Here is a 69,947-nt window from a genome sequence, read left to right as displayed (position 1 = left end):
GATCAGTCTGTATGTGACCAACGTGGAGGCAGACCACCAATTCACAGAGTTTGTAGGGGCCACCATGTTTGGAACCTATAATGTCATCTCTCTGGTGGTTCTACTCAACATGCTGATCGCCATGATGAACAACTCATACCAACACATCGCTGTGAGTGAAACCCTAACCTTAACCCTAACACCACCCCCAGCCATGATGAACAATTTGTAACACATCGCTGTGAGTGTAACCTTAACCCTAACACCACCCCCAGCCATGATGAACAACTTAACACATCGCTGTGAGTGAAACCCTAACCTTAACCCTAACACCACCCCCAGCCATGATGAACAACTCCTACCAACACATCGCTGTGAGTGAAACCCTAACCTTAACCCTAACACCACCCCCAGCCATGATGAACAACTTAACACATCGCTGTGAGTGTAACCTTAACCTTAACCCTAACACCACCCCCAGCCATGATGAACAACTCCTACCAACACATCGCTGTGAGTGAAACCCTAACCTTAACCCTAACACCACCCCCAGCCATGATGAACAACTTAACACATCGCTGTGAGTGAAACCCTAACCTTAACCCTAACACCACCCCCAGCCATGATGAACAACTTAACACATCGCTGTGAGTGAAACCCTAACCTTAACCCTAACACCACCCCCAGCCATGATGAACAACTTAACACATCGCTGTGAGTGTAACCTTAACCCTAACACCATCCCCAGCCATGATGAACAACTCCTACCAACACATCGCTGTGAGTGTAACCTTAACCTTAACCCTAACACCACCCCCAGCCATGATGAACAACTTAACACATCACTGTGAGTGTAACCTTAACCTTAACCCTAACACCACCCCCAGCCATGATGAACAACTCCTACCAACACATCGTTGTGAGTGTAACCTTAACCTTAACCCTAACACCACCCCCAGCCATGATGAACAACTTAACACATCGCTGTGAGTGTAACCTTAACCTTAACACCACCCCCAGCCATGATGAACAACTTAACACATCGCTGTGAGTGAAACCCTAACCTTAACCTTAACACAACCCCCAGCCATGATGAACAACTTAACACATCGCTGTGAGTGTAACCTTAACCCTAACACCACCCCCAGCCATGATGAACAACTTAACACATCGCTGTGAGTGAAACCCTAACCTTAACCCTAACACCACCCCCAGCCATGATGAACAACTCATACCAACACATCGCTGTGAGTGAAACCCTAACCTTAACCCTAACACCACCCCCAGCCATGATGAACAACTTAACACATCGCTTTGAGTGTAACCTTAACCTTAACCCTAACACCACCCCCAGCCATGATGAACAACTTAACACATCGCTTTGAGTGTAACCTTAACCCTAACACCACCCCCAGCCATGATGAACAACTTAACACATCGCTTTGAGTGTAACCTTAACCTTAACCCTAACACCACCCCCAGCCATGATGAACAACTTAAAACATCGCTGTGAGTGAAACCCTAACCTTAACCCTAACACCACCCCCAGCCATGATGAACAACTTAACACATCGCTGTGAGTGAAACCTTAACCTTAACCCTAACACCACCCTCAGCCATGATGAACAACTCCTACCAACACATCGCTGTGAGTGTATCCCTAACCTTAACCCTAACACCACCCCCAGCCATGATGAACAACTTAACACATCGCTGTGAGTGTAACCTTAACCCTAACACCACCCCCAGCCATGATGAACAACTTAACACATCGCTGTGAGTGAAACCCTAACCTTAACCCTAACACCACCCCCAGCCATGATGAACAACTTAACACATCGCTGTGAGTGAAACCCTAACCTTAACCCTAACACCACCCCCAGCCATGATGAACAACTTAACACATCGCTGTGAGTGAAACCCTAACCTTAACCCTAACACCACCCCCAGCCATGATGAACAACTTAACACATCGCTGTGAGTGTAACCTTAACCTTAACCCTAACACCACCCCCAGCCATGATGAACAACTTAACACATCGCTGTGAGTGAAACCCTAACCTTAACCCTAACACCACCCCCAGCCATGATGAACAACTCCTACCAACACATCGCTGTGAGTGAAACCCTAACCTTAACCTTAACACAACCCCCAGCCATGATGAACAACTTAACACATCGCTGTGAGTGTAACCTTAACCCTAACACCACCCCCAGCCATGATGAACAACTTAACACATCGCTGTGAGTGAAACCCTAACCTTAACCCTAACACCACCCCCAGCCATGATGAACAACTCCTACCAACACATCGCTGTGAGTGAAACCCTAACCTTAACCCTAACACCACCCCCAGCCATGATGAACAACTTAACACATCGCTGTGAGTGTAACCTTAACCTTAACCCTAACACCACCCCCAGCCATGATGAACAACTCCTACCAACACATCGCTGTGAGTGAAACCCTAACCTTAACCCTAACACCACCCCCAGCCATGATGAACAACTTAACACATCGCTGTGAGTGAAACCCTAACCTTAACCCTAACACCACCCCCAGCCATGATGAACAACTTAACACATCGCTGTGAGTGTAACCTTAACCCTAACACCACCCCCAGCCATGATGAACAACTCCTACCAACACATCGCTGTGAGTGTAACCTTAACCTTAACCCTAACACCCCCCCCCAGCCATGATGAACAACTTAACACATCGCTGTGAGTGTAACCTTAACCCTAACACCACCCCCAGCCATGATGAACAACTCCTACCAACACATCGTTGTGAGTGTAACCTTAACCTTAACCCTAACACCACCCCCAGCCATGATGAACAACTTAACACATCGCTGTGAGTGTAACCTTAACCTTAACACCACCCCCAGCCATGATGAACAACTTAACACATCGCTGTGAGTGAAACCCTAACCTTAACCCTAACACCACCCCCAGCCATGATGAACAACTCATACCAACACATCGCTGTGAGTGAAACCCTAACCTTAACCCTAACACCACCCCCAGCCATGATGAACAACTTAACACATCGCTGTGATTGTAACCTTAACCTTAATCCTAACCCCAGCCATGATGAACAATTTAACACTTTGCTGTGAGTGTAACATTAATCCTAATCCTAACCCTAGCCATGATGAACAACTTAACACATCGCTGTGATTGTAACCCTAACCTTAATCCTAACCCCAGCCATGATGAACAACTTAACACTTTGCTGTGAGTGTAACATTAATCCTAATCCTAACCCCAGCCATGATGAACAATTTAACACATCGCTGTGAGTGTAACATTAATCCTAATCCTAACCCTAGCCATGATGAACAATTTAACACATTGCTGTGAGTGTAACCCTGACCTTAATCCTAACACTAACCCCAGCCATGATGGACAACTGTTACCAACACATCGCTGTGAGTCTTACTCTATCACTGGAATGCAAAATCATTCATTCATTCACTTGTTTGTTTATGAGTCCAACCTGTCTGCTGTCATTTAATATCACACTGTTTTGTTCAGATGCTTAGCATGTGTTGTTTCTGTTCAGGATCATGCAGACATTGAGTGGAAGTTTGCAAGAACCAAGTTGTGGATGAGTTACTTTGAAGAGGGGGGGACTCTGCCTTCTCCATTCAACATCATCCCTAGCCCCAAGTCAATCTGGTACTTCATCTGCTGGATCAGGAAACACATCTTCAAGATCACCAGGGCCAAGAAAACAGAAACATTTGGAACCATAGGGGTGAGGATGAAGTCTCTAGTCTACATCAACAATCATTTTACTGAACAGTAGGGTTGCAAAATTCCAGTCATTTCCCCAAATTCCCAGGTTTTCCAGAAATCCTGGTTGGATGATTCCCGTATTTCTTGTTTATTCCCCTCTGATTCTGGGAATCTTCCAACTAGGATTTCTGGAAGACCTGGGAATTTGGGAAAGTTACTGGAATTCTGCAACTCTACTGAACAGCTTACAGTTGAAACGTCTACTCCTTCTCTTCTCTAGTCTCAGTGGGTTGTTCACAACGAATTATCATGAATGAAATGACCTGTTCTTCCCAGAATGGTTAGACGTGCATCATGAGACTTAACTGTTCTGATAGCATCAGCAGTTAGAAGTTAAAGGGATAGTTTGGGATTTTGGCAATAAACCATTTTTATGTCTCTGCGTTCAGTATGAAGGAAGTTAGAGATAGTTTCACAAGCCAATACTAACTAGCATACGCGCTAGCTTAGCGAAAAAGTCGTAGCCCAAAGACGGGAAGTCTTTTCATACAGCTAGTTAGCATTGGCTCACAAAACCACCTCTACCTTCCTTCATACTGGATTAAAATTGTATCCACGAGTTAATCTGACTCTGGAGAAGAAGATAAAGGGCTTCATTGCCAAAATCCCAAACTATCATTTTAACAGAGAATGAATGGGCAGGTGATGACAGAGCTAGCTGGCCAACTCTCTACAAAGCAGGAAATCACATTAACTGATTAGTCATGCTACCTGGTGTGCTCTTGGAGTAAATTAATGTTCCTCTTTTGTAGAGACGGGCTGCTATAAACGTCAGAATAAACCACCAGTATCAGGTATTTATGCATTTCTTTTTTCAATATAAAATTCATTATGTTTCAGTTTTCAATGTGTTTCATTCTGTAGATGCACATATTTTGAACGTGATTTTTCTGAAATGGCACCCTATTCTCAATATAATGCACTACTTTTGACCAGAGCTCAATGGCCCTGGTCAAAAGTAGTGCACTATAGTATATAGGGAATAGGATGCCATTTGGAACAAATCCCTGTACCTGTCCACTCTCAGGATGATGCTTTCCATATTATCTCCAGAAGTTGTTAGTAACCCAGGAGTGGGTGTATTTGATAGGATTTTATCAACCTGTGGACTGTGTTGTTTTCAGGAGGTTTTGAGGAACCTGGTGAAGAGATATGTAGCAGCCATGATCAGAGATGCCAAGACAGAGGAAGGACTGACTGAGGAGAACTTTAAGGTAAGGTTTGGTTTCCTCTGACATTACACATTTATTTACATTTGTTTCTCTATCCAGCACCAGACAGGGACTACAGAAGAACAATAAGCATTGTTTCTAACTCCAGCAATGAATGTTGATTAACGTGCACTGTCCACTGTAAATGTCATAAATAGATAAACAAGTTGTATGTGTGTATGTTTCTTTCCCCAGGAGCTGAAGCAGGACATCTCCAGCTTTAGGTATGAGGTCCTGGGGATGATGAAGGGGAAGGTGGGGCCTGGGGGTGGGGGCGTGGCTCTAGCAGGAAGTAAACCCAGTGAAGAGGCAGGGGCCTCCATTCTGGTCTACCCTGACCACTCCTTCAAGTACTCCCCAGAGTTCTCAACAGCCGCGCCTAAGACCAACATGTTTCCCGACACCACGTCCATACTCCAGCAGAGGGTAGCCCCCTCCTCCACCTCCTCCTCCACATCCCCTTCCACCTCTCAGGGCTTGAACCGACTGGTCAACGGCTCTGTGGTACCCTCTTGGGCCTCCATTGACACCTCCTCCACTCCCATCTCCTCTTCCTCCTCCACTCCCATCCATGCCTCCACCAAAGACAAGCTGGCCAGGAAAGACTTTCCAAAAGACATCTGTGACTTTGGGCTCTACTCTGTGTCTGAGGAGATGGGGGAGGCTGACCTGGAGGTGCTGGACTGTGATGGAGAGAAGGAGGAGCAGGGTGGAGCGAGGGAGAGGATGTGTACAGAGAAGGAAGAGAACGAAGGGAGGGGAGAGTGAAGAGAGAGAGTCCATAGTAAAAAAGACTGTTGAGGATGAGACTGATACGTAGAAGGACTTACAGTATCTCACATAAGTGAGTACACCCCTCACATTTTTGTAAATATTTGAGTATATCTTTTCATGTGACAACACTGAAGAAATGACACTTTGCTACAATGTAAAGTAGTGAGTGTACAGCTTGTATAACAGTGTAAATTTGCTGTCCCCTCAAAATAACACAACACACAGCCATTAATGTCTAAACCGCTGTCAACAAAAGTGAGTACACACCTAAGTGAAAATGTCCAAATTGGGCCCAATTAGCCATTTTCCCTCCCGGTGTCATGTGACTTGTTAGTGTTACAAGCTCTCAGGTGTGAATGGGGAGCAGGTGTGTTAAATTTGGTGTTATCGCTGTCACACTCCCTCACACTGACTGGTCACTGGAAGTTCAACATGGCACCTCATGGCAAAGAACTCTCTGAGGATCTGAAAAAGAGAATTGTAGCTCTACATAAAGATGGCCTGGGCTATAAGAAGATTGCCAAGCCCTGAAACTGAGCTGCAGCACAGTGGCCAAGACCATACAGTGGTTTAACAGGACAGGTTTCACTCAGAACAGGCTTGTATCAGAACAGGTCGACCAAAGAAGTTGAGTGCACGTGCTCAGCGTCATATCCAGAGGTTGTCTTTGGGAAATAGACATATGAGTGCTGCCAGCATTGCTGCAGAGGTTGAAGGGGTGGGGGGTCAGCCTGTCAGTGCTCAGACCATACGTCGCACACTGTATCAAATTGGTCTGCATGGCTGTCGTCCCAGAAGGAAGCCTCTTCTAAAGATGATGCACAAGAAAGCCCGCAAACAGTTTGCTGAAGACAAGCAGACTAAGGACATGGATTACTGGAACCATGTCCTGTGGTTTGATGAGACCAAGAAACTTATTTGGTTCAGATGGTGTCAAGCATGTGTGGCGGCAACCAGGTGAGGAGTACAAAGACAAGTGTGTCTTGCCTACAGTCAAGCATGGTGGTGGGAGTGTCATGGTCTGGGGCTGCATGAGTATTGCCGGCACTGGGGAGCTACAGTTCATTGAGGGAACCATGAATGCCAACATATACTGTGACATACTGAAGCAGAGCATGATCCCCTCTCTTCGGAGATGCTCTCCTGATGCTCGCAGGGCTACTCCTGCCCCCCTCCAACCAAGCCTCCACATGCCCTGTCTGCCACTGCAGCTGGAAATCCAGGATTGGGCTCCACTACCACCAAAAGACCAGAAGTAGGGCCTAAAGAAGATTGTTTTTCTATGCAAGCGAGTAAGACCTTTAGAAGCAACATGTTCTTGCAAGTGAAATCCCACAAGAGATGCTATACTGTACATGTAGGGGAGAGTGGTGTTAAAAGATGCTTAAACTTATTTAAAGACAAAAAAGTGATTGTAATTGTGTTAAAATTAGACATGGTTTTAAAAAGTTAGTGTTAATATTTCATTCAGTACAGAAATTTGAAGGTGGCTTAACTTACCCTGTCCCATGGTTCAACTTACCCCATACTCTGGGTAAGTTGTGCAAAGAGACAACTTTTTTGGTACAAGCTATGTTTTTAAAACTACTGTTTACTGGAATTCTGATTTATTTCCAGGGATACACAACATCCTGAAATATATGTAGATATCTTTGTTAGAAATAATATTATATTTCCCTTGACGGAGTGATACTGAATGTAAAAAAAAATGGCTCAACTTACCCCACTCTCCCCTACAACTGAATGTTGACATGGCTTAGCTTGTGAAATCCAGTTCCTTAGCGCTTAGCTTTTGTGAGGAATTCCCCATGTTCTTACCATATGATGCTATACTCAGTACTGACAGTAACACTGTGCACTAACTCAGCTCCCAGCATGCCATTGTTAACCTTAAAGGGGACATCTGAGATTGGTATGTGCATGTTTTGGGTGGCTTTTTATAGATCTGTTTGAGGTTTTTTTTTTTCTTTAGGCCTATCCCTCAGCTTTTTATTAAAACAAGCTGAGGGATGGCGGGGTTACCACTTTGTTGTTTTTAGAATCCCAGATTTGCCCTTTAAGTTAATATACTGAGACTCTCAGCATCCATTCACATATGAAATATTGAATTATATTCTGATTATGTAAATTGGTTAGATATGTATAATTTCTGAGGGAGTGCTAATGTTGCCAGTATTTTTATTGGATATTATTTTTGGCATTCATTCAAGCTCCAGAGGGCTATACAACATGAATCAATAAACATAATATGTTTTTAACATAAATGATTTGAAGTCAGTATCACCATCCTTTCAATAGACAGTGAGGGTTTCTCACATACATATCACTGTTCCTCATTCAGCTTTTTGCACTTCCATGGATATTCTCAGCTTCACACCTACAGATCTGCTGGAGTGTCCCATCTACTCATTAGAGCTCTGTCTCCATGGTAACATGAATTGGAAGAATCTTTTTCTTTTTTTCTTTAACCTTTATTTAACCTTTATTTAACTAGGCAAGTCTATAATGAAGGTACTTCACTGCTACTTCTGACTAGTTAAGGTCACACGGAGGAACACTCTCTTGGCTGAGATACCTTTTTCTTCTTCTTTTTTTTACTATTTGTCCCCCGATCCTCTGACATATTTAAAACATATTTTTTATGATAGGATAGATGGGTACAGTTGGGGAGATAGACATAAAGGATGTAAAGGCACAGACAGACGGCTGAGCCGGGACTCAAACCCCCGTTGCCCCGTTGCACTATGGGCTGTGGTCAAAATTAGTGCACTTTATAGGGAATAGATTACCATTTCAGAGTCAGACACAGCCCATCTTTCCTGCTGCTCTTCTCCCCAGTCACTCAGTGTTCCATCAGTCTGCTGGCCTTTACAGGGAAAAGTCACACTGCATGTGTTAAATGTGTTGACCGTCTGGGTGTAAAAACACTGTCATTACTCTCTCATCTAACAGGGACATGCTGCTCCGGGAGATTGCCTGGTAACTCTGGCCAATGGAAATAATAATGATGGATTGTAGAGTGAATTGATTGTAGATTGTTTAATAGGATTATAAACTGTATCAAATCACCATGGATGTGGTGGGATGTTTGGCTTGACAATGACAGCGACTGGAGTTGGGAAACCCTGGCTGTGGACTATGGGCTGTAAAGAACTGCCTGCATTCTCCACCGTATGCGTCATAAACTGTGAGTGTTAGGGTTCAGGGGACGTGCACTGTGTAGTGTCTGGTGTGTGTACTGTGTAGTTTCTGGTGTGTATACTGTGTACTGTGTAGTTTCTGGTGTGTATACTGTGTACTGTGTGGTTTCTGGTGTGTATACTGTGTACTGTGTAGTTTCTGGTGTGTATACTGTGTACTGTGTAGTTTCTGGTGTGTATACTGTGTAGTTTCTGGTGTGTATACTGTGTACTGTGTAGTTTCTGCTGTTTGTGCAGAATCTAGTGAACAGTAGGCGTGTTCTGTTCATCTAACCAGAGAGAGAGAGAGAGAGACACTGCCCTCCCTGACGGTAGGGTTATCTCTATGGTCCTGCCAAACTCACATATCTCTGTCTCTCATAGCGCATGTGGAGCAACTCAAAACAATGATTGACTTGTTAGTTGGTTTTGTTTGGTGCAGACTCAACTCTTCAAATAGCTCTGTGAAAGAATTTGATTCGATTGCCCCATTTCCAAAGGTACAGTAAGGTTGCACAGCTCACACATTTTTAAAATGATATTTCAAACACATGCGAACAATCAACAGATCATAGAAATAAATGATCTTATTCCTTTCTGTTAGAAGTTAAGTGATAACTGACCCATATCACCTACAAACACTGGTATGAGGGCTCTCTTACACAAAAACGTTTTTAGAAGGGTGTTGTGTTTTCTGGATGTTTTATGCCCATAATGCATCACTGGGAATTTCTCAAATTTCCTCCCACAACAATTGAGTTTGTTAAATTCTGAATTCAATTTTTGAAAGGCTCTTTGGATGTGTGAGACTGGCTTGTGTTAGTGGCATTGTTTGTTCCTCTGACGTGTAGACAGACAGGCTGAGTGAGGCCTCCCTCCCTAACATCTTTAGTGTATTAAAGAGTTCATATTGCTCTGGTATTTACAGCCATACTCTGAACTCTCTCCTCTCCTCTCCTCAACACGCTCTTATCCTCTCCAATAGTCATAGGCTCCTCTATGTCACACTCCCCTCAGTCCCCTAGGTGGGGCTAAACACAAACTTCTGACAGAATCCATTTCTCACTCCTACCTCTGAGTGTGAGTTTTGTTTGTGTGGTTTAATAACTGGGCATTGATATACAGATCAGTGACTAGCACTGGAGGACATAGCTCCTTTAAGTCCATCTGGAGTGTGTTTGTGGCTTTCTAAATCTGGAGGCCAGCTTTGTTCTGAATAAAAATGACTTACAGCCTCCAGTGGTGCCTGCCTGTTCACAGAGGTGGCTAATGCTGCAGTATGGTACCATGTCTGTCTGGACTTTGTCTGACTAGAACAGGATACCTCTCTGTCTAGCTACTTGTTTTCAGATAGGAATGGTGGATCTATGTTCTGGCTTCTACATGCCAGTGTGGTTTCCACAGGCATGTGTTTTCCATAGCATAAGTGAATATACCATATGTATGATCTTGTCTTGATTTTTCCTTTAACTTAAACGTAATCTCAACAGAGTCTGAAGTACAAAATCTGAAGTGAGAGCAAATTATCAGTATGAAAATTGTTACCAAATAACAATCTCAATGATGACAATACCTTCCATTCATCCTACAACTATTTCCCTGTACAGTAGCATGTCCACCACACAATATTAGTGTAGAGTGCGTAACATGGTCTTGGAGGGGTGCTGGGTGGTCCAGGCGTGGCTCTGACTTTGATGTGTTGCATTCCTCCCTCTTAGTTCCTCAACCAGCCAGCCTAGTGAGTCTCTCCTACTATATAAGTTCCCTCTCCCCAGCCAGATCCCAGTTCTCAGTGTTTCTGTGTACCTGGAGGAGCCTCCTGGGATATCATCATGAAGATCCTGTTTGCAGCTCTCCTTGCTGTGTTTGTCCTGTCTAACTTTGACATGGTGGACTCTTCTTATGATAAGATAGTCTACCACAGTAAAGTCAGGGCAAGAAAAGAGGGGTAAGTTTATTATTTTGGTTATTATTGTTGTTAATAGTTGTAGTAGCAGTATTGTTATTATTATTAGTATTATTATTATTGTTGTTATTATTATCTGAAGGGCTTGCTCTGCATTCACAGATTTATGCTGATCCACACACAGTCTACAAATGTGTCATGCAAAAGTCGTTTTTAATGCAAACTTTTGTTTTTATAATAATTTACGGCGACTTTAGTTCTGAATATGATTATTTCATAAATGATAAATTGATCTTTTGCAAACTTTTGTTTTTATAATAATTTACGGCGACTTTAGATCTGAATATGATTATTTCATAAATGATAAATTGATCATGCTTTAAAGTTCACTAAACTACATTTAAGAGCGAATGTCAAATCAAATCAAATGTTATTGGTCACATACACACGATTAGCAGATGTTAATGCGAGTGTAGCGAAGTTATTGTGCTTCTAGTTCCGACAGTGCAGTAATATCTAACAGGTAATCTAACAAATTCACAACAGCTACCTTATACACACAAATGTAAAGGGATGAATAAGAATATATACATAACAATATATTGATGAGTGATGGCCGTGCGGCATAAGTAAGATGCAGTAGATGGTATAGAGTACAGTATATACATATGAGATGAGTAATGTAGGATATGTAGACATTATTGAAGTTGCAAAATTTAAAGTGACTAGTGATACATTTATTACATCCATTTATTACATTTTTTAAAGTGGCTGGAGATTTGAGTCAGTATGTTGGCAGCAGCCACTCTATGTTAATGATGGCTGTTTAACAGTCTGATGGCCTTGAGATAGATGCTGTTTTTCAGTCTCTCGGTCCCAGCTTTGATGCACCTGTACTGACCTCGCCTTCTGGATGGTACAGATTAATGTAAAGAACTTGCTATGTCAGATACATTTTTATGAAAGCAAATATTACCAAATTGACAAAAGTGAAATAACAAAAGTGAAATATACTGTGAAAGTGAAATAAGGATAAGAAATCAAACAGACATACAGTATTTAATACATGGTATGCTGCATGCAGAACACTTTAGCTATTCCAACTGTGTTCATTTAACCATGTCTCCTCTGTTTCCCTGGCGACCGTTAGACCCAACGTGTGCGCTCTGCAGCAGGTCATGGGGACCAAGAAGAAGTACTTCAGCACGTGTCGTAACTGGTATCAAGGGGCCATCTGTGGAAAGAAAGCGTAAGTGACTTTTAGTTATTTTTTAGGCTCCTCCTGGACACATTCTTTCCTCTGGGTTGAAAGATGAATAATATGACACTGCTAGGTTAGGGTCAGAGCTTTGATAGGGACCTCTGTGTGGACCACAGAGGATATGTCCCAAATGGCACCGTGTCCAGAGTCCATAGGGGGTCATAGGCTTCTGGTCAAAAGTAGTGCACTATACAAAGAATAGGGTGCCATTAGGGACAGACATGAACCCAGGAATGATGTAGTCTCATGTACCACACAGAAATGTCCAAATGGACACTGAATGCTCCCTAGTGCCATGGAAACCATATAACCTCAGAGCAGAGCTTAATAATAGCAATAATAATAATAATAACAATAATTATTAAGTGGGTGCTTATATTTGTCTTTTTTCACACATGTACAAGTAAGTGTGTATTAATACACGTGTGAATTGGAAATGTGTTATTTTGCATATCCCAACTCCCCCGTGAGAACCCCTCAGAGTGGGGTCACAGCCAGGGGTCACATTCCCTCACTTGGAAGTCAATGTAACAGATTTATGTGCCTTTCGTGAGGCTTTGAATCAGTTCCAGAGTCAAATATGGTACGGATTATACGGGTTATGTGTTATGGTACAGATTATACGTGGTATGTGTTATGGTACAGATTAAATGGGTTATGTGTTATGGTACGGGCTATACGGGTTATGTGTTATGGTACGGGCTATACGGGGTATGTGTTATGGTACGGGGTTATGTGTAACGGGCTTCGTCGGAAAGAATGGACCAAAGCGCAGCGTGGTACGTGTTCATGATTATTTATTAAACAATGAAACACTAGAACAAAGAAACAAAAATGAAAAGCCAAACAGTTCCATTTTTTTTTGCATTTTTAGTCATTTAGCAGACGCTCTTATCCAGAGCGACTTACAGTAGTGAATGCATACATTTCATACAGTTCCGTCAGGTAACGAATACAAAACAGAAAACAACTACCCACAAACACAGGTGGGAAAAAGGCTGCCTAAGTATGATTCCCAATCAGAGACAACGATAGACAGCTGCCTCTGATTGGAAACCATACTCAGCCAAAACAAAGAAATAGAATGCATAGAATGCCCACCCCACATCACACTCTGACCTAACCAAAAAGAGAAATAAAACGGCTCTCTCAGGTCAGGGCATGACAGTATGTATTATGGTACGGGTTAAACGGGTTATGTGTTATGGTACGGTTATACGGGGTATGTGTTATGGTACGGGTTATACGGGGTATGTGTTATGGTACGGATTATGTGTTATGGTACGGACTATATGTTATGGTACGAGTTATACGGTGTATGTGTTATGGTACGGGCTATACGGGGTATGTGTTATGGTACGGGTGTATGTGTTATGGTACGGACTATATGTTATGGTACGGGTTATACGGGGTATGTGTTATGGTACGGGTTATACGGGGTATGTGTAATGGTACGGACTATACGGGGTATGTGTTATGGTACGGGTTATACGGGGTATGTGTTATGGTACGGGTTATACGGGTTATGTGTTATGGTACGGACCATATGTTATGGTACGGGTTATACGGTGTATGTGTTATGGTACGGGCTATACGGGGTATGTTTAATGGGACGGGTTATACGGGGTATGTGTTATGGTACAGGGTTATATAGGGTATGTGTTATGGTACGGATTATACGAGGTATGTGTTATGGTACGGGTTATGTGTTATGGTACGGACTATATGTTATGGTACGGGCTAAACGGGGTATGTTTAATGGGAAGGGTTATACGGGGTATGTGTTATGGTACGGGTTATACGGGGTATATGTTATGGTATGGGTTATACGGGGTATGTATTATGGTACGGATATACGGGGGTATATGTTATGGTACGGATATACGGGGGTATATGTTATGGTACGGATTATACGGGATATGTGTTATGGTACAGGTTATACGGGGTATGTGTTATGGTACGGATATACGAGGTATGTGTTATGGTACGGATATACGGGGTATATGTTATGGTACGGATTATACGGGATATGTGTTATGGTACAGGTTATACGGGGTATGTGTTATGGTACGGATATACGGGGTATGTGTTATGGTACGGATATACGGGGTATGTGTTATGGTACGGCTATACGGGATATGTGTTATGGTACGGGTTATACGGGATATGTGTTATGGTACAGGTATACGGGGTATGTGTTATGGTACAGGTTATACGGGATATGTGTTATGGTACAGGTTATACGAGGTATATGTTATGGTACGGGTAATACGGGGTATGTGTTATGGTGCGGGTAATACGGGGTATGTGTTATGGTGCGGGTAATACGGGGTATGTGTTATGGTATGGGTTAAACGTGGCGCAGTGGTCTAAGGCACTGCATCTCAGCGCAAGAGGCGTCACTATAGTCCCTGGTTTGAATCCAGGCTGTCTCACATTCGGCCGTGATTGGGAGTCCCATACGCCAGCGCACAATTGGCCCAGCGATGTCCGGGTTTGGCCGGGGTAGGCCGTCATTGTAAATAAGATTTGACTTGCATAGTTAAAAAAATAGTAAAAAAAAAATAACAGGGTATGTGTTATGGTACGGGTTATACGGGGTATGTGTTATGTCACGGGTTATACGGGGTATGTGTTATGGTACAGGGTTATATAGGGTATGTGTTATGGTACGGATTATACGGGGTATATGTTATGGTACGGGGTATGTGTTATGGTACGGGATATATACGGGGTATGTGTTATGGTACAGGTTAAAACGGGTATGTGTGTAGATTTACGATCACCCTTTAAAACCAGTCAGGAATTTCGAGGATATGTTCCAAATGGCACCCTATTCCCTATATAGTGCACTACATTTGACCAGAACCAAAAGTAGTACACAATATAGGAAATAGGGTGCCATTTGGGACAAAGCAGGGAGTTTTAGGGAAGATAACAAAGGCCTGTGTTATCTTTGACTTATTTTGTCACCAACATCAGAGGAATGTTTAATGTAGGAGGATGTTGAGAAACAAAGAGACCTTTAAAGGAACTATGCCTGAATTTGAACTTGAGAGGGAGAGCAGTTAAGAAGGATAGGTTTAATTAACAGCACTCAAGATTAATCTAGGAGGATGACGGACCATCAAACACCCTCTCTTCATCCAGTGTATGTTGGGAAACAAAGACTACTCTGATGCAGAGGAGTTCAGAGGGTTTAGTAATGAACGTCAAAGGAACAAGATTTAAGATTATACCCAAGCAAGCCTTCAACTCTTGCATGAAACATCAATGCACAATCACATGCATTATAAAGGTCCTGGTTACTATGGTTATGATGGTTATTATGGTATGGTGAGCGTGGACGCCGTAGGGACGCCACTGTGGTGCACTGCTGGATCCTGGCTCTGATAGGGCAGGAATGTGTCATCCATATTTCCTGGTTGGAGGTTGATACATTGGAAACTCTCTGAGTACAGACAGAGAGGACAGAGCCCACATAGTACAGAGAGGTTTCTCACATAGTGCTGCTGCTCACATAGTGCTGCTGCTCACAGGAAACAGACACTCAGCACAGCCACATAGTATTTTGAGGACCACACTGGAAAAAAGTGTATTTCCAATGTACTTTCATGTGTACTCTAGGATTTCTTTCTACTTTTCAATTGTTTAAACTGTATGGATTGTTGTACCAAAAAAATACATAAAATCAAATAACAGTATGGTTCCCTTGGTTCCAGCTCTCTTATTGACTTTCTGATCCATGCTGGACTCGGGTCACGTCCTAGTTCCCTACCATCAATTTGACAGCCTGGACACTGCAGCTAGGTTGTGTTGCATGTTGATGCACTTACACTCTTAGATGCTGAATCGTAATAGTGTTCTATGCTAGCTATGCCCTTGGATCCTGAGTAGTGTTCAATGCTCCTGGATCCTGAGTAGTGTTCAATGCTCCTGGATCCTGAGTAGTGTTCTATGCTCCTGGATCCTGAGTAGTGTTCTATGCTCCTGGATCCTGAGTAGTGTTCTATGCTCCTGGATCCTGAGTAGTGTTCTATGCTCCTGGATCCTGAGTAGTGTTCTATGCTCCTGGATCCTGAGTAGTGTTCTATGCTCCTGGATCCTGAGTAGTGTTCTATGCTCCTGGATCCTGAGTAGTGTTCTATGCTCCTGGATCCTGAGTTGTGTTCTATGGTCCTGGATCCTGAGTAGTGTTCTATGCTCCTGGATCCTGAGTAGTGTTCTATGCTCCTGGATCCTGAGTAGTGTTCTATGCTCCTGGATCCTGAGCAGTGTTCTATGCTCCTGGATGCTGAGCAGTGTTCTATGCTCCTGGATCCTGAGCAGTGTTCTATGCTCCTGGATCCTGAGTAGTGCTCTATGCTCCTGGATCCTGAGTAGTGCTCTATGCTCCTGGATCCTGAGTAGTGTTCTATGTTCTTGGACACTAAATAGTGTTCTATGTTTGTGTATGCTGAATAGTGTTCTATGTTCTTGGATGCTGAAAAGTGCTCTATGTAACTATGTTCTTGGATGCTGAGTATAGCCAAAGAATGTGATCTATGTTGATGAGGAATGATTGGATTGTTTGTCTATTCTTTCTATGGAATCAATCAAACCACAGTATCCACCACCAGGGGGCACAGAACATTGTAATCTTTAATTTTTTAAAACCTCCACCCCTCAGAAGTGGTAGCTAAAAATAGGTCAATTAGGGGCAGTTTAAGGAGAGAGTCAATGAAACCGTTGTTGGATCTGGGTTCGATTCCTGGTTGGGGCTACAACATACTTTCATGGTTGTTTTCATTAACTCTCACCTTAAACTGCCCCTAACGACTTCTGAGGCTGTTGAAGACGATCAGCTTGAGCAAGGTGATGTGCAGAATCACTGATCCACAAATAGAATTCCCTCCCAAATGATAGGCTTTGTCGAACCCTGGTCCAGCGACTGTCAAGCCAACACCTTAAACGTTACACTAACAGGTCCAAACCTCTTGGTGTAATGGTTAATGTGTTGGATTCCATGGTTGGTTTCATTGACTGTCCCCTTAAACTGCCCCATAATTGACCCATTTTAAGCTGTAACTTCCAAGTCTGTTGGAGAGGATCAGCTCGAGCAAACAGGTGTTGAATCACTGATCTAAAAATACTATTGCCTGACAAATAACAGGCTTTGTGCAATTAAGATTCGTAGAGCTACGCTTCCCTGGCTTAGGCGATTCCCCCACCAAACACTCACAATCAGACATTTATTGAATAATTGATTGATTGGAGACAGCTTGTTTCAATTAAATAACATGTCCTAACATTTTCTATCTGCAGCAAAGCTAATGGATAATGCTGGATAGAAACCCCCACAAAAAACTACCAAACAACTGGCCCTGCTCATTAGTAATGATATGTGTTTTGGAAACAGCACAGTTTTCTCCTGTGACCACATGCCAGTACTACAGTAGTATTGGGTTGGCCTGCTGACATACAGAGATCTCCAGTATAAAGTAAAGCTGCTCACCAGACAGAGGGAAGTTTCCAACCCCGGGGCCAGGCCAGAGGGAGTCTTGGTTCTCCTGTATGTGCGTGGGAGAGTGAAGATGGTTTTGCTGACTGTGCCTCATCAGGGCATGTGTGATCTCATGCCTGGCTCGTCTCCCCACTCCTCTTCTTCTCTGTGTTTCCAGGGGCTAAGTTCAAAAGAAGACAACTATGGCAGTCAGCCATGAGCCATGACCACTTCTCTCCTCATCTGCGTCCCTATTGGCACCCTATTCCCTCAAACTCAACTCTGGACCTAAAAGCCAGTTACTCTGCGTTTTTTCATAGTTGCCCTCTAATCAGGAAGTGATTTAGAGTTGGGACACCAGGTGGATGCAATTAATAATCAGAGTAAAGGTTGAATACCTCTGTTCTATATAGTGCAATACTTTTGACCAGAGCCCTATGGGCCCCTATGGGTCAAAATGGTACATTATATAGAAAATAGGGTGCCATTTGGGACGTACCCTTCTCATCGTACAGCAGGACTTGATCTGCTCTGTTTCTGTCAGCTCTGTGTGTGCGCGTTTGCGTGCATGTGTGTCTGAGGGATGAGCTGTGGATGACAGCCCTGAACACCCAACCACACTGTAGCCTCATCGTCTGTTGCTATGAAGGAAACAAGCCACTGTAAACCTCACTCCATCCTGCCCTCGACCCCCTCTCTCGCCACTCAAACTCTGTTGATTTGGACAAGGCTGTCTTGTCCCATTATGGACTCAGCTACCACTGGAACATGGAGAACATGTGGAAATGTTTTTCTGGTTTGCAGGCGTCCCAGGGGGACCACTGATGAAGAAGCACAGTTGGACATAAGTTCCAAGCCACCACAGACTGAGCAACCAGCAACCATTACTCATAAACCATTACTCTGGAGAAAAGAAACTAAATCCCCTACCATCATCCAGACATGAGTTAGTGAGTTATCTAGGTTCAGCATCATGCAGGGTGAGCTCACTGGGCACAAAGGTCAATTCAACGTCTAATTTCGTTAAAATAACTGGGAAAGAATGTTGATTCAACCAGTGTGTGCCCAGTGGAAGGGTTCATACAGCATAAAGCTTTCTCCAGAGATCTGAAACCCACACTAGACATTTCAGTTTCACAACCATGTAAGGTCTGGTCCACATCAAACTGGACATCTATCTCCTACTATAGCCTACTTCATGTATCGTTATTATTTGTATATTCAGCATTTGCTGATTTGTTGTCATGGTTTAGAATTTCTGCAGCCGAAAACAGTGGAATAGCTTGCTGTCAAGGAATGTACTTGTACATCAAGCTGCCTCACATTTGTCTCTGGCTCAGAAAAGGCTTACTTATGTCACGACTTCCGCCGAAGTCGGTCCCTCTCCTTGTTCGGGCGGCATTCGACGGTCGACGTCACCGGCCTTCTAGCCATCGCCGATCCACTTTTCATTTTCCATTTGTTTTGTCTTTGTCTTACACACCTGGTTTCAATCCCCCAATTACCTGTTCATTATTTAACCCTCTGTTCCCCCATGTTTGTTTGTGAGTGATTGTTTATTGTATTGCGGTCTGTTATTGTGGCCTTGGATTTATTTGACGTGTATTGTGATTATTGTTGAGTAAAATTGTGTATATTACTCATATCTGCTGTCCTGCGCCTGACTCATCTACACCAGCTACACACAGACGCATTCCAACTTACATTTTACATTTCAGTCATTTCTTCTTCTTAAACAGTAGAATACACACTGGGGCATTTACTGGCATATCATAAAGCAAGGTCAGTGAGTTCTCATCTCTCAACAGAACCGCTGGCTATGCACAAATTGAAGCATCATTGTTCTGCTTTAACGAGTAATGTCATGGTTCATGAGGTGTGGGATTATGAAATTGTCTAGCAAGCTTGCGTCCCAAATAGCACCCTTTTCCCTTTAGAGTGCACTACTTTGATCAATGCCCATAGGGTTCTGGTCAAAAGTAGTGCACTATATATAGAGTAGGGTGCCATTCAGGAGTCAGATAGTGTCATTCTATGGTTTTTGTCTTTTAAACCCAACAGAGCTGGAAGGGCTCTGCTTGTAATTAATTAATTTAAAGTTGATGCCAACTTTGTGCCCATATGGTACTGTTTACAGTTTAAATACATATATACAGTAGGAGCTGATTACTGCTAAAGACAGAGATGAAGAGTAGAGACGGGGTTTCTCTGAGTGGATAAATCAGACTTTTGCTGTACACTCACAAACGTGCACAAACACACACAGACACACACACACACTCCCTCTCTCTCACACACACACACCCATGAACACGCACACACACGCATGCTCAGACATGATCTACAGGATAAGGCCCTTTATATAGCTAACAGCTGCAGGTTGGATTTCCCCGTCTTTATATCTTATAATTCTTTGTAGTCATTTATAGCTACGGTGTCCTGTCCTGTTCCCATTCAATTAGATTAAACAGGACTTCACGTCACATGTTCGTACAAGTCACAAAACATCTAACCTTGTCCCCAGGCTCAATTGCTACAGAGAGACGTCTGGCTGGGTGGACGAGATTACAAAACATCCATGTGCAGAGGTGTCATAAGGATACATGGGATATGTCCCATTTGGTTCCCTATTCCCTTTATAGTGCACTACTTTTGACCAGGGCCCATAACGTGGTTACCATGTTCTCAGAATGTACAATATTAATGTTCTAAACACGATTCATTGGATGTTGCAAGAGCATTCATGTGTTCAGTTTTTTTTAGGGTTAGGAGAATGTTCCATCAACGTCCCACCAAACATACACAGAAAATGGTTGCCATGTGCTCAGAATATAAGATATTCATGTTCTAGACACGTTTTATGGGAACGTTGCAAGAACATTCACGTGTCCATTTTTCTGTGGGTTAGGAGAATATTCCTTCAATGTCCCCCTAAACATACCAAGTTCTATTTTACATGAAACCTTCTCCTATAATTTCCGCGGCCCATGGAAATCTAATCATCATTTTTTTAAATCCTCATCAAAATCTGCCTGTTTAACCTACACTCAAACAAAAAAGGTGCTATCTAGAACCTAAAAGGGTTCTTTGACTGTTCCCATAGGAGAACCCTTTAAAGAACCCATTTTGGTTCCAGGCAGAACCCTTTTGGGTTCCATGTAGAACCCTTTCCACAGAGGGTTCTACATGGAACCCAAAAGGGTTCTACCTGGAACCAAAAGGGTTTTCCTATGGGGACAGCAGAAAAAACCTTTTGGAACCACGCCCACAAGCCTCACAAGACTCATCTGAAGGTCCCCAGTACCAGTTTGAATGGATGGACACTGAACAAAAATATAAATGCAACTTGTAAAGTGTTGGTCCCGTGTTTCATGAGCTGAAATAAAATTTCCCAGAAATGTTCCATATGCACAAAAAACTTATTTTTCTCAAATGGTGTGCCCAAATTTGTTTAGATATCTGTTAATGAGCATTTCTCCTTTGCCAAGAAAATCCAATCCAATCATCCAATCACAGGTGTGGCATACAGTTGAAGTCGGAAGTTTACATACACTCAGGTTAGAGTCATTAGAACTAGTTTTTCAACCACTCCACAAATTTCTTGTTGAACAAACTATAGTTTTGGCAAGTCGGTTAGGACACTTTGACTACTTTGTGCATGACACAAGTCATTTTTCCAACAATTGTTTACACACAGATTATTTCACTTATAATTCACTGTATCACGATTCCAGTGGGTCAGAAGTTTACAAACACTAAGTTGACTGGGCCTTTAAACAGCTTGGAACATTCCAGAAAATGATGTCATGGCTTTAGAAGCTTCTGATAGGCTAATTGACATCATTTGAGTCAATTGGAGGGACGTACCTGTGGATGTATTTCAAGGCCTACCTTCAAACTCAGTGCCTCTTTGCTTGACATCATGGGAAAATCAAAAGAAATCAGCCAAGACCTCTGAAAAGAATCGTAGACCTCCACAAGTCTGGTTCATCCTTGGGAGCAATTTCCAAATGCCTGAAGGTACCACGATCATCTGTACAAACAATAGTACGCAAGTATAAACACCATGGGACCACACAGCCGTCATACCGCTCAGGAAGGAGACGCGTTCTGTCTCCTAGAGATGAACGTACTTTAGTGCGAAAAATGCAAATCAATCCCAGAACAACAGCAAAGGACCTTGTGAAGATGCTGGAGGAAACAGATACAAAAGTATCTATATCCCCAGTAAAACGAGTCCTATATCGACGTAACCTCAAAGGCCGCTCAGCAAAGACTGCTAACCTGAAAGGCCGCTCAGCACTGCTCCAAAACCGCCATTAAAAAGCCAGACTACGGTTTGCAACTGCACATTTGGACAAAGATCATACTTTTTGGAGAAATGTTCTCTGGTCTGATGAAACAAAATAGAACTGTTTGGTTAAAATGACCATCATTATGTTTGGAGGAAAAAGGGGGAGTCTTGCAAGCCGAAGAACACCATCCCAACCGTGAAGCATGGGGGTGGCAGCATCAAGTTGTGGGGATGCTTTGCTGCAGGAGGGACTGGTGCACTTCACAAAATAGATGGCATCATGAGGAGGGAAAATGATGTGGATATATTGAAGGAACATCTTAAAACATCAGTCAGGAAGTTAAAGCTTGGTCGCAAATGGGTCTTCCAAATGAACAATGACCCCAAGCATACTTCCAAATGGCAAAATGGCTTAAGGACAACAAAGTCAAGGTATTGGAGTGGTCATCACAAAGCCCTGACCTCAATCCTATGGAAAACTTGTGGGCAGAGCTGAAAAGTGTGTGAAAGCAAGGAGGCCTACAAACCTAACTCAGTTACATCAGCTCTGTCAGGAGGAATGTGCCAAAATTCACCCAAGTTATTGTGGGAAACTTGTGGAAGGCTATCCGAAACGTTTGACCCAAGTTAAACAATTTAATGGCAATGCTACCAAATACTAATTGAGTGTATGTAAACTTCTGACCCACTGGGAATGTGATGAAAGAAATAAAAGCTCAAATAAATCATTCTCTGTACTATTATTCTGACATTTCACATTCTTAAAATAAACTGGTGATCCTAATTGACCTAAGATAGGGACTTTTTACTAGGATTAAATGTCAGGAAATGTGAGACACTGAGTTTAAATGTATTTGGCTAAGGTGTATGTAAACTTCCGACTTCAACTGTATCAAGAAGCTGATTAAAAGCATGATCATTACACAGGTGCACCTTGTGCTGGGGGCAATAAAAGGCCACTCTAAAATGTGCAGTTTTGTCACACAACACAATGCCACAGAAGTCTCAAGTTTTGATGGAGCGTGTAATTGGCATGCTGACTGCAGGAATGTCCACCAGAGCTGTTGCCAGAGAATTGAATGCTAATTTCTCTACCATAAGCCACCTCCAACTTTGTTTTAGAGAATTTGGCAGTGCATTCAACCGGCCTCACATCTGCTGACCACATGTATGGTGTCGTGTGGGCGAGTGGTTTGCTGATGTCAATGTTGTGAAACGAGTGCCCAATGGTGGCGGTGGGATTATGGTATGGGCAGGCATAAACTACGGACAACGAACACAATTGTATTTATTGATGGAAAATAACTGTACAGAGATACCGTGATGAGATCCTAAGGCCCTTTGTCGTGCCATCCATCACCTCATGTTTCAGCATGATAATGTCGCAAGGATTGTACGCAATTCCTGGAAGCTGAAAATGTCCCAGTTTTTCCATGGCCTGCATTCTCACCAGACATGTCACCCATTGAGCTTGTTTGGGATGTTCTGATCCACGCCCCTACCTTTTTTAAAGGTATCTGTGACCAACAGATCCATATCTGCATTCCCATGTGAAATCCATAGATTAGGGCTTAATTTATTTATTTCAGTTGACTGATTTCTTTGTATGGACGGTAACTCAGTAAAATCTTTGAAATTGGTGCATGTTGCATTTATATTATTGTTCAGTATATATAAGGAGATAGTTTAGTGCCGAAAATAAGGGGTTAAATACATATTGATTTTTCTTTGTATAGTTTCCTGATCTTTCTTATATCTCACATATAAGAGAGACACTTCAGAACAAACTTCCTTTGATTTTTGGGGGACTATCTGTTGTTCCATGTAGTGAATCTGTTATTCAATATGTTTCTATTGGCTAATAGTAGTGATGCCAAATTCAATGTTTGATTAAATATATATTTTTTAATGATATACCTTAAAACCTCTCTGGGCCAGTGGGACGCTTGTGTCCCACCTACTCAACAGCCAGTTGAATCCCGTGCCGCGTTATTCAAATACCTTAGAAATGCTATTACTTCAATTTCTCAAACATATGACTATATTACAGCATTTTAAAGACAAGACTCTCGTTAATCTAACCACACTGTCCGATTTCAAAAAGGCTTTACAACGAAAGCAAAACATTAGATTATGTCAGCAGAGTACCCAGTCAGAAATAATCAGACACCCATTTTTCAAGCTAGCATATAATGTCAAATAAACCCAAACCACAGCTAAATGCAGCACTAACCTTTGATGATCTTCATCAGATGACAATCTTAGGACATTATGTTATACAATACATGCATGTCTGTTCAATCAAGTTCATATTTATATCAAAAACCAGCTTTTTACATTAGCAGGTGACTAGCATGTGACTAGCATTCCCACCGAACACTTCCGGTGAATTTACTAAATTACTCACGATAAACGTTCACAAAAAACATAACAATTATTTTAAGAATTATAGATACAGAACTCCTCTATGCACTCGATATGTCCGATTTTAAAATCGCTTTTCGGTGAAAGCACATTTTGCAATATTCTAAGTAGATAGCCCGGCATCACAGGGCTAGCTATTTAGACACCCAGCAAGTTTAGCACTCACAAAAGTCAGATTTACTATAAGAAAAATGTTATTACCTTTGCTGTCTTCGTCAGAATGCACTCCCAGGACTTCTACTTCAATAACAAATGTTGGTTTGTTCCCAAATAATCCATTGTTATATCCAAATAGCGGCGTTTTGTTCGTGCGTTCAAGACACTATCCGAAAGGGTAAATAAGGGTTACGAGCGCGACGCATTTCGTGACAAAGAATTTCTAAATATTCCATTACCGTACTTCGAAGCATGTCAACCGCTGTTTAAAATCAATTTTTATGCCATTTTTCTCGTAAAAAAGCGATAATATTCCAACCGGGAAATCGTTTTTTATTACAAAGAGAGTGAAAGTAAAAGCATGCTATCCCCTTATGCACGAGCCTCAGTCTGATGGCCCTCTGATAGAGCACTTGCCAAACGCGCTAGTGTGTTTCAGCCTGGGCCTTGAATTACGTCATTCAGCTTTTTCCCGGGTTCTGAGAGCCTATGGGAGCCGTAGGAAGTGTCACGTCATGCCAGAGATCCCCTGTTTTTGTTAGAGATTATCAAGGAGGGCAAGAAATGGTCAGACAGGCCACTTCCTGTAAGGAATCTTCTCAGGTTTTGGCCTGCCAAATGAGTTCTGTTATACTCACAGACACCATTCAAACAGTTTTAGAAACTTTAGGGTGTTTTCTATCCAAAGCCAATAATTATATGCATATTCTAGTTACTGGGCAGGAGTAGTAACCAGATTAAATCGGGTATGTTTTTATCCGGCCGTGCAAATACTGCCCCCTATCCCCAACAGGTTATTAAGGGATCTTAGACAGGGCTTAGACTCTAGAACAGGGTTTCCCTTACCCAAGGGGTGCACGTTTTGTTTTTTGTACTAGCACTACACAGCTGATTCAATGAATCAACTAATCATCAAGCTTTGATCATTTGAATCAGCTGTGTAGTGCTAGGGCAAAAACAAAACGTGCACACCTTTGGGTCCCGGGGGCCGAATTTGGGAAACGTTGCTGTAGAGGGTTAATGGAATGGTCTCTTGGAAACAATATCTTGCATATCACAGGAAAATTCCTATGAAAATGTTAGTTAATGACCCAATGAGACTCTTAAGGGAATGTTCTCTAAAGTTGTGGGAAGGCTTGTTGTTAGCTGGGTTGTAATGTCCTGGGGTTTAATTAAAGAGGACTGTTCCGTTTTTGTGTCCCTGTGATTACGACTACTGTTAAAAGCTGTTTGATTTAGATTAAAGATTACAGTGCCATTTCCTCAAATCATTTCCCCCCAAGTCATTTCTAATGAGCTAGTCTGTTACAGTTTCCACACAGCCCATTCAACAGTTTGTGGCATATACAGGAGTTGAAGGGTTCCATTTCCTAACCAAGGTTTTCAACTGCTTACAGATTTGATTTCAAGACCCAAAACATAATAATGTCTTAGAGGTTAAACAAGGCTAAATCATGGACTAGAGGGCTAGAATAATTGTTTAGCTTCAAAGGGGAAGGGTCCTTGGTAAATGACACAGTATTCCCTACAAAGTGCATTATACATGGACTAGGGTGCCGTTCGGGAGGCAGACATAGTTTATGTATCTACAGTATACAATGTGGTAGCGTTACCCTGGAGGCGTGCTGGCCTGGGCCCTTGGACCACAAAGCCTTATGGTTAATAAAACAGATAATGAGGACCATGTGGAAACAACTGAACACACACACATACACACAGGAGCATGAAACAGCCTTTCAGTACAGACATTAGTGATGATTCAGCTGAAATACACTAGGATAAACTCCAGGATAAATATATGATGTGCTCTGATGTTCTGAAATAAGTTCTAGAACACTCTAATTACATGGGATGTGGTGATCACTGTTTATGTACCCCGACTCTGAATATTTAAACAGAGGATAGGGTATGTCTCTTTCTCTAGCTCGTGATTTGTCCGTCTGTGTGTTGTCTCTGTCTCTAATGCGTGATCTGTGTGGGATGTCTCCATCCCTCCCTCCTCTCCGTCTCTAATGTTTGTGGCCCTGTGTTGTCTGTTGGACAGTGCTGTTTATGGTGTGTCTCTGTGTGTTGTCTCCGTCTCTAAAATGTGACGTGTACATGCGTTGTCTCTAAATTTGGTCTCTGTGTGTTGTCTGTAGGACGGTGCTGTATGAGTGATCTGTCCCTAAACATGGTGTGTCTGTGTCTCTATGTCTGTAGAACGGTGCTGTATGAGTGATCTGTCCCTAAACATGGTGTGTCTGTGTCTCTATGTCTGTAGGACGGTGCTGTATGAGTGATCTGTCCCTAAACATGGTGTGTCTGTATCTCTATGTCTGTAGGACGGTGTTGTATGAGTGATCTGTCCCTAAACATGGTGTGTCTGTGTCTCTATGTCTGTAGGACGGTGCTGTATGAGTGATCTGTCCCTAAACATGGTGTGTCTGTGTCTCTATGTCTGTAGGACGGTGCTGTGTGAGTGATCTGTCCCTAAACATGGTGTGTCTGTGTCTCTATGTCTGTAGGACGGTGCTGTATGAGTGATCTGTCCCTAAACATGGTGTGTCTGTGTCTCTATGTCTGTAGGACGGTGCTGTATGAGTGCTGTCCAGGTTACATGAAGCTGGAAGGAATGAAAGGATGCCCTGCAGGTATGTAGCTACGGTCGGTTACAGTGTATGTAATGTTATATGGTACAGGATACGCAGTGTACTCAATTTTGTAGTTCACTTAATGTTATAGTGTACTTTAAAGGTTAAACAAGAGGTTAAACTAAGACATATCAATGGGTATTGCATTTTCTCATAAAATGTACGACTCACAACGCCACACCAACATAAAGATTCAGCTGGCACATCATCCTACCCATACATGTTCCCTTTCAGCGTTATCCGGCTATCTTTGGGGTTCTTTATAGTTGTTAGAGTTGTTTTAATGAGACTTGTGTGTGTCCCAAATGGCACTCTATTCCACATGTACTGCAATACTTTAGGGCTCTAATCAAAAGTAGTAGACTATATAGGGTATAGGATGCCATTTGAGATCACTCCTGGTATGTAGGGTGATGTAGTCCTTATGGTACCTTCTCTTCCCTGTTCCACAGTGGCCCCTATAGACAATGTGTATGGTACCTTGGGCCTGGTCAAGGCCATCTCCACCCAGGAATACTCTCACATCTCCAAGCTGAGGGAGGAGATAGAGGGATCTGGGTCATACACCTTCTTCGCTCCCAGCAACGATGCCTGGGACTTGTTAGATGGGGTACGTTAGGATAAGTGTCATCTCTTACAGCTGGAAAATTTCAGGTACCTGGAAAAATGAACCCACCAGCGATAGTAGTAACTATTCCAAAACCAAAACCATTCAGTGCTTGTAATGTGACCATTTAAAAGAGCTACAACATAAATCACCAGAATGTATGGTTGTTTGACCTGAACCCTACAGCCAGTTGCTGTCATCACTTTATGTTAAGTATTTATATTATCTTAAGCCTTTTTATTTGGCATTTCTTCAACAGGAAGTGCGTAGTGCGTTGGTGAGCAACGTGAACATTGAGCTGTACAACGCCCTGCACTACCACATGGCTAACAAACGCCTGCAGACCAAAGACCTGAAGAACGGCCTGGTGGTCGACTCCATGTACAACGACCTGGGACTCTACATCAACCACTACTCCAACGGGGTGAGCATCCCACTAGACCTACGCAACATCCTCTTCTGCATCCCAAATGGCACCCTACTCCACATGCAGTGCACTAATTTGACCAGCGCCCATGGAATGTATTGGAAATCCAATAGTTTCCATGCCATGAGATAGGAAAGTTGACATCATGGAGAGCTAAGGCTTTATTGTGTGAACATTGGAGAGTTACGGACGGTATGCTGTTGTGTGTTGTGTACAGATACTAACTGTGCTGTGCATGTCCTATGCGGTGTGTTATTATGTATGAAGATCGTGACGGTGAACTGTGCCAGGATTATCCATGGCAACCAGGTTGCCACCAACGGAGTGGTGCACGTCATCGACCGTGTCATCACTGCCGTGGGCAACACCATCCAGGATGTCATTGAGGTTGACGATGACCTCACCACTCTCAATGTAAGTTTTATTTTCTTCTGTTCTCCTCTCTTCTTTCTCCTTCATTTCCATTCCTTTCACTTTCTTTCCTACCTTTCCTTTCCTACCTTTTTCTTCTATATCCTTCTCCTCTTGTCTCCTTTCCCCTTCTCGTCTTTTTGTTTTCATTCTATTCGATTTACACAGGGTGACACACAGTACTAATGGAGGATATGATGAAGGTCATGATGTGTTCTATCACTACAGGATGTGGTCCTGGCCTCAGGCCTGCTGGACAAGCTGGGACAGCCAGGCCAGTACACCCTGTTTGCCCCCACCAACGATGCCTTCGCCAAGCTGGACTCGGATGTGCTGCAACGACTGATGGGTGACAAGGGTGTCCTCCAAGGTAAACCAAACCGCTGGGCTAGGCTTCAACGCTCTATCACCTCTCTGGAATGTCTTCTATGAATACAGAAAGCAGCTCCCAGGAGAGTACTTTAAAGCAGAGGGGAGACATATAGACTTTATATAAATCTCCAAACTCAGGCCATATCCGTGTTTAATGAGATAAAAGTGCAGGAAAAGTAACTCAATGGTTCCCGCTCGCTATGTTTGCAGGGCTGAGTAACCGCAGAGTTTTTACATGTAAGCGCTTTTTCCTACTCTAAACAGATGGAGCCGAGTAGTTACATTCTGAGCTGTGGATTTTGAATTTTCAGACAGTTGGCAAACTGAGCGTTCACCACAGTTGTGTGAGTGAGTAATGAAAAATAAAAGAGCTCTAGTTTCAGATGATGGGCTACGAAATAATGGCTATTCAGACATAAACCGTAAATATGGTGAAGCTTTTCGATAATTTGACACATTAAAGAGCTAAACATTTACTGTCACTCTATAATTTATGTCTGGGTGGCACACAATAATAAAACACTCTCACTTGTTCCAAAACATTTCCAAAGAGGTATCGTTCATACGGTTCTAAACACCACAGGACAGGAAGCAGGAAGCACCCCGCTCTGCCTGTGTCCCAAAGGCTGTGCACCCTATTCCCTACTTCGTTCATACAGCTATGGTCAACAGTAGTGCACTATTAATAGGGTACCATTTTGGGACACACCCCACTCAGGGGGTTGGGACTGGAAAGGTTCAGACGGTTCAGAGCATTAGGAGGGTTGGCAGCGGTGTGATGATCCCTAATATTAGTCCTAGGACTTCCCTGAGCTATGAGATCCCACCACTTCACACACAGTTGAACCGAGTCAAACAAGGCAGTAAAACAGTAATGAATCTCCCTGCACTCAATAGTCTCCCGACACCAGAACCCATGAGATCTAACGTCTCCAGGTCTCCTGAATTTCATAGGTTGCATCCCAAATGGAACTCGATTCCCTATTTAGCGCACTTCTTTTGACCAGGGCCCATAGGGATCTTAACCCTAATTGCTCCTGTAAGTTGCTCTGGATAAGAGTGTCTGCTAAATGACTAAAATGTAAATGTAGAACAGCCTGAATTCTTCGGGCATAGAAAAGTTGCTCAATTGGTATCAAGAGACCTAACGTGTGCCAGGAAAACATTCCCTCTATGCCACTAGTCTGTATCGTTGACACCAGCCAGGATGGGGCCATGGGTCAAGCTGCTTACGCCAAATCCTGAATCAGCATGATGCAACATGAACCGGGATTCGTAGGACCAGGCGATGTTTTCCACTCCTCAATTGTCCAGTGTTGGTGATCACGTGCCCACTGGAGCCGCTTCTTCTTGTTTTTAGCTTATAGGACTGGAACCCAGTGTGGTCATCTGCTGCAATAGCCTATCGGTGACAAGGACCGTCGGTGACATGGAGATGCCGTTCTTCACACCACTGTTGTACTGCGCTGTTATTTGCCTGTTTGTTGCACCATGCTCGGTAAACCCTAGACCGTTTCTGAGATACTGGAACTGGCATGCCTGGCACCGATGATCGTGCCATGCTCAAAGTCGCTTAGGTCACTCGTTTTTCCCATTCTAATGTTCATGTGAACAGTAACTGAATGTCTCAATGCCTGTCTGCCTGCTTTATATAGCAAGCCGTGGCCACATGACTCATTTTTCTATTGCAAGTCTTTACATCTTTTACCTCTAGCTAAGGTGTTTCGTGCATGAAGAAGGATTTTTTTTTAGGTTCAGTTTGATAATGTGTACCTGCTCATTAGTTAGCTAGCTAGCTAACTTTAGCTTGCTAACTGAGCCATGCAGTCACACACACTTCATATTAAACAAATGGGGTGGTAAGTGCAGCACAATGTACACAACACGAAATGCTTTACCAAGCTAGCAATCTAGCAAGATGATGAAGAAATATTTAAATTCATTCTCCATTATCCCATACTTCCAGTACCAGTTTGCGTCCTAACTAACATTAGCTAAACGGTTAGCATCGCAATTTAGCACAACATAGCTAGCTAGCTACTTCATCGACTCTCGACAGCTAAAAGGCAGCTGCTTCATTAAAAAATGAATCCATTGTGATTTAATTATAATGTTGCTATCTACACTAGTTATCTAGTTGTGGCCATTTGGTTAGTATCAACAAGGGCTTACTACAAATTCTAGCTAGCAACAACATTAGCGCAGTTGTCATTATTGGCTATAGAGTAAAAATTCATGAAAACAAAAATGTGCTTTTTAGTCATAATTTGAGTTTAGGGTTAGGCATAAGGTTAGCAGTGTGGTTAACGTTAGGGTTAAGGTTAGGTTAAAAATCACATTTTAAGAAGATTTGTTTGGTAGAAATAGGTGGGGTTTATGACTTTGTGGCTGTGATATCTAGTGATGACCCATGAGCACAGCTTGCTAGTTAGCTTAGATTATCTACAGCAGGCATGAGACAAACAAGCTGCTGCCACGTGGTGGCCTGGATTATTTAAATGAACCAAATCAGAGGTTTTGGCCTTCTATGGCGATAACACAATGCAGAAGATTAGTTAATGGACCAATAAGAAAGAGAGTTCCAAACCTCTCTGCCAATAACAGCACATTTTCAGTTTTTCCCTCCCCACTCAACCACTCCCAGACAGTCCTAGCAAAGATCTTGCTTTAGAAATTGCTGTTTGCTAAGAAGCTATTTTTGTTACTTTTTGACCATTTTAATTGAAAACAATCACAGTAGGGTACTACATTTATACCCAGAAATTATTATATTTTGAGATAAAAATGGCTACATTGGACCTTTAATGGATAATAGGGTGCCATTTGGCACGGAACCTGTGATTCATTCGCTATTCTGAAGCCATGCTGGAAATGACATAATCCGATGCAAGGCACCTCTGTTTCTAGCAGCCAACTGGCCTACTCTCATGTTGAAATCTCAGTCAAATTCATCCAGACATGTAATACAAGCCATAATACTAGGTAGCCATGGATTTTCTCCTACAATCCGATACGGTGCCAGAGCTTATGAAAGTATAAAAACCTATGCCAATATTCTCAAAGTTCTTTATAGTCCTAATAAAAAGTGTGCGTGTTGGGGGGTTTAGAGCAAATGGAGGACCCCATTGTGAGTGTCTCCCCTTTCCACAGTGGGGTCATATTAGTTTGAAGCCCAAACTGTTCAGATGCTACAGACAGAAGTTGGCACATCAGCATTACCAACTGCAGACAAGTCCTTGTGGGAAGCTTTTGTGAGTAAGTAAGTAGCCTGGCACAAGCGAGCTAGAACAGCTCATAGTGCAGGAGCCTATCTCCTGATTCTGTAGCGTGAGGCAGCTTGATGTACAAGTACATCCCCTGGACAGGATGCTTGTCTATCACAGGGCTTTACCCCCAATCTATCTCCTTAACGCTGAGTGACAAGGGGAGATGCCCTCAGGTCCCAGTTTTACAGTCTTTGTTATGACTCAGCCGGGGATTAAACTCACAATCTTCCAATTTCAGGGCAGACACTCTAACCACAAGGCCACTGAGTTGACATTTTCGTGAGAAGATCCATTTTTGGCATATTTCATGGTCTGACAAACACCACTGTAGCTTGGCTAACTTCCATCGCACATGCGGAAGGCCAACATAGGAGGATGTGGTGGATTGAGACGCAGCCCATGCAAAAAATCGCAATCTTAAACTGACTGATTTTGATGGGGATTATTTTATTATGTTACTAAGGAAAGAAAGTATGCATTGCTAGTACAGTATATGAATTCACATTTTCTCAGGATGCTGGGCCAGTCATGTCCGTAATGTAGTAAACCAAATAACAAAAAAATGCTGTTAATCAATAACGGTATATATAGAAGTATCTGAGTCTGTGGGTCCGATTGACACTTTTATCCTCTCCTCTCCTCTCCTCTCCTCTCCTCTCCTCTCCTCTCCTCTCCTCTCCTCTCCTCTCCTCTCCTCTATCCTCTCCCCTCCTCTCCTCTCCTCTCCTCTCCTCTCCTCTCCTCTCCTCTCCTCTCCTCTCCTCTCCTCTCCTCTCCCCTCCCCTCCCCTCCTCTCCTCTCCTCTCCTTTCCTTTCCTCTCCTCTCCTCTCCTCTCCTCTCCTCTCCTCTCCTCTCCTCTCCTCTCCTCTCCCTCCAGCCCTGCTGAACTTCCACATGCTGAACTCTGTCCAGTGTTCAGAGGGCATCATGTCCGGCCAGACCTTTGAGACCCTGGAGGGCCACAACATTGAGATTGGCTGTGACGGGGAAAGCCTGACGGTCAACGGCATCAAGATGGTGCTGAAAAAAGACATTGTCACCACCAACGGAGTCATCCACCTCATTGACGAGGTCCTCATGCCTGACTCAGGTTAGCTCTCGGCCCACCGAATAATAATGCATGTCATTTGTATAGTGCTTTCATTACAGAGCTGTAACACACATCTCAGAATATGCATGTGTTTGTGTTTTTGCATTTGCATTTGTTTGTTGAAATGTAAACGGAATGAACTGTTTCACGAAATACACAACACCTTTATTTGGCGCTCTCTTTGCTGTTACACTAGTATACAACTCAACCATACACATAGGAAAATAGATGGAAACAATGACACAATGACGCCAAGACTAAGATTAAATCTGAAAACTCTGAATAAGTGTAGAAGTGTTGATCTTTCAGTGGTAGAGAAGCTTTTAATGGTGTTGTCTGTGTCCTCTAAGCTAAGCAGGTGATGGAGCTGCTCACCCCTTCCCAGTCCACCTTCAGTGACATGGTGTCAGAGCTGGGTCTGTCTGCAGCCATGGAAGCCAAGGCAGAATACACACTACTGGCCCCGCTCAATTCTGTCTTCACTGGTGAGTACGCATCATGGCCCGGCTCAATTCTGTCTTCACTGGTGAGTAACACACCACTGGCCCCGCTCAATTCTGTTGTCACTGTGAGTACGCATCATGGCCCGGCTCAATTCTGTCTTCACTGGTGAGTAACACACCACTGGCCCCGCTCAATTCTGTCTTCCCTGGTGAGTACACATTATGGCCCGGCTCAATTCTGTCTTCCCTGGTGAGTACACATTATGGCCAGGCTCAATTCTGTCTTCCCTGGTGAGTACACATTATGGCACGGCTCAATTCTGTTGTCACTGTGAGTACACATTATGGCCCGGCTCAATTATGTTGTCACTGTGAGTACACATTATGGCCCGGCTCAATTCTGTTGTCACTGTGAGTACACATCATGGTCCGGCTCAATTCAGTCTTCCCTGGTGAGTACACATTATGGCCTGGCTCAATTCTGTCTTCCCTGGTGAGTACACATTATGGCCCCACTCAATTCTGTCTTCCCTGGTGAGTACACATTATGGCCCGGCTAAATTCTGTTGTCACTGTGAGTACACATCATGGCCCGGCTCAATTATGTTGTCACTGTGAGTACACATTATGGCCCGGCTCAATTCTGTTGTCACTGTGAGTACACATCATGGCCCGGCTCAATTCTGTCTTCACTGGTGAGTACACATCATGGCCAAGCTCAATTCTGTCTTCCCTGGTGAGTACACATCATGGCCAAGCTCAATTCAGTCTTCCGTGGTGAGTACACATCATGGCCCAGCTCAATTCTGTCTTCACTGGTGAGTACACATCATGGCCCGGCTCAATTCTGTCTGTAACACTTCTCTCGTTCCCTTAAACACTCTTGAACATCCTGAACTGACATCCTATCTCTCTCTGTCTCTCCCTTTTTCTCTTTCTAGCTCCTCTCTCTGTCCCCCTCTTTCTCTCTCTAGCTCCTCTCTCTGTCCCCCTCTTTATCTCTCTAGCTCCTCTCTATCCCCCTCTTCCTCTCTCTAGCTCCTCTCTCTGTCCCCCCCTTCCTCTCTCTAGCTCCTCCCTCCTCTCTGTCCCCCTCTTTATCTCTCTAGCTCCTCTCTATCCCCCTCTTCCTCTCTCTAGCTCCTCTCTCTGTCCCCCCTTCCTCTCTCTAGCTCCTCCCTCCTCTCTGTCCCCCTCTTCCTCTCTCTAGCTCCTCTCTCTTTCCCCCTCTTCCTCTCTCTAACTCCTCTCTCTGTCCCCCTCTTCCTCTCTAGCTCCTCTCTCTGCCCCATCTTCCTCTCTAGCTCCTCTCTCTGCCCCCTCTCCCTCTCTCTAGCTCCTCTCTCTGCCCCCCTCTTCATCTCTCTAGCTCCTCTCTCTGTCCCCCTCTTCCTCTCTCTAGCTCCTCTCTCTGTCCCCCTCTTCCTCTCTCTAGCTCCTCTCTCTGTCCCCCTCTTCCTCTCTCTAGCTCCTCTGTCACTACTTTATCACTCCTCTCCTTTCTGTTTCTCTCCTCTCAACAGGTGGGTAATGCACACTGAGCTCCAAACTGTGACATTAGTCTTGCGGTCATGCTGAGTCACTAGTAAGCTTCATATACTAGACTTACTATATACGGGTCACCTGAGGGAAGAGTGCTGGAGCTTTATGCCATAATCCAGCATTTGTAACGCACACGTGATAAACTGAACCAAAGTATAATAATCACCCGTATGATAGACTAGTGTGCTGCACGCTGCAGGAAATAAAATAATCCCCCAGGGTGGAAAAGCTGTGTTACTGCGTTGAGCTCGTAAATTCCCCCACTAAATTGTTCTCTGATTTAGACCCTACATAATTTGTCCATTTTCGACATAAAGTACAGTGTGGAACAGCTCTGTATCTCAGACAGCCCAGCAGTTCCTCTGTTAATAGAGCCATAGTTTCCTTTCTGGAGGAGGTAGCTCTTCTTCCACAGGACATCAGTATAGTCGGTATGACAACCCCAGGGTAATGCAGACTGGAACAGTCACTGGCTTGTGTCCCAAATGGGACCCTATTCCCTATATAGTGCATTACTTTTGACCAGAGCCCTATGGGAATAACATTTACATTTACGTCATTTAGCAGACGCTCTTATCCAGAGCGACTTACAATTTGGTGCATTCACCTTATGATATCCACTGGAACAACCACTTTACAATAGTACATCTATATCTTTTTTTGGGGGGGGGGGTAGAAGGATTACTTTATCCTATCCCAGGTATTCCTTAAAGAGGTGGGGTTTCAGGTGTCTACGGAAGGTGGTGATTGACTCCGCTGTCCTGGCGTCGTGTAGGAGCTTGTTCCACCATTGGGGTGCCAGGGCAGCGAACAGTTTTGACTGGGCTGAGCGGGAACAGTGCTTCCGCAGAGGTAGGGGGGCCAGCAGGCCAGAGGTGGATGAACGCAGTGCCCTTGTTTGGGTGTAGGGCCTGATCAGAGCCTGAAGGTACGGAGGTGGCGTTCCCCTCACAGCTCCGTAGGCAAGCACCATGGTCTTGTAGCAGATGCGAGCTTCAACTGGAAGCCAGTGGAGTGTGCGGAGGAGCGGGGTGACGTGAGAGAACTTGGGAAGGTTGAACACCAGACGGGCTGCGGCGTTCTGGATGAGTTGTAGGGGTTTAATGGCACAGGCAGGGAGCCCCGCCAACAGGGAGTTGCAGTAATCCAGACGGGAGATGACAAGTGCCTGGATTAGGATCTGCGCCGCTTCCTGTGTAAGGCAGGGTCATACTCTGCGAATGTTGTATAGCATGAACCTACAGGATCGGGTCACAGCCTTGATGTTAGCGGAGAACGACAGGGTGTTGTCCAGGGTCACGCCGAGGCTCTTAGCACTCTGGGAGGAGGACACAATGGAGTTGTCCACCGTGATGGCAAGATCATGGAAAGGGCAGTCCTTCCCCGGGAGGAAGAGCAACTCCGTCTTGCCGAGGTTCAGCTTGAGGTGGTGATCCGTCATCCACACTGATATGTCTGCCAGACATGCAGAGATGCGATTCACCACCTGGTTATCAGAAGGGGGAAAGGAGAAGATTAATTGTGTGTCATCTGCGTAGCAATGATAGGAGAGACCATGTGAGGATATGACAGAGCCAAGTGACTTGGTGTATAGCGAGAATAGGAGAGGGCCTAGAACTGAGCCCTGGGGGACACCAGTGGTGAGAGCATGTGGTGCAGAGACGGATTCTCGCCACGACACCTGGTAGGAGCGACCTGTCAGGTAGGACGCAATCCAAGAGTGAGCCGCGCCGGAGATACCCAATTCGGAGAGGGTGGAGAGGAGGATCTGATGGTTCACAGTATCAAAGGCAGCAGATAGGTCTAGAAGGATGAGAGCAGATGAGAGAGAGTTAGCTTTAGCAGTGCGGAGAGCCTCCGTGACACAGAGAAGAGCAGTCTCAGTTGAATGACCAGCCTTGAAACCTGACTGATTTGGATCAAGAAGGTAATTCTGAGAGAGATAGCAGGAGAGCTGGCCAAGGACGGCACGCTCAAGAGTTTTGGAGAGAAAAGAAAGAAGGGATACTGGTCTGTAGTTGTTGATATCGGAGGGATCGAGTGTAGGTTTTTTGAGAAGGGGTGCAACTCTCGCTCTCTTGAAGACGGAAGGGACGTAGCCAGCGGTCAAGGATGAGTTGATGAGCGAGGTGAGGAAAGGGAGAAGGTCTCCGGAAATGGTCTGGAGAAGAGAGGAGGGGATAGGGTCAAGCGGGCAGGTTGTTGGGCGGCCGGCTGTCACAAGACACAAGATTTCATCTGGAGAGAGAGGGGAGAAAGAGGTCAAAGCATAGGGTAGGGCAATGTGAGCAGGACCAGCGGTGTCGTTTGACTTAACAAACGAGGATCGGATGTCGTCAACCTTCTTTTCAAAATGGTTGACGAAGTCATCCGCAGAGAGGGAGGGGGGGGGGGGCGGGAGGAGGATTCAGGAGGGAGGAGAAGGTGGCAAAGAGCTTCCTAGGGTTAGAGGCAGATGCTTGGAAGTTAGAGTGGTAGAAAGTGGCTTTAGCAGCAGAAACAGAGGACGAAAATGTAGAGAGGAGGGAGTGAAAAGATGCCAGGTCCACAGGGAGGCTAGTTTTCCTCCATTTCCGCTCGGCTGCCCGGAGCCCTGTTCTGTGAGCTCGCAATGAGTCGTCAAGCCACGGAGCAGGAGGGGAGGACCGAGCCGGTCGGGAGGATAGGGGACATAGAGAGTCAAAGGATGCAGAAAGGGAGGAGAGGAGGGTTGAGGAGGCAGAATCAGGAGATTGGTTGGAGAAGGATTGAGCAGAGGGAAGAGATGATAGGATGGAAGAGGAGAGAGTAGCAGGAGAGAGAGAGCGAAGGTTGCGACGGCGCAATACCATCTGAGTAGGGGCAGAGTGAGTAGTGTTGGAGGAGAGCGAGAGGGAAAAGGATACAAGGTAATGATCGAAGACTTGGAGGGGAGTTGCAGTGAGATTAGTAGAAGAACAGCATCTAGTGAAGATGAGGTCAAGTGTATTGCCTGCCTTGTGAGTAGGGGGGGATGGTGAGAGGGTGAGGTCAAAAGAGGACAGGAGTGGAAAGAAGGAGGCAGAGAGAAATGAGTCAAAGGTAGACGTAGGGAGGTTAAAGTCACCCAGAACTGTGAGGGGTGAGCCATCCTCAGGAAAGGAACTTATCAAGGCGTCAAGCTCATTGATGAACTCTCCAAGGGAACCTGGAGGGCGATAAATGTTAACGATGTTAAGCTTGAATGGGCTAGTGATTGTGACAGCATGGAATTTAAAGGAGGAGATAGACAGATGGGTCAGGGGAGAAAGAGAGAATGTCCACTTGGGAGAGATGAGGATTCCAGTGCCACCACCCCGCTGACCAGATGCTCTCTGGGTGTGCGAAAACACGTGGTCAGACGAGGAGAGAGCCGTAGGAGTAGCAGTGTTTTCTGTGGTAATCCATGTTTCCGTCAGCGCCAAGAAGTCGAGGGACTGGAGGGTAGCATAGGCTGAGATGAACTCTGCCTTGTTGGCCGCAGACCGGCAGTTCCAGAGGCTGCCGGAGACCTGGAACTCCACGTGGGTCGTGCGCGCTGGGACCACCAGGTTAGAGTGGCAGCGGCCACGCGATGTGAAGCGTTTGTATGGCCTGTGCAGAGAGGAGAGAACAGGGATAGACCGACACATAGTTGATAGGCTACAGGAGAGGCTACGCTAATGCAAAGGAGATTGGCATGAAAATTAACTAAACAACTGGGGAAGCGAGAGAGCAGGGCCTCCCTCACTAACAATTCACTGAAACACTAAAACGCTAAAATGTAACTTTTCTAGCTACCACTAGAAATTAAAATTGATGTAAACTACAGTGGTTCAATGTTTCCAGGAAAAGGCTCAAACTTAGTTTATTCCGCTAGATTACTTGGTACAGTATTCTTCCGTGAAAACCCACCTAGTGCACCGTGTTCTATGACGCCGTGGCTAACTAGCTAACTAGCATGCTAGCATCCTATAACACACAGTTAGCACCAATACTTGGTAACAACAAGCTACCAATGGATCATTCGTGTCTGTGTCTAGTTCATAACGCAGAAGTAATTAAATGTTGGCTAGCTAGCACAAAGTCAGTCCTGCTAGCTACACAAGTGGACTACACATCTCGAATGTTCAGAAAGTTAAGCTTACGTTGCAAAAATCTTATTGACTAAAAATGATACAGTTAGCTGGTAGGGTTAGCTAGCTAGCAGTGGGTGCGTTGTTGACTATTTTAGAAAATGTAGCTGGCTAGCTAACCTCGATAGTTACTCTGTACTACGCCTTTATCTTGATACAAAGACAACTATGTAGCTAGCTAACATTACACATGTCAAATCGTTCCGTTGTAATATATATTGTTTCTACAGTACTGCTAATTGGTAAAGTTGGCTAGCTAGCTGTGGTGTTATGGTGTTGACGCCGTTTTCGAAAACGGCGCAAATAAGGAAATAAGGAGCCATTTGGAACACAGACACTGTTACAATGGGGCTGATTAATCTGATTTCCTGGAAAATAAGGTTGACATTTTACAATGACTGACTAGACCACCAGACTGCATCATTAGACTATATTATGAATCCTATGACAATACTTTTTTTATCGTCTGCATCCTGGGAAAACCTTGTATCTCCATTTTTGCAGAATTGGCGATAGTTTCTAAAAAGTTGTTGTTTACAAACATATTTAATGTCATATTTTGATCTCTTACAATGTATCTATATGAAATATCTTGTCTTCCAGATGAGGTGATGGCCATTGACCAGAGCTTTCTGAAGATGATTCTGGAGAACCACATCCTGAAGGAGAAGATCACTCTGGGACAGCTGTACAATGGACAGCGCCTGGAGACCATTGCCGGGAAATTCCTCAGAGTCTTCATCTACCGCACAGTGAGTTTGTATGTATGTGTGTGTGTGTGTGTGTGTGTGTCTGTGTGTCTGTGTGTCTGTCTGTCTGTCTGTCTGTCTGTCTGTCTGTCTGTCTGTCTGTCTGTCTGTCTGTCTGTCTGTCTGTCTGTCTGTCTGTCTGTCTGTCTGTCTGTCTGTCTGAGTTTGTGTGAGTACACGACTGTGTGTGTATGTGGATGTTTGTGTGTGCGTGCATCTCTTGTTTCTGAACAGCTGGTCGAACACAATGGCCATACAACACATATCCATTTCACTGGGCTATCCATCTACTGGACTGACTAAGAGGCTGTTAATTCAGTAGCTAGCAGACTGTTCAATTCCATGCCTTATAAAGAGCCACTTCAGCAGATGTTCCAACTCATATTTCAGTTTTAAATATGCTCAAAACAGAAGTTAGGTGACTGGAGAAACCATTAGCCTAGCTAGCTAACTATCTGGCTAGCTAACTAGTTAGGTGCTTATGCTAGCATACCAAAATGCCCAAATATGTAATCATTTTACTAGAATTAGGATATTAGGACTAGAGTTTTTAGGATAAAACCCAGAAAAACAGTTTTCAACAAAAAGTAGAGTTTTCACTAAAGTGGTTCTTTAACCTGTTCTGTGTCCTGTCTGTCTGTAGGCGGTGTGCATAGAGAACTCCTGTCTGGTGCGCGGCAGCAAGGAGGGCAGTAACGGAGCCCTCCACCTGATGAAGACTCTGATGAAGCCAGCTGAGACCACCATGTTCCAGATCCTCACTAACAACGGAAGATTCAAGTGAGCTGCTTGGGCACATATAGACTGTGTGCTTTTGCCTGCTCCCAGATCTGTATGTGCTTCAGCAAATGAAATAGTCAGAGAAGTTAGCTCAAGCTCATACAGATCTGAGACCAGACTAGTGGAAGGATTTTAATCAAGGGACAGACAAAGATTGTTCTGATTTTGCAGCCAATTCATGAATATACTGTATATTAAACAGTGTTGGACAACCTTGTCTCACCCCCTACTCGAGAAAGGATTTCTTTAGCTAACCCAACAGCCAGAGAGTCAGAGAGAGTTCACTAGTCAGACAGAGTTCAATCAAATTCATACAGACCTGGGAGCAAGCTGGGAAAACAGTTTATACAGACATGTGGGCCAACTTCTTTCTAAATCATGTACACCTCTTGTAAGTTATCTTATTATCTAAATAATACAAAGGATCTCATCACTGAAGAGGATCCTGTTCTATAGGTCAATCGGTTTGTACATTGTCAAGCCGGCGGTCACGTGTGTTGGCGAGGTAGAGAACCCTGGTCAAGCCCAGTCAGAGACGAGTTTACAGGCAGTGCTATATGCTAAACTATCACACTGGCACACCGGTTATACAGTATATACCCTCATTGGTTGTCATGAGTGGCAGGTAACTGTTTCCTTAATGTTGTTTTGGTTGCAGGATCTTCCTGTCACTGATGGAGACGGCTGGTCTTACTGACCTGCTCAAACAGGAAGGAGAATACACTCTGTTCGCTCCCAGTGATGAGGCCTTTGCTGGCGTCAGAGACAGCGACCTGGCTCTGCTCAGAGGTTGGTTCGTCTCTCTCTCCGTCTCTCTCAGTCACTCTCTCCATCCTTTTCTCCATCCTTCTTAGTCTGTCTCAGTCTCTCTAAAAAAATCATAGCCAGAGGTTTTTCTTGTCAGGCCACATCATGATGGTCAGGAAAAACTGCTGACCTTAACCATACCTACTATAGCTACCATAGCTACCATAGCTACTAGCTTTCTCCTAAAGGTTGTAATGTCAAAGGAACATCCATAAGACTTAGAGTTTGTGGTTGTATGTACTGTAGTCTTCCGTCTAAAGTCCTGTCTGTCCTGGCCAGGTAATATGAACGCCCTGCGTACCATCCTCCTCTACCACTTCAGTAATGGAGTGTTCATCGGTGGAGGTCTGGAGACTGGGGTGACCAACCTCCTCAAGTCTCTGCAGGGCAATAACCTCCGAGTGCTGCATGTGAGTCCAAATCTCTCAACATTCAACAAGGCTGTAAATATAAGAAATCATGGCATTTTCCAATGTACGTGTGCATGAAAAGCCGTAAAAAAAAAGCTATTATCAGACAGATCCTGAAGAGATTGTACAATGTTTTTACAGTGAATCAAGAGCCTCTCCTCCAGATCCACTCAGTATTACTAACATCCGCAATCCTTTGTCATCAACAATGTAACCCAACGTTCAAACTAGGAATTATGACTAACTATTACTTCTTCGAAAACGTATATATAACAGTTGAACATGGAAAAAGAGGACGTCTGAAACAACTGTCATCTCATGAGTAAGAAACCAGAACCGTATTTGTTGGATTAACTTCCCAAACATAATTCAGCACGCTGACAAGATTTAGGATTTCACAAAGGCTTGCATTGACCTTTGATATTTACTGTTTTAACCTTGGGTTAATTTTATACTTAGCTTTTAAGTTTGATTACAGCAATGTCCTTAGGGTCATATTCAAAGATCATGAAAAGAAATCCTTTCTTAAAATCAACCATAAAGCCATGTGAGGTCCCTGGATGTTTGTAGTGCAGACTATTCATGATTTAGTTTAGATTACATTTTACTTCCAACAACAGACATTCCATTGGTACCAATTACTTCACACTGGAAGAAGTTAAGCTACACTAAAGATACCCTTAAAAAAATATAGTTCCCTTAACTACAGTTACTTTGAAAAAGAACTTCACTATATCCAAATTACTTTGTGATAAATGATCATACAGTATGTAAATCTGAAATGTCGTAGACTACAAACTGCAAGAACATATCACTTTGGGGTCAAATGTCAACAGCATGTTTAATTTTGCCTATTAAAAACAAAAACAATGGTTCAAGTGAGAATTAGGCAGGTCTGATGCCGAAAAGGAAATGAAATTCTTGCCATATTTTATTTTATTTTTGCAAAGAAAAGTAGAGTGTAGTTCCAGTAGTTAGCTACACCGCTACATGGCAGAAAAATGATTAACTGATTAATTTAAAACTAGCACCAAGTTATTGAAAAATGTACACTACCGTTCAAAGTTTGGGGTCACTTAGAAATGTCCTTGTTTTTGAAAGAAAAGCACAATTTTTGTCTATTAAAATAACATCAAATTGATCAGAAATACAGTGTAGACATTGTTAATGTTGTAAATGACTATTGTAGCTGGAAATGGCAGATTTTTTATGGAATATCTACATAGCCGTAGAGAGGCCCATTATCAGTAACCATCACTCCTGTGTTCCAATGGCACGTTGTGTTAGCTAATCCAACTTCTATAATCAAGTCTACCACTGTAGTGTCGTCTGCAAACTTGATGATTGAGTTGGAGGCGTGCATGGCCACACAGTCATGGGTGAACAGGGAGTACAGCAGAGGGCTGAGAATGCACCCTTGTGGGGCCCCAATGTTGAGGATCAGCGGGGTGGAGATGTTGTTTCCTACCCTCACCACCTGGGGGCGGCCCGTCAGAAAGTCCAGGACACAGTTGCATAGGGCGAGGTCGAGACCCAGGGTCTCGAGCTTAATGACGAGTTTGGAGGGTACTGTGGTGTTAAATGCTGAGCTGTAGTCGATGAACAGCATTCTTACATAGGTATTCCTCTTGTCCAGATGGGTTAGGGCAGTGTGCAGTGTGATTGCGATTGCGTTGTCTGTGGACCTATTGGGGCGTTAAGCAAATTCGAGTGGGTCTAGGGTGTCAGGTAGGGTGGAGGTGATATGATCCTTGACTAGTCTCTCAAAGCACTTCATGATGACGGAAGTGAGTGCTATGGGGCAATAGTCGTTTAGCTCAGTTACCTTAGCTTTCTTGGGAACAGGAACAATGGTGGCCCTCTTGAAGCATGTGGGAACAGCAGGCTGGGATAGGGATTGATTGAATATGTCCGTAAACACACCAGCCAGCTGGTTTGCACATGCTCTGAGGACGCGGCTAGGGATGCCATCTGGGCCAGCTGCCTTGTGAGGGTTCACACGTTTAAATGTTTTACTCACGTTGGCTGCGGTGAAGGAGAGCCCACAGGATTTAGTAGTGGGCTGTGTCGGTGGCACTGTATTGTCCTCAAAGCGAGCAAAGAAGTTGTTTAGTATGTCTGGGAGCAAGACATCGGGGTCCGCGACGGGGCTGGTTTTCTTTTTGTAGTCCGTGATTGACTGTAGATCCTGCCACATACCTCTCGTGTCTGAGCCATTGAATTGCGACTCTACTTTGTCTCTATACTGATGCTTAGCTTGTTTGATTGCCTTGCGGAGGGAATAGCTACACTGTTTGTATTCGGTCATGTTTCCGGTCGCCTTGCCCTGATTAAAAGCAGTGGTTAGCGCTTTCAGTTTTGTTGCCATCAATCCACGGTTTCTGGTTGGGGAAGGTTTTAATAGTCGCCGTGGGTACAACATCACTGATACACTTGCTAATAAACTCGCTCACTGAATCAGCGTATACATCAATGTTGTTGTCCGACGCTATCCGGAACATATCCCAGTCCACGTGATCGAAGCAATCTTGAAGTGTGGAATCAGATTGGTCGGACCAGCGTTGAACAGATCTGAGCACGGGCGTTTCCTGTTTCAGTTTCTGTCTGTAGGCTGGGAGCAACAAAATGGAGTCGTGGTCAGATTTGCTGAAAGGAGGGCGAGAGAGGGCTTTGTATGCGTCGTGGAAGTTAGAGTAACAATGATCCAGAATTTTGCCAGCCCGTGTTGCGCATTCGATATGCTGATAACATTTAGGGAGCCTTGTTTTCAGATTAGCCTTGTTAAAATCCCCAGCTACAATAAATGCAGCCTCAGGATATATGGTTTCCAGTTTACATAGAGTCAAATTAAGTTCTTTCAGGGCCGTCGAGGTGTCTGCTTGGGGGGATATACATGACTGTGATTATAATCGAAGAGAATTCTCTTGGTTGATAATGCGGTCGTAAGGAATTCTAGGTCAGGTGAACAAAAGGACTTGAGTTCCTGTGTGTTATGATCACAACACCACGACTGTAGCAAATGTTCTGTATGTAATGTCATCAATGCCAACCTAATGGAGAAACATATGGTGCATTACCAGCTTGTACTCATCATCTCATCAGTGTTTGGATCTTAATCCTCTACTCCTCTCCTCCAGGCTAACAACACAATCAGAGTGAACACTATCGAGGTCCCTGAACACGATATCATGGCCACTAATGGAGTCATTCACTTTGTCAAAACCCTCCTCTACCCTGGTGGTAAGACTGACTCAAACCTCTCTGACTGCCATCTCCTCTGTTGGAGAAACTGATTATACCGTGCAGTGAATCATTTATTGATATATTACATATATTTAGCAGAGCTGAATGGTTCAGTATGTCTAACACCCTGTGCTGTGCTGTATTTATGCTAATGTAGGTATGTAGATGTAACTGCCAAAATAAAGGAAACGCCAACATAAAGTGTCTTAATAGGGCCAACACAAGCCCGAACATGGCTTTATGCTCATCAAATCATTCAGTGATCACTCGTGCCTTGTGGATGGGGGCATTGCCATCCTATGGGCGTATAGCCATGGTAGCCAAAATAATGGCCTGCCCTGCATTTTTATACATGACCCTAAGCATGATGGTTTGTTAATTGCTTAATTAACTCAGGAACCACACCCGTGTGGAGCACCTGCTTTCAATATACCTTGTATCCCTCATTTACTCAAGTGTTTCCAATTATTTTTGCAGTAACCTTTAGTATAAAGTGTTACCAGTATGTATAACACCCTGTACTGTGCTGTATGAACCCTAGTATAAAGTGTTACCAGTATGTCTAACACCCTGTACTGTACTGTATGAACCCTAGTATAAAGTGTTACCAGTATGTCTAACACCCTGTACTGTACTGTGCTGTATGAACCCTAGTATAAAGTGTTACCAGTATGTCTAACACCCTGTACTGTGATGTACTGTATGAACCCTAGTATAAAGTGTTACCAGTATGTCTAACACCCTGTACTGTGATGTACTGTATGAACCCTAGTATAAAGTGTTACCAGTATGTCTAACACCCTGTACTGTGCTGTACTGTATGTACCCTAGTATAAAGTGTTACCAGTATGTCTAACACCCTGTACTGTACTGTGCTGTATGAACCCTAGTATAAAGTGTTACAGTACAGTACAGGGTGTTAGACATACTGGTAACACTTTATACTAGGGTTCATACAGCACAGTACAGTACAGGGTGTTAGACATACTGGTAACACTTTATACTAGGGTTCATACAGTACAGTACAGGGTGTTAGACATACTGGTATGAACCCTAGTATAAAGTGTTACCAGTATGTCTAACACCCTGTACTGTACTGTACTGTACTGTATGTACCCTAGTATAAAGTGTTACCAGTATGTCTAACACCCTGTACTGTGCTGTATGAACCCTAGTATAAAGTGTTACCAGTATGTCTAACACCCTGTACTGTACTGTACTGTACTGTATGTACCCTAGTATAAAGTGTTACCAGTATGTCTAACACCCTGTACTGTGCTGTATGAACCCTAGTATAAAGTGTTACCAGTATGTCTAACACCCTGTACTGTGCTGTATGAACCCTAGTATAAAGTGTTACCAGTATGTCTAACACCCTGTATTGTGCTGTACTGTATGAACCCTAGTATAAAGTGTTACCAGTATGTCTAACACCCTGTACTGTATGAACCCTAGTATAAAGTGTTACCAGTATGTCTAACACCCTGTACTGTACTGTACTGTACTGTACTGTACTGTACTGTACTGTACTGTATGTACCCTAGTATAAAGTGTTACCAGTATGTCTAACACCCTGTGCTGTACTGTATGAACCCTCGTATAAAGTGTTACCAGTATGTCTAACACCCTGTACTGTGCTGTGCTGTATGAACCCTAGTATAAAGTGTTACCAGTATGTCTAACACCCTGTACTGTGCTGTATGAACCCTAAAATAAAGTGTTACCAGTATGTCTAACACCCTGTACTGTACTGTATGAACCCTAGTATAAAGTGTTACCAGTATGTCTAACACCCTGTACTGTGCTGTACTGTATGAGCCCTAGTATAAAGTGTTACCAGTATGTCTAACACCCTGTACTGTGCTGTATGAACCCTAGTATAAAGTGTTACCAGTATGTCTAACACCCTGTACTGTACTGTGCTGTATGAACCCTAGTATAAAGTGTTACCAGTATGTCTAACACCCTGTACTGTACTGTGCTGTATGAACCCTAGTATAAAGTGTTACCAGTATGTCTAACACCCTGTACTGTACTGTGCTGTATGAACCCTAGTATAAAGTGTTAACAGTATGTCTAACACCCTGTACTGTGATGTACTGTATGAACCCTAGTATAAAGTGTTACCAGTATGTCTAACACCCTGTACTGTACTGTGCTGTATGAACCCTAGTATAAAGTGTTACCAGTATGTCTAACACCCTGTACTGTACTGTGCTGTATGAACCCTAGTATAAAGTGTTACCAGTATGTCTAACACCCTGTACTGTACTGTGCTGTATGAACCCTAGTATAAAGTGTTACCAGTATGTCTAACACCCTGTACTGTACTGTGCTGTATGAACCCTAGTATAAAGTGTTACCAGTATGTCTAACACCCTATACTGTACTGTGTTGTATGTACCTTAGTGTAAAGTGCTGCCAGTATGTCTAACACCCTGTACTCTAATGTCTTGTAGAGCTGCCTGCTGGAAACTCTGACCTGCTTGGGCTGCTGAGAAGACTCATCAAGTACATGGAGATCAAGGTACTGTACCAGGCCACACCCACATAAAGGAACAGTCCACACCCATATAATGAACCAGGACGATAGGCCACACCCACATGACTATCGTGCCATAGCATTACGTACAGTACTGAACAAGGCTAGACAGGTTATTATGATTAGGAAAATGACTACGATGCCAGAGAATCCTGAGCTAACAAGATGAGATTAACATCTAAGTGTTTGTTACAAAATTACCTTAAGATGACAAGACGCCATGTAAAGCCTTGAACAAATACAGTACCTACCACATAATAGAGGCAGATATGTCTCCTGCCTTCACAAATCCCAAGCAGTGCATCTGAAGGTTCATTGTTGCCCTCTGCATTGGACTTGAGCAGAACGATGTGTACACAGACCTACAATAATATGGTTTACAGCCTCTAATCCTTCTTTCCATTCATTCACAGTTCGTGTCAGGATACAGCTATAAGGAAATCCCCCTCACATTCATGAGTGAGTTAAACTATATCTGACCAATTCTTAGATGTCCGCTGTACCTTTTTGCAGTGCAACTACATTTATTTGTAACTGTGTTGTTGTCCAGTGACTAACTGCTGTGTGTCTTCTGTTTCCTCTAGAGAGGATGATCGTCACACGCGTCATTGAGTCAGGTAAGTTACAGTTAAAGGATCAAAGCAACATTCTTCATGCATAAATCTTAGCTTTGTGTAGTACGCTGAGTGTACAAAACATTAAGAACACCTTCCTAATATTGAGTTGCACCCCCTTTTTCCCTCAGAACAGCCTCAATTCGTAAGTGCATGAACTCAACAAGGTGTCGAAAGCGTTCAACAGGGATGCTGGCCCATGGTGACTCCAATGCTTCCCTCAGTTATATCAAGTTGGCTGGATGTCCTTTGGCTGGTGGACCATTCTTGATACATATGGGAAACTGTTGAGCGTGAAAATACCCAGCAACATTGCAGTTCTTGACACACTCAAACTGGTGTGCCTGGCACCTACTACTATATCATATTTTGTCTTGCCCATTCACCATCTGAATGACACACATACACAATCCATGTCTCAATTGCCTCAAGGCTTAAAAATGCTTCTTTAACCTGTCTCCTCCCCTTCATCGACACTGATTGAAGTGGATTTAACAAGTGACATCATTAAGGGATCATAGATTTCACCTGGATTCACCAGGTTAGTCTATGTCATGTAATGTTTTGTACACTCAGTGTATATCATTTTACATGATATTTCCCATTTAGTCTTGGAAAGACTTGAAGACATTGTGCTACAAGAGTTGATAGAATAGTTGGCACAGTTCAGATAGGGAGGATCTCGGCCTTCAATGAGATTCATGACCCACGTCCAAGAGGAAAAACCATTATGGCTGTTCAGATAATTACAGTACAGACCGCAACAAGATAGTAGCAGACACCTGGGAAGGTTTTATCTGTTCTGGGCAAAATAACCCTTCTTTATTGGGCTTAATCCTGACCTTTGATTTGTGTGGTTAATTCCTGACGTCAAAGAGAAATATGCACAGAAGTTCAAGTTACTGTTTATACAATTATCTCCAGTCAAGATTCTGAAAGAGATATACTACCGGTCAAAAGGTTTAGAACACCTACTCGTTCAAGGGTTTTTCTTCGTTTTTTTACTATTTTCTACATTGTAGAATAATAATGAAGACATCAAAACTATGAAATAACACATATGGAATCATGTAGTAACCAAAAAAGTGTTCAACAAATCTAAATATATTTTACATTTGAGATTCTTCAAATAGCCACCCTTTGCATTGATGACAGCTTTGCACACTCTTGGCATTCTCTCAACCAGCTTCACCTGGAATGTTTTTCCAACAGTCTTGAAGGAGTTCCCACATATGCTGAGCACTTGTTGGCTGCTTTTCCTTCACTCTGCCGCCCGACTCATCCCAAACCATCTCAATTTGGTTGAGGTCGGGGGATTGTGGAGGCCAGGTCATCTGATGCAGCACTCCATCACTCTCCTTCTTGGTCAAATAGCCCTTACATAGCCTGTAGGTGTGTTGGGTCATTGTCCTGTTGAAAAACAAATGATAGTCCCATTATGCCCAAACCAGATGGGATGGCATATCGCTGTAGAATGCTGTGGTAGCCATGTTGGTTAAGTGTGCCTTGAATTCTAAATAAATCACAGACAGTGTCACCAGCAAAGCACCCCCACACCATGAAACAACCTCCTCCATGCTTTACGGTGGGAAATACACATGTGGAGATCATCCGTTCACCTACTCTGCGTCTCACATAGACACGGCGGTTGGAAACAAAAATCTCCTATTTGGACTCATCAGACCAAAAGACAAATTTCCACGATCTAATGTCCATTGCTTGTGTTTCTTGGCCCAAGCAAGTCTCTTCTTATTGGTGTCCTTTAGTAGTCATTTCTTTGCAGCAATTTGACCATGAAGGCCTGATTCACGCAGTCTCCTCTGAACAGTTGATGATGAGATGTGTCTTTTACTTGAACTCTGTGCTGCATTTATTTGGGCTGCAATTTCTGAGGCAGCAGACGTAACTCTGGGTCTTCCATTCCTGTGGTGGTCCTCATGAGAGCCAGTTTCATCATAGCGCTTGATGGTTTTTGCGACTGCATTTGAAGAAACGATCAAAGTTCTCAAAGTTTTCCGTATTGACTGTCGTTTCTCTTTGCTTATTTGAGCTGTTTTTGCCATAATATGGACTTGGTATTTTACCAAATAGGGTTATCTTCTGTATACCCCCCTACCTTGTCACAACACAACTGATTGGCTCAAATGCATTAAGAAGGAAAGAAATTCCACAAATTAACTCTTAAGAAGGCACTATCATGACACAAGGTGAGACCCAGATGCAGACACAGAAGGCAGATGGTTAAAGTCTTACAATATTTATTAATCCAATAGGGTAAGGCAAGAGAATGGTCGTGGACAGGCAAAAGATCAAAACCAGATCAGAGTCCAGGAGGTACAGAGTGGCAGAAAGGTTCGTGGTCAAGGCAGGCAGAATGGTCAGGCAGGCGGGTACAGAGTCCAGAACAAGCAAGGGTCAAATCCGGGAGGACTAGAAAAAGGAGAATAGCAAATGCAGGAGTACGGGAAAAACCACTGGTTAACTTGAAACATACAAGACGAACTGACACAGAGAGACAAGAAACACAGGGATACATACAATGGGTAAAATCAGCGACACCTGGAGGGGGTGGAGACAATCACAGGGACAGGTGAAACAGATTAGGGCGTGACAGGCACACCTGTAAATTGAAATGCATTCCAGTTGACTACCTCATGAAGCTGGTTGAGAGAATGCAAAGAGTGTGCAATGCTGTCATCAAGGCAAAGGGTGGCTACTTTGAAGAATCTCAAATATAAAATATATTTTGATTTGTTGAACACTTTTTTGGTTACTACATGATTTCATTTGTGTTATTTCATAGTTTTGATGTCTTCACCATTATTCTACAGTGTAGAAAATAGGAAAAACAAGGAAAAACCCTTGAATGAGTAGGTGTTCTAAAACGTTTGACCGGTAGTGTAGTTGCAATTCTAAGAGGAAAACTGGTGTCTTGGAGAAAGCCTTTACCTTGAAAGTATCCGCAAAGCACATGTCCACAATTCCTTTGATTATATAAAATATTCCAGTCATATGAATCCTTTTAGAGTCTGTGAAATGTTGCCATTCAGTCTAATTTGATAAAACCTATAAACTGTAATCTCTATTAATCAAGGAGTAGAGGAACCACTGACACACTACATGTCTGTAGTTTGTGGAGTCTAGAGTTTCTAAGTTCATTCAGACCTTCAGATCTTACTAGTGTGCCCTTAAACTTCATGTTCTTCAATGACACTTTTGTTGTTGTTTATTCCAGTTGTTAAACTTATTGTCCTCTCTCTCTTTCTAAAGTTCCTGACGTGACCCATGTGACTAGGGTTATCGAAAGAGAACCTACCATCACCAAGGTGACAAGGGTGATTGAGGGAGAGCCTACCATCACCAAGGTGACAAGGGTGATTGAGGGAGAGCCTACCATCACCAAGGTGAGAAGGGTGATTGAGGGAGAGCCTACCATCACCAAGGTGACAAGGGTGATTGAGGGAGAGCCTACCATCACCAAGGTGACAAGGGTGATTGAGGGAGAGCCTACCATCACCAAGGTAACACCAATGTAACAACCCATGTTTCAACTATTGCACCCACCCATGTACCCACCAAATCACTTTGAGCAATCGGGAAAAGCGTTACATAAATCTAATACATGATTATGATTATTAGGTGACCAGAGTCATTGAAGGTGAGCCAAAGTTCACCAAGGTCACTCGAGTCATCGAGGGAGAGCCCAAGGTCACCAAAGTTACCAGAGTGGTCTCAGGTACGTACCTCACAGACACACATGTCTTTATTGACTCTTGTCCATGAGGTCTGAAGAATTCTGGGTACATAGTAACATCTAGTAAAATAAACTTATTGTAGGCTACAGTATGCTACGCCTGTTTTGGTCTATAGTTGCTATATAGTGTATTGATATACTACATGAAACAAAGAAGGGTGTGTTTGGTTTGTTGAGGTGAGACACAGGTCTGCAGATGTGAGTGTTTTGTACTGAATCCCCTCTACTGTACGTCACCCCCCTCATGACTCCTACAGCTGCCCCTCTGTGAAGACTGATGTAGTGTTTCATTATGATGTCATCCACAGGTCCTCAGTACTCGGCCAGCAGCAGTGGCTCCAGCATTGGTATCGCCAACATCCCGCAGAAAGGTCAGTAACATCACCCCTCTGGTCATAGATAGATAACTTAATATAGAGCAAATAATGCAATGTTTCATTGCAAATCACGTATATGCATGTCACTGGGTGGACATGTGACAGGTTATGTTAGAATCTGGGTTTAGCAGATAGTGTGAAGCAGAGACTGACAAACAGGATTCAAACTAACTGTCACATTTCCACCCTGTGATATTTGGCGTCGTAAATTTGTCTTTACAGTGGGAAACCCAAGACCAGTAACTAGCAGGAGAATTCCAGGTAGAACATGATTCCTTGATAATATAACATAATGTTAGACCGTGTTGGAGGGATTCAAATGATTGGTAATATCATCCTATGAGGAGCTGTGATTGCGACCATATACATAGAATGACCAAGAACATTGACTTGAATGGGAATGTCCATTCTAGGAACTTTATTTCTATGATTTTGAGTGTATGATGATCTTTCTGTTGTCTCTGTTCCTAGCTGGTCCCAGAAGGAGTGTCAGACCAAAGGAACAAGGAGCATGAACATGGACAGACCAGGTGACTGAAGATGCACCAGCAACCAGAGAGGAACAACAGAGATAATGTCAATGAACGGCCTCCCATACAAGCGCTACACTCCAAATGACGAGTGTGTAGACATACAGAACTTGAACTTAGTGAGACCAGTAAAGCCATTTGCCAAACAAAACACAAATCATTGGTGCATGTATCTAAAGATAACTAAAAGCCATCAATATATGTAAATAGTGTACACATATTTGTGGGTTTTGGGGGTATATTAGAGATTAAAGATTAGAAGCTAGCCAGGGGTAGCAAAATAATCTTTAAAACCAAGCTATTGGAAGCCTTGACCATTGGTTGAGGTGATACAACAGGATTTTTGGGAAGTTTTAGTAATTTTTGGGAACTTTTTTAATTTACCTCTGCATAATATCAAGTTTGTGGTGCTCACATAAAAATAAATAAAATACAAATGTGATTGCTATTTTCTGACTGTAACTTAATTTCTGCAAATGTTTATATTTTTCTACCAGATGTAATTTCAGCTCTGATCTGACTTGAATGTCACAGTAGTGTGTTTGCTTACTCTTTCTGCCTTTCTGTCTGACTGTCTGTTATTCTACCTAGCTAAACATTCAGATATTGATCTTGTCTTTGCTTTTAGATGTTTCAAATGTGCAACATTCTGGCAAACTTAACTTTGCACATACTGTATTCTCTCAATAGCTTTTTCAATAAAGTATATTCTTGGATATGAAGTGTATCATTCACCAGGAGGAAAACCTTAGTTGGAAAACTTTTTAGTAGTTCATCGCTATAAGGAATTAAAGTCAAGTTACATTTTAGAATCACATTTACTCAATTTGCGGAGAAGATGTATGATAACCAAATCTAATTTCTGCCAGTGTACTGGTCCCTGCCTACTTAATGAATTCCATTTTCTTAGTATAACACTAGTTGTTTGAGGGAAAAGGGATTGTCTGTTTTTTTAGATCTCCTAAAATCTATAAAAGAGTCAGACAATGCTAGAGTTGTTACACTTTAACCTAGCTCCCTCTAAAGAGAAACTCATAAAGTGAGAACGAAGTCAAATCTAAAGCAAATGTCAAATATCAGAGTGTGAATTATACCGTGGCATTCAGGGGTCTCTATTCTTTTGACTGGACCGCCTGTGTGCACGCGCTTGCGCATACATTAAAAAAAGACATGTAAATGTCATTTAACAGTATTTTTTATTTATTACCTTTTAATTTGGCATGAACACAACCAATCATGATGTTTTCAACTTATTGTCAAACAAATCACTGTGCACTGTTTGGATGCTGGAACTGTTTTGGAGTGGACGAACATGCGCAGGTAACCTACTTTTTTGAATGGATTTGTTTGACAATAAGATGAAAACATCATGACTGGTTGTGGTCATGCCAAATTAAAAGTGAATAAATAAAAAATACCATTAAATGACGTCTTTACTATTAGGTCCATAAAAAAATGTCATGGAAGTTTGTGCACACATAGGAGGTCCAGTCAAAAAAAATAAACCCCCGAATGTCAGACTTTAAGGGTTAAGAGTTTAAGGGCATTCCCAAAAATGTGACTTTGCTGCATTTAGACATTTACATTTTAATCATTTAGCAGACGCTCTTATCCAGAGCGACTTACAGCAGTGAATGCATACATTTCATACATTATTATTTTTTTCTGTGCTGGCCCCCTGTGGGAATCAAACCCACAGCCCTGACGTTGCAAACACCATGCTCTACCAACTGAGCTACAGGGAGCCTCATGTCTCATTCAGCAGGTCCAGAGTACTGCTGGTTTTCTGCTCTACCTGATAATGAATTGCACCCACCCGCTGTCCCAGTTCAAAATCAATCCTTGATTAGAGGGGAAGTGTCACGTCTGTCTGATGAAGGAGACCAAGGCGCAGCGTGTGTATCGTTCCACATTTTATTTTAACTGTGAAACTATGCAAGACAAATAAACTAATAAACAAAACAACGAACCGTGACGAAGAGGTGCAACATACACTAACTCAAAACAATCTCCCACAAAACCTAGTGGGAAAAACAACAACTTCAATATGATCCCCAATTAGAGACAACAACGACCAGCTGCCTCTAATTGGAGATCATCCCCCCCCAAAAAACAGAAATACAGAAACTAGAACGCCACATAGAAATACATAAACTAGACAAAACCCCCAACATAGAAAAAAGAAACTAGAACCAACATAGACATAAATAAACTAGACAAAACCCCCTGTCATGCCCTGACCTACTCGACCATAGAAAATAAAAGCTTTCTATGGTTAGGACGTGACAGTACCCCCCCCCCCCCAAAGGTGCCGACTCCGAACGCACAACCTTAAACAACAACAAAAAACAGGGAGGGTTAGGGTGGGTGTCTAATGTCGGTGGCGGCTCTGGTGCAGGACGAAGAACCTTCACATCCCGCGGATCCTCCTGTGTCGGAGGCGGTTCTGGTGCGGGACAAAGAACCCTCACATCCTACTTATCCGCCAGCATAGGAGGTGGCTCCGGATCATCGCCGGAGGCTCTGGACTGCAGACCGCCGCTGAAGACCCCGGACTGCAGATCATCGGCGGAGGCTCTGGACTACAGACCGCCGCTGAAGACCCCGGACTGCAGACCGCCGCTGGAGGCTCCGGACTGGGGGACGTCGCTGGAGGCTCCGGACTGGGGGCCGTCTCAGGACGCTCCGGACTGGGAACCGTCGCCAGAAACTCCAGACTGGGAACAGTCGCCGGAAGCTCTGGACTGGGGAGGCGCACTGAAGGCCAGATGCGTGAAACTGGTGCATATGACACCGGACTGGTGTCACGCTCCTCAGCACGCCCGCTCTGCAGCGCTCTCAATGCCAACACCTCTCTCCGGAATCTTGCATCGAGTTCCTCACTCGTCTCCCTGACTGGCTCTGGTTCACCCCTCGGCTCTCCAGGGTAAGCACGAGGTGTTGGCTCAGGTCCCAAACCTGACTCCACAAAACTCCCCGTGTGCCCCCCCCCCCAAAAAAAAAAATGTGGGGCTGCCTCTCGTGCTTGCCTTGATGGTATAACGCCTCGTAATATCGAAGCTCTGCTCTCGCTGCTTCAATCTCCTCCTTTGGACGGCGATACTCCCCTTCCTGCCTCCAGGGTCCTTTTTCCCGTCCAATATTTCCTCCCAGGTCCATTCCTGTTTACCACGCTGCTTGGTCCTTTTTTGGTGGGAGATTCTGTCACATCTGTCTGATGAAGGAGACCAAGGCACAGCGTGTGTATCGTTCCACATTTTATTTTTAACTGTGAAACTATGCAAGACATACAAATAAACAAAACAACAAACTGTGACAAAGAGGTGCAACATACACTAACTCAAAACAATCTCCCACAAAACCTACACTCTTTTAGAAAAAATGGTTCTTCCTCTGTACCCACCATAGGAGGTTGGTGGCACCTTAAATAGGAAGGATTGGCTCGTGGTAATGGCTGGAGCGGAATAAGTGGAATGGTATCAAATACATCAAACACATGGTTTGATGCCATTCCATTTGCTCCATTCCAGCCATTATTATGAGCTGGACTCCTCTCAGCAGCCTCCACTGGTACCCACAGGTTCCAGAAAAAGTTTTTTTTTTCTAAGAGTATAATGCAACTCCATATTCCATATCAGACCACCATATACATTTGACGTTAGCTGCAATATGTAACTTTATGTGTGACCCGATCAAATTCACATTTATTTTTTATTTTATTTAACCTTTATTTAACCAGGAAGGGCTCATTGAGATTTGAAATCTCTTTTTCAAGAGCGTCCTGGCCAAGATAGGCAGCACCAAGTCATTACACAAATACAGACAGACAACATGAACAACTACAGGTAATCTATTGATAAAACATAGAATTCACAAGAGTATAACAAAATCATAAAACAGCAAATTATAAACATTGACAGGTCAGGGAATCAGCCTCAAAATCATTCATCAATGATTTTTTTAAAACAATCGGGACAAGTTCTTCCTGTTTGAAAGTATTTTGTAAGGCGTTCCAAGCCGATGGCGCAGAGTACATAAAAGCCCTTTTACCAAATTCAGTTCGGACATTTGGAACAGTAAGCAGGATAAAGTCCTGCGAACGAAGAGAGTACCCACCATAAGTCTGAACAATAAAAATACACAAATAAAATGGTAGTAAACCCAAAATGGCTTTGTAAATAAAAGTATACCAGTGACTGAGCCTACGAGTGACTAGAGAAGGCCAGCCAACCCTGGTATACAAAGTGCAGTGGTGCGTAAGGGTTTTGCAATTTAAAATAAATCTCAGAGTGCCATGGTAAAGGGTGTCAATTGATCTCAAACACTGAGCGGAAGCATTCATATATAAAATATCCCCATAGTCTAGTAAAGGCATAAATGTAGCTGATACTAGCCTCCTTCTGGCTTCAAAAGAAAAACAAGCCTTATTCCTAAAATAAAATCCTAATTTCAGCTTCAATTTTTTTGTAAGTTGTTGAATATGCATTTTAAAAGAGAGGCCATCATCAATCAAAATTCCAAGATATTTATATGAGGTTACAACCTCAATCTCCTTGCCCTGACAGGTAGTAATAGGTGAAAGGTTCAGAGGTCTATTTCTTGCTTTAGAAAACACCAGTAGTTTTGTTTTGTCAGTATTGAGGATAAGCTTCAATTGAGACAAGGTATGTTGAACAGTATTAAAAGCAGTTTGCAAGTTCTCCAAAGCTTTTGTAAGAGATGAAGCACAACAGTAAATAACAGTATCATCAGCATAAAAATGAAGTTGTGCATTTTGGACATTTTTGTCTAAATTATTTATATAAATAGTGAATAAGAGAGGACCAAGTACAAAGCCTTGGGGCACACCATTTAAGACAGACAATTTAACAGACCTAAGCCCATCAAATTGAGTGCACTGAGTTCTATCAGACAGATAGTTAACAAACCATGCAACTGCATGCTCTGAAAGACCTACACTCGACAATCTCTGCCTTAGTATAGCATGATCAACTGTATCAAAAGCCTTAGAGAGATCAATAAAAAGTGAGACACAATGCTGTTTTTTGTCAAGAGCTTCAGTGATATCATTTAAAACCTTCATGGCTGCTGTAATTGTGCTGTGCTTCTTCCTGAAACCCGATTGGTACATTGATAAAATAGAGTTAGTAAATAAAAACTCTTTTAGCTGTTCACTCACAAGGGTTTCAAGTATTTTCACCAGGGGTGACAGCTTTGAGATTGGCCTATAATTATTTAAAAGAGTTGGATCTCCCCCTTTTAAAAGTGGCAGGACAAATGCTGATTTCCAGATCTTTGGAATTTCATTACATTCCAGGGTTAGATTAAACAGATATGTAAGTGGTTCAGCTATGAAATCAGCTGCCAGATTTAAAAAGCAGGGATCCAAAAGATCAGGACCTGCAGGCTTTCTCTGGTCTAAGGATTTCAGGGCCTTATGTACCACCTGCACTGAGAATGGCAAAATGCTAAAAGTTTGACCAGCTCTCACTGGTTCATCCACACAAGGTTGTACAGAGACAGAGGACACTGAATCAAACAGTCTACCAGATGATACAAAGTGCTCATTGAAACAATTCAGCATTTCAGTTTTGTCATATATAGCAACAGAGTCTTTCAATACACATGACGGTAATTCATTAACATTACTGTTACCAGACATAGACTTAATAGCCTTCCAAAACTTTCTAGGGTCATTCAGGTTAACAGTGGTAACAGACATAAAATAATCAGACTTGGCCTTCCTGAGAAGAGAAGAACACTTGTTTCGTAACTGCCTAAAAACAAGCCAATCAGCATCAGAACACGATTTCCTTGCTTTAGCCCAGGCTAGATTACGGTCGTGAACAATGCAAGAAAGCTCAGACGAAAACCATGGATTATCCCTCCCTTTAACCCTGAACCTGCGGAATGGAGCATGTCTGTTTACTATTTGGAGAAAACCATCATGAAATAATTTCCAGGCAGTTTCCACATCAGGGATGTGGAAATGTCACTTCATTGAAGATTTTTCGATGTCTATCTGTCTTCTGGACTGCTTTGAGTTCAGCAACATACACACCTCAGAGAACTTGGCAGAGGAACTGTTGAGAATGGCAAGTAGATGGAAAAGTGGTCTGTTGTGTCAGTGACAATGCAGCTAACATAACCAAAGCCATGAAAATGTTAAAATGGACCCATCATCCATGCATTACCCTCACAATCAACCTGATTGTAAGAGATGCTCTGAAGGTGATGAAGCCCACCGTGGACATAGTGAAAGCATCTGTGGAATACTTCCACAGGAGCACAGTAGGTGCTGAAAAACTAAAGTCTACACAACGCCAGATGTGGATGCCTGAACTGAGGCCTAAACAAGACTGCACTACAAGGTGGAATTCAACATTTGATATGTTTGTCACGTCCTGACCAGTTAAGGGTTATTTGTTGTTGTAGTTTGGTCAGGACGTGGCAGAGGGTATTTGTTTTACATGGTTCGGGGTGGTGGTGTATGTAGTAGGGTGTTTTATTTATGTATTCCGGGGGTTTTGGGCACTGCTCTGTGTTTATGTATTTCTATGTTAAGTCTAGTTAGTTGTGGGTATAGGTTCTAGGTTTGTTTTCTATGTATAGTTAATTGGGGTTGGACTCCCAATTGAAGGCAGGTGTGTTGAGTTGCCTTTGATTCGGAGTCCTATATAATAGGGTGTGTTTGTCTTTGTGTTTTGTGGGTAGTTGTATTTCGCACTGCTAGTTTTCATTTAGCCTGTGAAACTGTCCTTCGTTGTTCTTGTTGTTTTCTTGTTTTCTCGTGTTCAACGTCATTTAATAAATTAAGATGATGAGCACCAACTCTGCTGCGTATTGTTCCACGTTCTCAGATGACGATTTCTCTATATCGTCGGAAGATGAAAAAACTTGTGACAGAACTACCCAGCACAAATGGACCAAGCAGCGGAGTAAGGAGCAAAGGGATTTCGACATGGACTGGCAGGAGAAATGGACGTGGGAGCAGATTCTGGCCGGAGAGGGCCCATGGAGGAAGTCGGGTAAGGACCGGGAACGCTACCGGGGAACACGACTGGCGTTTAAACCCGAGAGGCAGCCCCAATAATTTTTTTGGGGGGGGCATATGGGTAGTTTGGCTGGGCGAGGTTTGAGCCCCAGGCCAAATCCCCGTACCTTTTCTGGGCAACGAGTGAATGGACAGGTCCCGTGCTTCGGGGTAATGGGTACTGTGGCGAGGCCAAGTATTTTTAGGCCGGTACGCGCTATACCAGCGCCCGCATTTGCCAGGGGGTAGTGGGCATCCAGCCAGTGAAAGCGATGCCAGTTCTGCGCTTGAGACCGCCAGTACGCCTCTACGGTCCAGCGTGTCAGCCCAGTCAGACTCGTCCTGTTTCCGCTCTCCGCACTAGCCCTGAGGTGCGTGTTCCCAGGCTAATACCTCCAGTACCAGCACCACGCATCAGGCTTCCAGTGCGTCAGCCCAGTCCGACTCGTCCTGTTCCCGCTCCCCGCACTAGCCCTTAGGTGCGTGTTCCCAGGCTGATACCTACAGTACCAGTACCACGCATCAGGCATCTAGTGCGTCAGCCGCTCGCCAGTCAGGAGTCGCCAAAGCCGCTCGCCAGTCAGGAGTCGCCAGAGCTGCCCGCCAGTCAGGAGTCCCCAGAGCTGCCCGCCAGTCAGGAGTTGCCAGAGCTGCCCGCCAGTCAGGAGTCCCCAGAGCTGCCCGCTAGTCAGGAGTCGCCAGAGCTGCCCGCCAGTCAGGAGTCGCCAGAGCCACCCGCCAGTCAGGAGTCGCCAGAGCCGCCCGCCAGTCAGGAGCTGCCAGAGTGGCCCGTCTGCCCGGAGATGCCAGAGTGGCCCGTCTGGCCGGATCAGCCAGAGTGGCCCGTCTGCCCGGATCAGCCAGAGTGGCCCGTCTGGCCGGATCAGCCAGATTGGCCCGTCTGCCCGGAGATGCCAGAGTGGCCCGTCTGGCCGGATCAGCCAGATTGGCCCGTCTGCCCGGATAAGCCAGAGTGGCCCGTCTGCCCGGATCAGCCAGAGTGGCCCGCCTGCCCGGAGCTGCCAGAGTGGCCCGTCTGCCCGGAGCTGCCAGAGTGGCCCGTCTGCCCGGAGCTGCCAGAACTGGAGCCACCTCCAATATAGGTGGGTTGGGGGAGGTGGGGTGTAGCACAGTGCCGTCGTTGACAGCAGCCACCCTCCCTTCCCTCCCTTTTAGTTTAGGGTGATTATTTGTTGTTGTTTTTGGTTTTTTTGGTTATATATGAGGTGCATCCGGGGTCTGCACCTTTAGGGGGGGGGGGTACTGTCACGTCCTGACCAGTTAAGGGTTATTTGTTGTTGTAGTTTGGTCAGGACGTGGCAGAGGGTATTTGTTTTACATGGTTCGGGGTGGTGGTGTATGTAGTAGGGTGTTTTATTTATGTTTTCCGGGGGTTTTGGGCACTGCTCTGTGTTTATGTATTTCTATGTTAAGTCTAGTTAGTTGTGGGTATAGGTTCTAGGTTTGTTTTCTATGTATAGTTAATTGGGGTTGGACTCCCAATTGAAGGCAGGTGTGTTCAGTTGCCTTTGATTGGGAGTCCTATATAATAGGGTGTGTTTGTCTTTGTGTTTTGTGGGTAGTTGTATTTCGCACTGCTAGTTTTCATTTAGCCTGTGAAACTGTCCTTCGTCGTTCTTGTTGTTTTCTTGTTTTCTCGTGTTCAACGTCATTTAATAAATTAAGATGATGAGCACCAACTCTGCTGCGTATTGTTCCACGTTCTCAGACGACGTTTTCTCTATATCGTCGGAAGATGAAGAAACTTGTGACAATGTTGAAGCAGTTTATTGAGTCAAAGGATGCCATCATCTCTACCCTGGCCATTGTCAATGCACCTGTTGATGCTCTGACCCAAGAGGAATGGGAGGTGGTGGAGGAGGTGTGCAGAGTCCTGGAACCCTTTGAGCAGGTCACTGTGGAGATCAGTGGAGAGGGGTACAGTAAGCAGTTATTACTACATCATTATTTCATCCAGTATTATATATGTATATGAGCAGTAGATGAGAATGTAGTGTCAGTAGACAAAACATGAACCTGAACTAATAAGTTACTGTTAACTCTTTTCAGCTATGTGACAGCCTCAAAAATGATACTCCTGTGTAAGGGTCTGCAGCGAATCACAGCCAGCCGAGAGAAGCAAATGTAACCACAGGACATGTGACAGAGTTGATGGATACCCTATGTTCATCAATGGACAGAAAGTTCCACAGAATGGAATATAATCACGTGGTATCAGAAACCGTTGCACTTGAACCCAGGTTTAAGAAGTTAGCCTTCAGTGATGCCAGAGCGATTGATGAGGCTCTTCAAAGAATAACCTCAGCAGCAGGGAGGGACAGCCCCAGCAGTCAGCTGGCTCAGGCACCAGGGCAACAGGAAGAAGAGGGAGCAGATGGAGCAGAAGCACCAGCGGTAGTGCCACAAACGGCTGCTGTTTGGATGCTGTTTGACGAGAGAGCAACTGGGGATGCAGCACGAAGGAATCCCTCAGCAGATGCCATAATGGAGGTCCGATCCGATTTGGAGGAGCCCCTCCTCCAAAGATCTGCAGATCCTCTGAGCTGGTGGAAGAACAAGGCCTCTGTCTACCCACGGCTTACTAAAGTCATGACAGGGAGACTCTGCATAGTGGCCACATCCTTTCCCTCTGAGAGGGTCTTCTCGAAAACGGGACAAATCATTACTGAGAGAAGAAACCGCATCAGCCCCTCGAAAGTGAGGCAGCTTGCATTTCTGAATGCAAATCTCTCATAAAAGCAAAATATGGTCAGCATTGCTGAGTGCTGCTGGTTATAACATGGCAATAAAGAAGAGAGAAAAGAGGGACCAGTTTAATGTTTTAAGTGGGATGCTGCAGTTTTGCAAATTGTTATTTATTTTTCTTTGATATGGTGCAATATTTTATTATTATGTTGTTCAGATTATATTCGTTTTGAATTGTTACATTTATATGCTCTTTGTTTATATTCATTAAAAAGTTATACTTTAAATGTAAATGTTTAATAGCATTATTTTTCATAACAAACCAATGCATCTTTAAATACATTGTGGTTAAAGTAGAGTATGATTTCATTTAATAATTGAATTAGAATTGTTTTAACACCAATCATAGTCAAACTATCGCAAACTGTTTGACTTGAAAAAATACAAAACATATTTTTTTAAAGAGCCGTTTAGGAGAGAGCCGTCTCTTTTTGGTGAGCTGAGCAGAACGAGCCGGCTCACTGAAAAGAGACGGAATACCCATCACTGGAGTGTGTGCGCGTGTGAGTAGATTGGGTGTGGGGGTCGATTGAGAAAACGGGTTGGGGATTGTTGAGGTGCCTCTGACAGCCAGGTGGAGAGCGAAGAGGAGCAGCTTGGACGAGACACTCCGCGGAGGGAAAGCTGAAGAAAGAACTCAGGCCAGCCAGAGATAGGGTTACCTTGGTAAACTTCAAGTAAAGAAATGCAAATAGCGAGAAAAAAAATGCATCCGAATTGAGGGAGACCCGCGATCTTTACAACAGCAAAACAAAATAGTTTGCACTACACAACAAGGAAATTGTGGATTTACTCAACCATAAATAAATAGGTTATTAGTAGGTAAAATCTACTAGTCACAGACAAACGACTTGAGATGCTGCCATCTTGGATTTCTAGTTTAATTAGCATTAGGAATGGGTGTTATAGATCGGTCATTCTCATTGAAAGCAACTCTAAGCAGTGGTAGATCTGTTCGATGTGCGCTATTTCTATGCTTCCCATTCTTAAGTTTTGTTTTTGCGTCTTTTACTTTCGGTTTTGTACACCAGCTTCAAGCAGCTGATAATACATTAATTTTGGTTATGGAAAATATATTTCAGAGCGGTTTAGATGGTACAGTGATTCTCTACACTAAACTTGCTTGTTTTGTCCCATACACTGAAATTAGGCAACTATTAGAATTTTAGCAACCAGGAAATGGAGAGATTTCTGCATAGTGCATCTTTAACAAAACACTTTCAAATGTCATATTTCTGTTTACAGTGGTTGCTTTCCAAGTGTCATCTGTTTTTCTTTGTGCTTGTTCTCTCTCTGAGAGGTTGAATTTCATCCTTATGATCTTTAAATCCTCACCAAGAAAAACACTGCAACAGCTTATTTCCAACTGCAGAACAGAAACACATCCATCTTAGAGACTGTTCAACTGTCAGTGGAGAGGGTAAGCCTGGGCCTACTGTTGCATCCTGGGGCTGACAAGACATAAATTATATTTATAGTTATGCTGTTGGACGGTGTGACGCACAGAGACTGGTATGATATTACAGAGACAGAGAAATCACAATAACAAGGAGCCCTGACACAAACCCCCATCCAAAAACAAGTGTAAAAACCTCACGCAAGAAAAGACAGGCGACCAACCTTGACTTGTATTATTCTTCATTGTATTTATTTTTCATTTGCAGTGCATCAATGGACAACTCTATTCACTTATTCACGTTTGTTTATTAACAGTACAGCAGTTCTTTATTTCTCAACCCGAAAAGAGTTTACTTTAGGTATACAGTATTTTTTAATTTTATTTTCCTCTGCTCTGCATCAACGAACAATGCATTTCTTGTACAGCTTCTTCAGGTTCTCATGTTGACTCTAAGACAGTCCTTTTTTTCTGAAAAGAAGTTCAGTTCCAGTGAACAACAGATTGACATTCAGACTTGCAGAGGCAAGTTCCACGTATCCCTGCAACTGAGCACTACAGTACCACTGACGTGTCGTATTCTAACCTCAGAGTCAAATGGTCTATATGCCCATACTCGTATGGAACATTTCTGCAAGAGCTATGATTGGCAGGATCTTTTCCATAATTTCAGTGTCTAAGGCTTTGCTGTCTTAATGGAGAACCATCAGCAACCACCACATGTCATAATATGTACTGCAGTAAAGGTCTTTTCTGTGTATTACGGTGCTTCTTATTCCACTGACAGGACTTTTCCCCTCTTTCCCCCATCCCTCTCCACCCCTGTCCCCTATTTCCTCTTCTCTCCTCCCTCTCTCCCCTCCGCTACGCCCCTGCCCCCGTCGCCTTTCCCTAGTCCGTCCAGACTTTCCACAGGCCTCTGATTTGCACATGAGAAGGTCAGTAATGGTCATTACTGCTGGGTTTAACCATAGCCCTAACACTGTTCATACACTCTTAGAAAAAAAGGTTCTATCTAGAACCAAAAATGGTTCTTCGGCTGTCCCCATAAGAGAACCCTTTGAAAAAAACATTTTGGTTCCAGGTAGAACCCTTTTGGGTTACATGTAGAACAGAAGAGGCTAGTGGGGGGAGCTATAGGAGGATGGGCTCATTGTGATGGATGGAATGCAATAAATGGAATGGTATCAAACATATGGAAACCACATTTGACTTTGTTCCATTAATTCCTATTCCAGCCATTACGATGAGCCCGTCCTCCTATAGCTCCTCCCACTAGCCTTCTCTGATGTAGAATCCTTTCCACAGAGGGTTCTACATGGAACCCAAAATAGTTATATTTGGAATCATAAAGGCTTATACTTAGAAATAAAAAGGGTTCTCCTAGGGGACAGCCTCAGAACTCTTTTGGAACCCTTTTTTCAGTGTGTACTGCTGTGTCAGATTAGAGCCCTGACACTAGGAGCTGTAGATGCACACCCACTGATACACTGATTGCGTCCCAAATGACATTCTATTCCCAATATAGTGCTCTACTTTTGACTAAAGCCTTATAGGTCCTGGTCAAAAGTAGTGCACAGCAAAGGGAATAGGGTGGCATTTGGGATGAAACCTATGATTCAAATGGTATAGTGATAAATCAATGAATTTTCCACCATGTTGTTTTCAGTGCTTGCATGTTTGATTCGGTATAGTTTTGAGTCTGTTGTTATCATTCTGTCAAGGGTTGCTAATATCAAGGGCATACAGTGCCTTCAGAAAGTAGCCATACCCCTTGACTTATTCCACATTTTGTTGTGTTACAGCCTGAATTCAAAATGGATTAAAAATTTTAAAAAATTCTACACACAATACCCCATAATGACAAAGTAAAAACGTGTTTTTAGACATTATAGCAAATTCAATGAAAATAAAATACAGAAATATCTCATATGCATAAGTATTCACACCCCTTTGCTATGACACTCCAAACTGAGCTCAGGTGCATCCAATTTCCTTTCATGATCCTTGAGACGTCGCTACAACTTGATTAGAGTCCACCTGTGGCCAATTCAATTCTTTGTACATGACATAGAAAGAAACACACCTGTCTATATAAGGTCCCACAATTGACAGTGCATGTCAGAGCAGAAACTGTACCATGAAGTCCAAGGAACTGTCCGTAGATTTCCGAGATATACTGTATATCTGGGGAAGTGTATAAACCAATTTCTAGAGCGTTGAAAGTTTTAAGAGCACAGTAGTCTCCATCATTGGGAAATTGAAAAAATATGGAACTACACAGACTCTGCCTAGAGCTGGCTGGCTGACCAAACTGAGAAACCGGGCAAGAAGGTCCTTGGAGGTGACCAAGAACCCAACAACCACTCTGACAGAACTACAGAGTTCCTTGGCTTAGATGGGAGCATCTGCCACAAGGACAACAGTCTCTACAGCAACAGCACTTCACTATTCTAGGCTTTATGGGACAGTGGCCAGACAGAGGCCACTCCTGAGAAAAAGGCATGACAGCACGCCTGGAGTTTTGCAAAAAGGCACGTGAAAGACTCAGATTCGGACTGATGAGACAGAAAATTCACTCTTTGTCCTGAATGCAAAGTGCTACGTCTGGAGAAAACCAGGCACAGCTCATTACCCGTCTAACACCATCCCTACCGGGAAGCATGTTGGTGGCAGCATTTTGAAAATTACCAAATCCAAATGTGCAAAGCTGATACAGACATACCCAAGATGACTCAAAGGTTTAATTTCTGCCAAAGGTGCTCCTACAAAGTATTGAATACTTATGTAAAGGAGATATGTCTGTATTTCATTTAATTCATTTGCTAAAATAACATTTTTTATTTAATGAATTTTAAATTCAGACTATAACACAACATTTTAAGGGGTATGAATATTTTCAGTAAATATCCTGATGGTCTGAATGATTGATGTTGAATGTGTTCAATGACACAGACATGTTTGTGAACAGAATGATGAACTGAGCCTGCTTTATGCAAATCTTTTCAAAGTTAGAGGGCATCACTATCAAAAGGGGTGACTACATGCTGTGGCAAGGGAAAGCTTTGTATCAAATAATTATAGCTCTTGTCAATCGAAATAAACCTGCACACTATAAATACAAATGTTTGTTTAGCCAAACGTGTTGCAGATCATTACAGTAACTTGTTCAGACCAGAGTGAGTTTGAAGTATGGGACCAGAAGTGGCGAAGTGCCAAGGCTGGAATCCACTGGGGAACGCCAACATGATATGTAGCTTCCTCTGATACCATACGTGTTTTAATGGATGGCTGACATTGGCAGCTCCAGGGGGGGGGGGGGGTTTGCCAGTGCTGAAGCCCTCTCAAGAATAAGCCTAGCACCCATTTAGCAATGTATTAGCACATACACACGTACTCCATAGATTGCAAGCACTGCTACTTCGGGTGGTGAAAACCCTGTGATTAAAATTCAGCCATTGCTTTCAGAGATTCAATAGGCTGCCGTGGGCCTGTTTGAGTCTACTGTGTTTTGTTCATCCTTCTAAAGTAGATTATGGTATTAAGATTTATAGAAGTAAAGGACTTCTTTTTCCTGATGGGAATCTGTGAATAAGGGAGATCTGACCACAAAGAGGCTGACAAAGAGTTCCATGCTTCACAATACTGACAATTAAATGTAATTTCCAGTCAGAAGCCTATTCAGAAGTGTTTAAAACATTCTCTGTATTGTAATAAAGTACATGTACATAGAAACCATGTGAAAGTGATTCCTATTGCTTTTCCATGTGGTTTTGGAAGTACAGAAATGTACTTAGCCCTGATCTTTCTATCATTCAGTTTATATTTTATGAGACTGTGGAAGAGATGGGGGAGATCAACCACAAGCAATGCCAAACTCTGACAAACAGCAACACAGTGATTTTCAAGGGGCAAATTACCTACATTCTACAGCGATACACCATCCCAGCTGGTTTGGGCTTAGCGGGATTATCATTTGTTTTTCAACAGGACAATGACCCAACACACTCCCAGGCTGTGTAAGAGCTACTTGACCAAGAAGGAGAGTGATGGAGTGCTGCATCAGATGACCTGGCCTCCACAATCACCCGACCTCAACCCAATTGAGATGATTTGGGATGAGTTGGACCGCAGACAGAAGGAAAAGCAGCCAACAAGTGCTCAGCATATGTGGGAACTCCTTCAAGACTGTTGGAAATGCATTCCAGGTGAAGCTGGTTGAGAGAATGCCAAGGGTGTTCAAATCTGTCATCAAGGCAAAGGGTGGCTACTTTAAAAATATAAAATATGAAATATATTTTCATTTGTTTAACACTTTTTTGGTTACTACACGATTCCATGTGTGTTATTTCATAGTTTTGATGTCTTATTCTATAATGTAGAAAATAGTACATATATAGAAAAACCCTTGAATGAGTATGTGTGTCCAAACTTTTGACTGGTACTGTACGTTCAATGTGCTTCCAGAATGGCACCCTATTCCCAATATAGTGCATTACTTTTGACGGGGATCCATAGGACTCGAGTCAAAGGTCAGCACTATATAGAGAATAGGGTGCAACTTTTTGCTGTTCCATGCTGCCAGTCTGATGTACCATTTAAGTCCTGACCTTTTCCTGTTGAAAACGCATGCACCTTCTCACCACATGCAATGATACACCTTAAATGCCCTTTCTGTAAAATTAAGCTTGTGTCCCGAATTACACACTATTCCCTAAATAGTGCACTACATTTGATCAGAGCCCTATATGCTCGCTAAATAGGGAATAAGGTAACATTTGGGACACAGCCGTTCATTGAGTTCAATAACACATATACCCTCAGGCACCGTATTCTCTTTATGAGCAGTTACTGGGGAAGGCCTCATTACCAACTAAAAAGGCTTTTATTGGCGTGGTTGAATAAAGCCTTGGAGGTATGGGAAGGGCATGTGTGTTTAGTACTGTATTGGTGGATATTAGTTGTCATGTAGAAATATATTTTCAGGACTGAACTGACCTTTAGGTGTATACAGTACATACACCAATTATCAAACAGCCCCAGGTCTTTGTAAAGAGACTGTAACTCATGAAACCTTCCTTGTTGTCAAAACTCAATGCCAGTTTTTCACTATCAAGTGTCTGTATTTTGGAATTGAAATCTGCAGTGTTTGCTGCCTTTTTTGACTTGGAATGAATACTGCTGTGAGTCTGTATCTCTGTCATATTTTAGTGATGGTTTAGGGTCTGTGTTTGAGTCGGGCAGCTGGTATGTAATGCTCTTATCAACAAATACACAATTTCTCATCAGGGTCTTCCTCAATTGGGAATCTGCTGTCCAGATTAAGTGATGTTTGAGCTCTTCGACCAGAGTGTGCAAAACCCTCAGATCCGGTTTGAAGGAGCAACAGAAAACAAGAGTGGGTGGACTCTGAGTGAGTATTAGTGAGTAACAATCATGCTGGGACTCAGTTTCCTCCTAAACCTCACCAACATGGGCTTTCACTATACAATGTAAATTATACTGTTGTTGTTCCTAATCTAAACCATCACCTCAGTCAGAATCCATCATTTGGGTGGTGCATTTGTTTTTAT

The 69,947-nt window shown here is 43.4% G+C and overlaps 2 protein-coding genes across 4 annotated transcripts in view; both read left to right on the top strand.

Moving 5' to 3' along the window:
- LOC115163313 (short transient receptor potential channel 4) overlaps positions 1-5,902 on the top strand; it is a gene marked incomplete in the record, with an annotated part of 23,308 nt that extends 17,406 nt beyond the window's left edge. Inside the window, 5 exon segments of the mRNA XM_029715091.1 lie at positions 1-151; positions 3,547-3,741; positions 4,535-4,576; positions 4,907-4,996; positions 5,189-5,902. Coding sequence (XP_029570951.1) covers positions 1-151; positions 3,547-3,741; positions 4,535-4,576; positions 4,907-4,996; positions 5,189-5,761 — 1,051 coding nt within the window.
- A 4,824-nt stretch (positions 5,903-10,726) lies between these two features.
- LOC115163312 (periostin) lies at positions 10,727-53,895 on the top strand. Of its 3 annotated transcripts, none has more exons than XM_029715090.1 (22): positions 10,727-10,894; positions 12,003-12,101; positions 27,038-27,102; positions 27,555-27,712; positions 27,969-28,133; positions 28,404-28,550; positions 28,776-28,917; positions 33,064-33,276; positions 33,627-33,761; positions 39,977-40,125; positions 40,766-40,902; positions 41,561-41,691; positions 41,989-42,119; positions 45,257-45,359; positions 47,822-47,889; positions 48,318-48,363; positions 48,489-48,521; positions 51,789-51,844; positions 52,158-52,254; positions 52,581-52,643; positions 52,872-52,910; positions 53,121-53,895. In XM_029715090.1, the coding sequence occupies exons 1-22, from the start codon at positions 10,779-10,781 to the stop codon at positions 53,162-53,164; spliced, it is 2,337 nt and encodes a 778-aa protein (XP_029570950.1). In that variant the 5' UTR covers positions 10,727-10,778; the 3' UTR covers positions 53,165-53,895. The 3 variants fall into 3 exon arrangements, with proteins under 3 accessions (XP_029570950.1, XP_029570949.1, XP_029570947.1); XM_029715089.1 differs by having other exon boundaries at positions 51,789-51,883; XM_029715087.1 differs by having other exon boundaries at positions 51,789-52,039.
- Positions 53,896-69,947: the final 16,052 nt, after the last annotated feature.

Source organism: Salmo trutta, chromosome 26, assembly GCF_901001165.1.
Source record: "Salmo trutta chromosome 26, fSalTru1.1, whole genome shotgun sequence".
Classification (NCBI taxonomy): domain Eukaryota; kingdom Metazoa; phylum Chordata; class Actinopteri; order Salmoniformes; family Salmonidae; genus Salmo; species Salmo trutta.
Note: the sequence above shows the minus strand (reverse complement) of the source record. Positions and strands in the feature narration are given on the sequence as shown.

Excerpts from the sequence above, each read along its gene's own strand:
- LOC115163312 (XM_029715087.1), top strand. The coding sequence starts at position 10,779 with ATGAAGATCCTGTTTGCAGCTCTCCTTGCTGTGTTTGTCCTGTCTAAC. Across the intron at positions 40,903-41,560 it reads ACTAACAACGGAAGATTCAA|GATCTTCCTGTCACTGATGG; the intron begins GTGAGCTGCTTG and ends TTTTGGTTGCAG. Across the intron at positions 48,522-51,788 it reads CACACGCGTCATTGAGTCAG|TTCCTGACGTGACCCATGTG; the intron begins GTAAGTTACAGT and ends CTCTTTCTAAAG.